This window comes from Bufo gargarizans, chromosome 5 (assembly GCF_014858855.1).
Source record: "Bufo gargarizans isolate SCDJY-AF-19 chromosome 5, ASM1485885v1, whole genome shotgun sequence".
In the NCBI taxonomy this organism is placed as follows: domain Eukaryota; kingdom Metazoa; phylum Chordata; class Amphibia; order Anura; family Bufonidae; genus Bufo; species Bufo gargarizans.
This window is the reverse complement of record NC_058084.1, coordinates 346,418,549-346,490,637: the sequence shown is the minus strand read 5'-3', so window position 1 is coordinate 346,490,637 and position 72,089 is coordinate 346,418,549.

The window sequence follows — 72,089 nt, the reverse complement described above, 5'->3', positions numbered from 1 at the left end:
TATGGTCTCTGATTCCCTGATAAATCTCTGAGAGTGATTTTTTTCCTAAGTCCATTGCCTATAATATGATCAAAGGCATGGGAGTTGAATTCCATATCTACATTTTGTACTCTATTTTTGAGAAAACCCATGAGCTGGAAGTAGGTCAATAAATGTTGGTCATTTAGTGCAGTGTTTCCCAACCAGTGTGCCTCCAGCTGTTGCAAAACTACAACTCCCAGCATGCCTGGACAGCCTTTGGCTGTACGGGCATGCTGGGAGTTGTAGTTTTGCAACAGCTGGAGGCACACTGGTTGGGAAACACTGATTTAGTGGACTCTAATGTTGGTAGGGATTCAGGGTATTTTTCATATAAGGAATACTCCAATTTGGATGTGGAGGCCCCCATTACACCTATTATCCATGCCTTACCAAAGATTCATAAAGGCATGAACCCAATTGTCTCAGGAATCGGCTCACTGACCGAAAGATTGGGTCAGTCGTTAAATTCTATCCTACAACCTCTAGCCAAATGCACTCCGGGGTACATTAAAGACACTAGTGATGTTTTAAGGAGTTTTTTTTTTTTACCAAAAATGGTGTTCTAACCATATTTGGCTCACTGCTGATGTAGTGAGCCTATATCCTTTAATTCCACATGACATTGCACTGTTGGCATTAGAATTCCATCTACACAAATATAGCCAGCATACTGATGAATACATTCAATACATACAAGAAGTAGCACAGTTTTTGTTGGTACATAACTATATTACTTACAAATACGAGGAGTTTCGATGGGGGCAAAATTTTCCCCCTCCCTGGCTAACATCACAATGTCATATTGGGATAAACGCTATATATTTGGTACAGATAACCCTTATCTAGAGGATATTCAGTGGTATGGCAGATACATCGATGACCTGCTCATCTGCCATATCTTCATTCGAAGTTTATCTCAACAGCAATCCCTATGGTCTTTGATTTGTGTGTTCACACAATGCGGTTTTGATCAATTTTCTAGATCTAACCCTGACAGGTATTAAAGGGGAAATGGTACAAACCAAAACTTATCGTAAACCCATAACAGATAATACCATTCTTAGGGCGGACAGCCACCACCCCATACATACAACCAAAATATTCCCGTTGGTGAATTTATTTGTGCAAGACGAAATTGTAGTGATGACATATTCTTTCACCATGAGAGTAAAATCATCACTGCACGTCTTACATCCAAAGGTTATCCTATGTGGATGATACAACGGGCGCAGGGAATAGCACGGAGAAAAAAATGTAGGGACTTGTTTGGAAATACCAAATCCAATAACAGCTTAAAAAATATCAAACAACTACCAACTCTAGTACTTACATATAGTAATCAGTTCCCTCAAATTCGAGAATCTATCTCAAAGTGCATTTCTTTGCTGTTCAAAGCCATTCAGCCACGTCTGGCTACTACGTTTTAATTATCTGATATAATACCTGATTTTTTCATTATCTGATTGTGCCAGATGAGACATAGACTCTGTACATTTACCCCCTGAGGAACCCATACTGTTGGGGGAAACGCGCTGGAGTCACTGGGGGGTATTTTTATTTTCTAGGGCTATCAAGGGCATAACAGTTGAGGCACGAGTACAGAGAGTCTCCACCATCAGGATTCGTCTCTGGGCTGAAGGGCACGATAGGGTGACATTTAGGGTCAATTTTTTCCCTCCCTGGTGACCCCGTACTCGTTCCTCACTACACCTCGTCATCTATTTTGTATCTGTTTGGATCTGTATATGATTGACTGGCATGGTATCCTAACCAGAGTTTGGGCATTAGGTTTTACTAATTACTAATAAATATTGTTATTTTAAGGGACTTTTTCTTTTGGCGAATTAATAGTTGATTTAGTAAGACTAATTTTTTTTTTTTAATACCTTACACATACGTAAATGTTTCTTAGTTGTATTTAGCCTAGAGCCAGATACGTCACCAAAATCCGACAGAAGTTGAAATAGGTTTTTCAGGTCTTTGCATGGGTACTCTAGGAAGACTAATAGATTGTCAGCAAAAAGTGCATGCTTAAGCTCTAATACGCCTATCCTAATGCCTTCTATGTTTTTTTCCAGACTTAGTTTGCGAGACATGGCTTCTAATAATAGGTTAAATATAAGAGGAGAGAGCGGGCAGCCTTGCCTGGTGCCTTTGCTCATGTTAAAGGATTTGGAGAGGATACCAGGAGTGTGTATTTTGGCTTTTAGGTTTGAATACAGTGCTACAAGATATTGCCTGAAAGGGCCTTCGAAGCCCATAGAGTCTAAAAAATTATCCATCCACCCCCAGTCCACATTATCAAAGGCTTTTTCAGCATCTATAGCAACTATGGCTGGGGATGGATGGTTCTTACGGCGTATTTTGATTACGTCCAGCACTGTCAGTACTCTACGGACATTTGTGATTGCTGCCCTCCCTTGTATGAAGCCCACTTGAGCGGGGGATATTAGTCTTGGCATTATATTCGCTAATCTGACAACGAGAATTTTAGAGATTATCTTCAAATCTACATTGATCAATGAGATCGAACGATATGAAGAAGCCAATGTTGGATCTTTTCCTGGTTTAGGAAGGACCTTGATATGTGCTGTGTTTATTTGGGTGGGTATAGTGTTACCTTGCATATAGCCCGTGTATATTTGGGATAATGTTGGAGCTATTTCTTGAGATAAGATGCGGAAAAATTCACCGGTGTAGCCATCCGGTCCAGGGGATTTACCTAGGGTTAGATTTTTTATGGCATTCGTTACATCTTCTGGTTTAATGGTGGCATTTAGTTCTTCTTTCTCCTCAACTGATAGTTGTGGTAAAGGGATGTCTTTCATCCATTCCCTTTCGTCTAATAATGGTGTCTGAGGGGGTTGGTACAGGTGTTCGTAGAAATCTTGTAGAATTTTGTTGATTTCCCTCGGGTGGGTTTTTGCCTTCCCCTGTTTATCCTTAAGGATTTATATATTTGTCAAAGGTCTTTGTCCCCTTGCAAGGCTTGCTAATAATCTGCCTGATTTGTTTCCATGTCTGTATAAATGGGCTTCCCATTTGGTTTGTATTATGATTTTCCATCTCTGAAGCCACCTTTCATATTCTTCTTTGCTTTGCTGCCATTGTGTAGGGTAATCTCAAATTATCACTCAGTTCGTTTATTTTAGTTTTAATTGATTTTTTCCTATTGTATACATATGCCATGGTTCTGCCTCTCAGTACAGCCTTCCCCGCATCCCATAATAACTGCAGATTTGTTGTGTCATCGTTGTCTTGTTTGTTTTCTAGCCGCCAACCCCCGCAAGACATCTCTGAAGTTTTTATCAGTGGTTACGTTGGAGGGGAATCTCCATATGAAATCCTCTCCTCTGGGGATTTTTTCCCGGAGTAAGATTGAAACTGGTTAGTGGTCATAAATAACTAGTTCTTCTATTCTTGGCTCTGAGAAATGTGTCATGTATCTTTTATTAATCAGAATGTAGTCCAAGCGTGATCATGTGCAGTGAGTGTGTGAGAAGTGAGTGCACTCTTCGCTCGAGGTTAGTAGCTCGCCATGGGTCTATAGATTATGTAGGTGTGACAGTCTTAAATCCTTGGCTCCCTGAATCTTTTTCCTCACCCCTGACTGGTTTACCACCGTGTTCATATCCCCTGTAAGATCCTCACCTGTCTCGGACTCCGGTGTGACCAAAAAGGGTCCTCGTGGAGCTGCGGGACAGGTTACGTGTGTCTCCATTGATGCACCAGCTCCGACCCCTTTGCAAACCGATGTGGGGATGCGTTCGCATGTGCGCTGGAGGGGAAGACCACATGACTTTTGGGGACAGCTTGGCCGGGCTAGTGGCAGTACGCTGCGGCCAAGCTTGCTTTCGGTGCCTGCTGTGGATTCCATTCTGGTGTCCATGTCAACGCTCTTGCGCACTCTCACAGAGCCTGTTGTGCATCCGCATTTACGTTTCAAAACGGGTTCGCAAGGGGATACGTGCTTCTTATGCGCCGACCAGCGAAGGGAATAGCACCTGGCCGCAAGTTTAAAGCAGATTAGGGGGCCGGCATTGGTCTAATTGACTAATGACTGACCAAAGCCTTGTACACAGGTGTAGGGCAGGATCATGACCTATGGGGAGTGGACACTTGGCGCCCTGGGATTTGTTAGCAGGCACATAAAAGGTGGCCTCCCAGGTCAGTCAGTGCCCACTATTATCCTTCCTTATCCAGGTGCAGGTCAGTACTGCTAGCTACTGACTGAAGTTTGCTGGGACTCCGTCCGTTCCAGTGGGACTCAGGAGCCGGGACTTTCCGTGACGCATCCGTTTACCTGGCAAGTTGCACAGAGACTTATGCACGGATCGGGACTACTCCTGGCTTTCCTTCGTTTTTTGTTTGCCTGATGTTTGCCCAGTGAAGCTTACCTGGACTGTGTTTATTTTGTTAATAAACCCCTTTTACGTCACCCTCACTGGTCTGTTTCGTTGGTGCCTTGCATTACATCCCCCCTATGATTTTTAAGTCAATAGGGCCTCTTGATAAACGAGACCCCAAAGAGGTAAAAAAAAACTACGCTAGGTTTGTTTCTCCCGTAAACATTATAAATACTGATGTCTGATGTGAGATGAAGGTGTGATAGTCTCCCCTTATCATCATGAGTGTGCTGTACCACGGTGTATGGGAGACCACATCTCAGTAGAGTAACGACTCCTGCTTTCTTCCCATTCGCCTCAGAGCCATAAACCTCCCCTACCCATAGGCGTCTCATTCTGGGAAAATCTTCATTTGTTAGTGCCCTCTTACAGGAGACCCACCTATCGGCCTTCAGGCGTTTTAGATGTTTTAGTATCATCATGCGTTTATTAGGCGATCTGAGGCCTTTCACATTCTAGGATATGATTTTTAAAGGGCTAGCCATTGAGATAATTACATTCCGTTTTGATTAAACCTCCTGACATGACAAAGAGAGCATTTCTTTCCCTCCCGAATTTTCTGTTTCCCCCCAAACAAATTTATCTCACCCCCCCCCACCCTCAATATAACTCCCAATAACAGGTGGTCTCTAAAGCAAGGAAATCTTCCTAAATCCCATATTAGGAGAGACCTGACTCTTAACATATTATATCGGACTTCACTTTTTCCAGCAAAAGGAACATAGTAGAATACAACGACATATGTGTCCCCTTTCAATAGCAACCACAAGATAGTATGATTGCATGCAGTACTTTTAGTGCGGCTGCCTCTCGCCGTGCGCTGCCGTGCCGCCGCCGGAACTACACCCCCGCCCCCATTATAGTCAATGTGGACAGAGCGGCAGTCCGGGGGCATCCGTGAACTTGCGGCAGGACTGATCCAACAGACTGTTCACCCACCGAAACAGCCTGCCTGAGTCCCCTGCCACTAATGTGAAAGTACCCTAAGTTATCAGAGATGGTCATAGCAGTCTTATATTCTAAATAGGCGGTTGAAGTACTGGTTTTCCCGGCAGTGGGCTGTGACATCGCCCAACCTCCACATGTCCGCCATCATGGTTTTGGACTAGATCGGTATTAAACATTAACGTGCAACTCTGTTCACACTAACATTTCTAATCCAGTGTAATACTGGATGGTGTAATACTTATATCCCTGTAAGAGACACTTTCAGGTAATCAGCCTGCATCTTGTAGGGTTGTGGGGGTATTCTTCCCTTCCTGGTGTCCTGAGGTCATGTTGCTACTGGTATCCGTCACAGCTTTTCTCTTGGGCAGTTTCATCTATGAAAGTGATCGCCGGCAATGATTTGCCTCCTCGGGTGGAACCTATCAGGATACGGTTTGCTTCTTATGGAGAATCGTAGGTCGCTGTTGTTCCATCAGGGAAGTAAACTTTTAGAATGGCAGGGAACAGCAGGGAGAAGCGCGTTTTTTTTTTATAGTGCAGAGCATATATGAGTAAAGGCTCGTCTGCATCTCGTTACTTCAGCAGAGAAGTCACCAAATATTAGGACACAGTGTCCCCTTAACATCACTCCACCACCCTGCTGTCACGGACGGTGTACAGGAAACAAGACAATGCAACATGCATATATGACTCACTGGATCCAAAGCTAAGGAAGCAAAAGGGAGACCCCTGCTCAAGACCTGGCACTTTCCCTGGCTGCTCAGCCTATGCAAAGATCCCAAAGGTGGATGGTTGCATATCCACGTACCTTGACTATATAACCCCTGAACACCCTACAATAGTGAGGGGACACGACCACCGGCTCCCTACACCAGACACGGAGGGAGTCAGGGTCACCTGGGATCCAGCAAACAGAAAATAACAAATAAATGTACAGCACTTAACTTTGTAGCAGACTAGGAAACAGGATCAGCATGCACACACACTCCAGGAAGTAGTATAAGCCGCCCAGTAATGCATTATGGGGAGGAATTTAAAGGGAAGCAATCAGTCCAACTACATGACAGCTGAGAGAGGCTAACGAGATGAGGAACCACAACAAAGAAAACTCAAGGAGGAGGTTCTGAAAGGCTTCTGTCAGAGCTTCTCAGCTGTCTGGTTGTGACAGTACCCCTCCCTCTACGAGTGGACTCCGGACACTCAGAGCCCACCTTCTCAGGATGGGACCTATGGAAAGCCCTGATGAGACGAGAGGCCTTAATGTCCGTCACTGGGACCCACATCCTCTCCTCAGGACCATAACCCTCCCAATAAACAAGGTACTGAAGAGAACCGCGGACAAGACGAGAATCCACAATCCTAGAGACCTGAAATTCAAGATTCCCATCAACCATAATCGGAGGAGGAGGCAAAGGCGAGGGTACAATGGGTTGAACATAAGGTTTCAATAAGGACTTATGAAAAACATTATGGATCTTCCAAGTCTGAGGAAGATCAAGACGGTAGGCAACAGGATTGATGACAGACAGGATTTTGTAAGGCCCAATAAACCTAGGACCCAACTTCCAGGAGGGAACCTTCAATTTGATATTCTTGGTAGACAACCACACCAGATCACGATCACCAACATTCAGGTCCGGACCAAGCACACGTCTCTTATCTGCCACACGCTTATATCTCTCACTCATGCTCTTTAGATTATCCTGAATCTTTTGCCAAATAGATGACAAAGACGAGGAGAATCTGTCCTCATCAGGTAAACCAGAAGACCCCTCTCCCGAGAAAGTCCCAAACTGCGGATGAAACCCATATGCACCAAAAAATGGTGACTTATCAGAGGACTCCTGACGACGGTTATTTAAAGCAAACTCAGCAAGGGACAAAAAAGAACACCAATCCTCTTGATTCTCCGCCACAAAACAGCGCAGATATGTCTCCAGATTCTGATTGACGCGCTCTGTCTGGCCATTCGACTGCGGGTGGAAAGCAGAAGAGAATGACAACCGAACCCCCAAGCGAGAACAGAAAGCCTTCCAGAATCTGGAAACAAACTGCGTGCCCCTATCAGAGACTATGTCTGAAGGAATACCGTGCAATTTGACAATGTGATCAATAAATGCCTGCGCCAGCGTCTTAGCATTGGGCAAACCAGGAAAAGGGATGTAATGCACCATTTTGCTAAAACAGTCCACCACCACCAGAATCACAGTCTTCCCCGAGGAACGAGGCAGGTCCGTTATGAAGTCCATGGACAGATGTGTCCAAGGACGGGAAGGAATGGGTAAGGGAAGGAGAGGACCTGATGGCCGTGAATGAGGGACTTTGGCACGAGCGCAAGTCTCGCAGGCTGCCACAAAACCCTCAACCGACTTACGAAGCGCAGGCCACCAGAATCTCTGAGCGATGAGATCCAGTGTGGCTCTTGCCCCCGGGTGCCCAGCAAGGACCGTATCGTGGTGTTCCTTAAAAATCTTGTGTCTTAAAGCGAAAGGCACAAACAACCTCCCAGGAGGACAAAGATCAGGAGCCTCTGACTGGGCTGCCTGCACCTCTGCCTCCAATTCAGAAAAAAGAGCAGAGACCACCACACCTTCAGCCAAAATGGGACCCGGGTCTTCAAAATTCCCGCCTCCCGGAAAACAACGTGACAGGGCATCTGCCTTCACATTCTTCACAACTCCAGGGCGGAACGTGACAACAAAATTAAACCTAGAAAAGAACAAAGACCATCTGGCCTGTCTCGGGTTCAGACGCTTGGCCGACTCCAAGTAGGCCAGATTTATATGGTCAGTAAATACGGTAATAGGGTGTCTGGCTCCCTCTAGCCAATGGCGCCATTCCTCAAAAGCCAACTTGATGGCCAACAATTCCCTATCTCCCACATCGTAATTTCTCTCTGCGGAGGAGAGTTTTTTCGAGAAAAAGGCACACGGTCGCCATTTGGCAGGAGAGGAACCCTGAGACAAGACCGCCCCCACACCCACCTCAGAAGCATCAACCTCAACTATGAAGGGTAAAGAAATATCAGGTTGCACCAAGATGGGAGCGGAAGCAAAACTCTCCTTGATATTAGAAAAAGCCTTACGCGCCTCTACTGACCAAGAAGAAAAATCTACCCCCTTTCTGGTCATATCAGTGAGTGGTTTAACAATAGAGGAATAATTCCAAATAAACTTCCTGTAATAATTGACAAAGCCCAAAAAACGCATCAGCGCCTTCTGATTCTCAGGAAGCTCCCACTCAAGCACAGCGCGGACCTTCTCGGGGTCCATGCGAAAACCAGAAGCGGAGAGAAGAAACCCCAGAAATTGAATTTCTGGAACCGCAAACACACATTTTTCCAGTTTCGCATATAATTTATTCTCCCGCAGGATGAGCAAGACCTGACGTAAATGTTCCTTATGAGTTTTCAAAGCACGAGAAAAAAATCTAAATGTCATCCAAATACACTAATACAAATTTTCCCATCAAATGATAAAAAATGCTGTTCATGAAATGCTGAAAAACGGCTGGGGCATTCATCAAACCAAAAGGCAGAACCAAATTCTCAAAATGGCCCTCAGGGGTATTGAAGGCCGTCTTCCATTCGACGCCTTCTCTGACCCTGACCAGGTTGTATGCCCCTCCTAGATCTAATTTGGAAAATACTTTAGCCCCAACAACCTGGTTAAACAGGTCCGGGATCAGAGGAAGCGGATAAGGGTCACGAATAGTGATACTGTTCAGCTCCCTGAAATCCAGACAAGGTCTTAAAGAACCATCTTTTTTCTTAACAAAGAAAAAAACAGCGGCAACAGGTGACTTTGAGGGTCGTATGTGTCCTTTTCTCAGACTCTCAGAGATATAAGCACGCATAGCGATTCTCTCAGGTTAGGAAAGATTGTATAAATGAGATTTAGGCAGCTTGACGCCTGGGATGAGATTAATAGGGCAATCGTACTCCCTGTGCGGGGGCAAATCCTGAACTCCACTCTCAGAGAAGACATCCGAAAATTCAGAGAGAAAAGATGGTACAGTCTTAGTAGCAACCTCAGAAACAGATGTCGTGAGTCAATTCTCTCTGAAAAAGTCACTCCAACCATTTATTTGCCTCGCTTGCCAATCAATGGTGGGGTTATGTTTAGTGAGCCAGGGTAGCCCCAACACTAGAGGAGTAGGCAAACCGCTAAGGACGAAACATGACACATCCTAAACATGAGCATCACTCACAATTAAACGGATATTGTGAACTATGCCCTTTAATGATTTCTGAGAAAGTGGAGCGGAATCAATAGCAAAAACAGGAATATCCTTTCCCAAAGTGCGCACTTGGAAACCATGAGTTATTGCAAATTGATTATCAATGAGATTGACAGCTGCTCCACTATCCACAAAAATCTCACAAAAAATGCTCTTGGGCTCTAGCGCCACCCTAGCAGGCAGGACAAAACGGGAACTACAAGCAAACGGAAAACCTTCAATTTCCGCCTCAACCCTGCCAATAGTAACAGACGGAACATTTTTAAAAGATTTTTTCCTGTTTGTTTCTTTATTACTCCCAGAAAACTGCCTGAATCTCCTAAAGGGACAAACATTTGCCAAATGATTTATACCTCCACAACAAAAACAAACCCTCCCATGCGAGCTGAATCTTCTACTGTCAGAAGCAATCAACCCCAGCTGCATGGGCTCCTGCTCAGAAGGGGCTGACAGCGACCGAGACCCCTGCGCACAGAATGAGACCGCTGCACTGTCCTGGGACTGAGTATGACAGGAAGGAGATATCTCTCCTCTCTCTGTAAGACGCCTGTCAATACGAATGGCCTGAGACATAGCAGAGTCCAAGGAAATAGGCCTCTCATGAAAGGCAAATGCATCTTTCAATCCCTCTGAAAGACCATGGCAAAATTGACTTCGGAGTGCAGCATCATTCCAACCAGTATCCGCTGCCCATCTCCGAAATTCTGAGCAGTATATCTCTGCGGATTGTTTACCCTGGCATAATAGACGTAGTCTAGACTCAGCCAGAGCAACACGATCCGGATCATCATATATCTGACCCAGGGCTAAAAAGAATTCATCCACTGAACGGAGAGGCCGTGCCCCCTCCGGCATCGAAAAGGCCCAAGACTGAGCATTACCCCTGAGCAGCGATATAATGATCCCCACCCTCCGTTCCTCATCACCAGAGGAATGGGGAAGAAGGCGAAAATGGAGTTTGCAAGCCTCTCTAAAACGCACAAAATTCTCACTACCCCCGGAGAACGTATCCGGGAGCGAGATCTTAGGCTCAGAACAAACTCCATGAACGCAAGCTGAACCGGTCACTTGAAACTGAGAAAAAGTCTTACGGAGATCAGCTACCTCCAATGAAAGACCCTGGAAGCGTATAGCCAAAAGTGAAACCGGATCCATGCTTGAGACGGTTTTGGCAGCTTATAATGTCACGGACGGTGTACAGGAAACAAGACAATGCAACATGCATATATGACTCACTGGATCCAAAGCTAAGGAAGCAAAAGGGAGACCCCTGCTCAAGACCTGGCACTTTCCCTGGCTGCTCAGCCTATGCAAAGATCCCAAAGGTGGGTGGTTGCATATCCACGTACCTCGACTATATAACCCCTGAACACCCTACAATAGTGAGGGGACACGACCACCGGCTCCCTACACCAGACACAGAGGGAGTTAGGGTCGCCTGGGATCCAGCAAACAGAAAATAACAGATAAATGTACAGCACTTACTTTGCAGCAGACTGGGAAACAGGATCAGCATGCACACATACTCCAGGAAGTAGTATAAGCCGCCCAGTAATGCATTATGGGGAGGAATTTAAAGGGAAGCAATCAGTCCAACTACATGACAGCTGAGAGAGGCTAACGAGATGAGGAACCACAACAAAGAAAACTCAAGGAGGAGGTTCTGAAAGGCTTCTGTCAGAGCTTCTCAGCTGTCTGGTTGTGACACCCGCTGCCTGTAAGCTCTTAAAATGGAGGCTTTGTCAGAGTAGTCCAAGTATTTTACAATCACTCGACAGGGTCTATTACCTGGTTCTAGGGTTGTCCGTGATCTGGGTTGCTTGTGTCTGGTGACACTCCTTGGCCCACTCTGTGTGCCCTTTCGACTTTGTAGCGAATTGCTAGGCCCAGTGCTTCTGGTAATTCAGCTCCACATATGGCTGTGAGATCTATTACTGGTGTCTGTTCTGGCAAGCCTACTATACGGAGGTTGCTCCTCCTGGAGCGGTTCTCGAGATCATCAATCTTATTCCATAGCTTTGCATTTTCAGCAACTGCCCGGGAAAGATGGTTGTGTATCGCCTCATTTTCGGCCTCTACCGCCGCCACTTTGGTTTCCAGCTCATCAAGGCGCATGGTGCGCTACTTCCGACTGAAGAACTGCAAAGGACTGCGAGACTGTTGAAGAGAGTGCCCCCTGAAGGTCGGGTAAGATGCATGCTGCGACTTCTATTGCTAGGTGCTTGTAGTCTATAGTTGATTTGCCTTCCTCTGCATCTGCGCTGATGGATCTCGTGTCCAGTATGAATGGAGGTTGCGGTTTTCTGTTTTCCTCCGGTTGTGCTGCCATCTTGGGTGCCGCTGGCGCCTTCTCTGATCTCGTTGTTTGTTTCTTTGTTTTGCTCCCCATAGATATCACAAATCGGTCCATAGACCGGAGGTCTTTTAAGTATCAATATTTTTTCGACTGCCCACTTTTCTGAGCAGTCCGTGTGGCGGGGAGCACTGGCTGTGTGGTGCTTCGGGATACGGAGCTACTAACGCATGCAGCCTTTCATGCTGGTGCCGAAACCGGAAGTCTCGGGGATCCTGTCTTATCTAAAAACAAAGGTGATATCATTACAGGCAGGATTACAAATAAGCAGGTAACTGCAGTAAAGTGATTTGTACAAACCACTGTACTTTGTGGGCAGTGGCATAGTGGCTTGTGCAAAAACTGTAGGCTTTTATGTCTTGTGTTTAAATATAGATATTGACGTGGAAAATTAAAAATAACATCATCAAAAATTCTTAAAAAATATGTTAAATAGAAAAATGATTTAAACGATAGGTCATTTTCTGATGACACATTCCCTTTAAGACATTGATTCATTTTTATTGATTTTGGAATGCAGGTCTTTATCCATGAAGCTGGCTGCATCCTCAAGCCTATACAAACATATGCAAATACTATTAGGTTTAATGGAATGCATAAAAATAATCAAAAACCGTATGTGCAAATATCATCTTAATTTTGTGCAATCATTTGTTTGTCCATATAACCCTGCACATGAATACTGCTGTAATTCATTAGCAATGCCACAGTTATCCCTTGTGGCTTCCATAAACACAGTTGAGATTGTTGGCATAGAGTTATGGAGAACGCATGGTTAATATCATGATTCAGTTGTGTTTAACTTTGTAGCATTGTTGTATTGTGCTTGAGATGCTAAATGAGCACAGTCCAAGTATGTGAGTGCTCTCCGGAGAGCCAAAAAAGCCAAAAACTCTTTAGCTGCAGCTCCACCTAGAGTCTTCTCTCATCACGTCTGGGATTTGGAAGATGTGTTACAGTCACTTATCCAGAGGTTTCAAGTATGTGTAAGGGGAAGGTCAGGCTCCCATTTAACCTTTTGATGTCCAGAGAGAACTTCATGATCTATGTAACCTCTGCAATTCGCAAAAATTTAATTGCTAAATTAATGCAAAGAAACAAGTGCAGGTGGAAATAGATAGCATTTTACTAATCCAATAAAGTGTCCGAAACAGCCTCATATTATAGGCCGTTCAGTTCATGTACTGGAAATTCCTAATGTTTCTAAGTAATTAGCATTGTAAATGCAATCTAATTTTATTTGCCGTCTAATTTTTTCTGCACAAAATATTTCTGGGTTTAGTGGACAAAATAGAACATAACAGTAATGTACAGTAGTAGTATTAAAATGTTGCTATAATTGCAGACATTTTGCTTTAAAGGGTTAGGAATAAAGTTAAGTTTTCTATTACTTGGGCTAAAATTTGACTTTGGTGCCCTTTCCCACAAGGTAACACATACAAATCCCTGTATGCTGATGTGTATACATAGATTTAGAATAAGCATCCTGAGTGACTAACCCGCTTTCCTCCATCATGTAAAGTGATACTGCTTTCAATTTTTATTTTTTTGTTATTATTACAAATGTACTTATCAATCGTTGCTGCCAGTGCCAGCTGCGCCCAGCCTTCCCCTCTCATCCAGCACCTGTCCCACATGCCCCACCAGCCCCCTCACTATGGACCTGTGATTAGCCAGAGCACAATTACAAAGAACAATTCTAGTTTGGGAGGACTGTATGAACCCTTACATTACATGGATGGTCCATAGCATATGAAAGTGGTACGGTTTTAGAATGCTCATCTATGTCTGCGTGGATTATGCCATACACGTGCATAATGTCTCTACTGTATATCCATATGTGACATACAGAGTGTTTTTTTTCCCCACCAGGTTTGTACATATAAAAAATTATTTCATCCTCCTTTGGACTCGATTTGTAAATAAGAATCGTAATTTCTTTAAGGGGAGAATGTCTCTGTAGATATCTATAGTGCTGGAACCTGTACGGAAGTACACACAGCTCCAGTGCTGATATTGTGTTCTTGATATTTTTAAGAGTATGTACTGATGACACTGACACTGTCAATGTGCTTGCACAATCGCAGCTACACAGCCTGGATCCTGCTGAAATGGCTAGGATAGGAGATAACTCTGATCCTGGCTGTTTACCACTGTAAGGCTACTTTCACACTTGCGGCAGTGTGATCCGGCGGGCAGTTCCGTCGTCGGAACTGGCCGCCGGATCCGCCGATCTGCTGCTGCCTGAAAGCATTTGTGAGACGGATCCGGATGCGGATCCGTCTCACAAATGCATTGCAAGGACGGATCCGTCTCTCCGCTTGTCATGCGGACCGACGGATCCGTCTTGTAAATTTTTCGCATTTTTACCGATTTGCGCATGCCGGAACGACGGATCCGGCATTCCGGTATTCTGAATGCCGGATCCGGCGCTAATACATTCCTATGGGAAAAAATGCCGGATCCGGCGTTCAGGCATGTCTTCAGTTTTTTTCGCCGGAGAAAAAACCGTAGCATGCTACGGTTTTCTCTTTTGCCTGATCAGTCAAAACGACTGAACTGAAGACATCCTGATGCAAACTGAACGGATTACTCTCCATTCAGAATGCATGGGGATATGCCTGATCAGTTCTTTTCCGGTATAGAGCCCCTGTGACGGAACTCTATGCCGGAAAAGAAAAACGCTAGTGTGAAAGTACCCTAAGAGGGTGAAGCAGCCACCATTGCTTAAATGCGGTTTCTAATTCTGTTGATGTTTGTTGTCATTGTGCAGTTTTAACCACTAGAGGCTGCTGTTCCACCACAAAGTTAAGTTTTGCTAAGTCATTGAATATGCATAAGAGGTGGAGCTGATGACTCATGCTGCTGCTGAGAAGAAGCAGGAAATGTGAGCTGAGCAGACATGTTTGGACAAAGACTGGGAGACAGCATCGAGTGCCATCCTCGCGTCAGTGGAACTTGGAGTGGCCAGGGTCACTGTTGGAAGTGGCTGATGACTGTCAGCGAACCAGATGTCGTCCAGGAGAGAGAGGATAGGTTCCCGGAAGGCTGGAAGAGCCTTGGAATGTGGCTACAGACTCTGCAGGGCCTCATGGTGGATGGAAGGACTTTTAATTTGGTTTAAGTCGCCATCGGATAAAGACCATACCCGGGTCGTCGGTAAGCCAGATCGTGCCCGCACCACAGTAAATTGTGGGAGCCTGGATATGCGAGAGACTGTGATACATGCCTGCATTTAGTCAGATAGATAGGGATTCTGAGTGCAGCAGGTTGCAAGGATCGTGTCACAAGGATTGTGCTACAAGGACTGTGTTACAAAGCTACTCCAGTGTCTAGGCTGGGAGTATTAAGGACAAGTGCAACGTTTGGGAACAAGGGAAGGGAAAATTATAGTATATACCTTTAAAATTGTGAGCTCTTGTGCTGCACCGCGGGTCGCCTGTATCTTGCATACCACACAATTATTTCCGTTCTCTAGGGTAATAGGTAAAGTGAGGCAGTGATAGTTGTGCTTGCAATAAGTAAAGCATTGCAAGTGGTGTCTGTTGGCCATCTTGGGGTGCCGTGCTGTGCAGCACAGGAGTCTCGGCTTCCAAGCCGAGCGTATGTAACTTCAGGACATTTTCACTACATTTGAGATTGTGTTTAATTCTACTGTTCAGTAAAGTTTCTGTTTTTTGCACAAATGTTGGTGTCAGTGTCGCTTTTCTCGTCTGTGACTTTGCTGTATCCCGGGGGTCTCTCCCTGGTTCACGGTCTTACACCACCATGGATGTTCTGATCAATAGCGACTGATGAATTTAAATGATTTGACAAAGGGAGGGAACTCCCTCTGTCACTAAACCGGTTATCTGATGATACGTACATGGAGTACTCATCATTGCATGGAAAACAAGGTTTTAACAATGGCCCCCAGTTCTGCCATCTACACAGAATTAGAACTTTAAGGATGTCTGTCAGTATAACACTGTCAGGCATAGCACACTGCAATACAGAAGTATTGAGCGATGGAGCTCAAGTCATCAAATGGGACTAATATAAGAAGTGGAAAAGAAAGGGAAAAAATAAGAAGCATACAGTTTTTCTATAAAATACTTTATTAAGTTAAATTATCGGGGAAATTATCACGTTGTATAAATTACTAGGCAAACACCATTAAACAATGCCCCTTGTTATATCTCCTGTTGAAACATAAAAAAAAGTTTTGTCCTAAAAGCCAAAACAAGCCTGGTTCCATCTAACTGACATGCCATTTATATAGTTTGTGCTCTTATTATTTTATTTGTAGTTATCATTAATTCACTTAATTACACCTTATTTATAAGATTTCCATTTTTATTTTGTAATGGTCTCTTTAATTTTACTTATTTGAAATCCTATTTTATGAAAATGCCCACCTCTTGAAATCTATGTGGTCTTCTTGTCTTCACATGTGGAAGCCACCTGCTATAGGAACCATTCAGCCCATGCCAATGATCGGCTAAAAGTATCTCAATGTATACATTCTCTTACTATGTTAGAAAATGAGCTTTGCTAAAATACAGCTGCTAATAGTTGCATAGCACTGAATAACCCAAGCATGGCTCCAGAGTGTTTATATAGCAAGTAATATAATGGGTAGATGTTCATTTAAACTTTTCACAATCTGCTTTACTGTTGTTCTTGTTGATTTTGTTTTTAAAATGATAAGGGTCCAGATTTATTTCACATGGGTTATACTTACCACAGATTGATCCATTTTAATCTTTTGCAGATTCTTTATTTCTTAAAAAAAAATTTAAACTGGGTAAGAGGGGATGGGGTAAGTAAGGAGCATAATGGAAAAAACTGGGGGTAAGAACAATACAATGCAGGTATTATACAGTGGCGTAGCTATAAGGGTCACAGGGGTCACAGTTGCAACCAGGCCACTAAGCCAGGAGGGCCCCACAGGGGCCCCTTGCCAGTGGCGCACTGCCAATTACCATATTTTTTACTTTATAAGATGCAGTGGTCTTATAAAACTAATACTAGTGAGTAGAGATGAGTGAATTTTCGAAATGTTCGATTAGGCTGATTTGCCAAATTTTACCCAAAAATTTGTTTCATGATGAATTACTTTGTCACGAAGTGCAATTTTTTGTAAGTAGCAGGTGCAATCACAGAGAGCTGCAATAGCGCCGTCCACCGTCATTGTACCCCTCAGATGCCGCGTTCATACATGATCGTGCCATGTGAGTGTAACAACAGTATAAAATTAAAATAAAATGAAAAAATATTGAATCAAACTAATCGCCTCCATTTGCTCGTGACAGGCCGGCTGCCGCCATCTTTCTTGAAGATCTGTCGTGAAATCTTGCGCGGCGCGAGCTTACATCATCACGCCGGCCGGTGTTGTGACATCATATGACACTGAGCATGGGATTTCGGCCGAGATCTTCAATCAAGATGGAGGCTGGCGGCCCGTCGCGAGCAAATGGAGGCGATTAGTTTGATTCAATTTTATTTTATTTTATTTTAATTTTATACTGTTTTTACACTGTTTTTACAATTTTACAAATCAGACCAGACTTTGCAGTTTTTCTCATGTTTAAGATCTAATGACCATCTGTTTATTTATAAGACTGAATTGTTCTGGTTCTCCAGAATTATAGGAGAGTCTGTATTTCTCCATTTTCTTGCTGTGGGAGATTTTGCTGAGTTCAACAGATGTGGGATGATAGACGAAAAATGTATGAGGTGGGGGGTTGACTCAGTGTAAGACTGAGACAAATAGACCAAGTAATTGCATGGGGATAGAAAAGCAAAATTCCTCAAGGAGTTGTCCAGCTTTTAAACCCTTTCAGCAGATACCTCCCATCCACGCTGGACCTGTGGAGGAAAGCATACTTACTTGCTTCCCAGTGCACAGTTTTTGATCCTTTGGTTCCCACACTCCAGTTCCACTGCAGCCAATGACCGGTCTCAGCTCTGATGTGTTCTCCAGGTGGCATGACACTGGTTCAAGTATTGCTTGGGGACATGTCATTGCTGTGGCCAGTCATTGGCTGCAGCAGCACATGTGACCCCTGTCCTCTCTGGAAGTTGACATGCAGAGAACCGAAGCGTGTGGAACTGAAGAAGCTGGAATCAGGGAGCAGGTAATTTTGCTTTCCTCAGGGAGCAGGTCATTTTAATAGTATGTTTTTTTTGGGAAGTGGTGATGCCTATGATGTTTATTTTTTTATTGCTTATATTTATTTTGGGGAAAGGGGAGTGCTTTGATTTTTTTAAATTATATTTTCTATAATTTTTTAATATTTTTAAAACTTTTTTTTTCTTAGGGCCCCAAGTGGACATCAACATTTAATCATTAGATTGCAATTTCTGTAAAGTAATGGAATTTTATCTATTACAATATACAAACATTGGTATATTCCAATACAGTGCTGCCACCTGCAGGCCTGAATTGGAATATACCAGTGATAAGCCTAGAGGCCTAGTAAAGGTTCTGGCTTATTATTGCAATGGAAAGCTTTTCCCATTCTCAGCCCAGGGGAAGCGTTCCTGCTTGGCAAGCATTAATGCCAATCGCAGACATGAGCCCTGGGTGTCTACTGTGTAAAACAGCAGGCACCGGATAACTATGGTGCTCGCTGCGCTTTAGAGCAGGTACCATCTTTTAAAGACCCAACATCCGCTGAACATGTACAGTGGATGTCGAGAAGGGGCTAAAGGGGTTGCTTTTTTTGGGCTATTGCTTTTTGATAATGACAAGCTAATCATCAAGTGTCCATCTTCTGGGGACACCAGTCATCAGCTGTAATCTTTTGGAAAACCAAATCAGAAGTTTTCAGTTTCCAGGCGGTGTCACCATAACGAAAAATATGCATTGCACAATATCCATTTATATCAATGTCCATGTACTGCTTGGATAGGCCTATTGTTTCAGAGCAAGAGATGCAAGGTTTCAAGGGCCAGACAAGATGACTATGCATGTCATAGCCCTGGAGGCATTGGCAGAGGAAGCAGGATGGACAAAGATGCACAGAGTGGCTTGGTCCTGCCCTCAGTGCACTTAACTGTTTTTTTGCATATGGCTAAAAAATACTTTTTCTCCAGAATGAATCAAAAGATTGCTAAATGAAAGGTATCATTACATTAAACTGAGCTAGCCCTACAAGGCATTGTGCCTGGTTTATCAGCGAGTTTCCTGGTGACGTTACCTTTAATCTACACTTATTCATGAATTGACCTTAAAGGGGTTGTGCAGGCAGTTTATATTGATGACCTATCCTCAGCATAGGTCATCAATATCTGATCGGTGGGGTCTGACACCTGGCACCTCTGTAGATCAGCTATTCTCAACAGGAGGCGGTGCTCCATGTGAGCTCTGCTTCCTCTCCATTACACTACACATCATCTCCCTTGCTGGGGCGGCATAGATTAATTACAAGTACTCGTTCCATTCAATTGAGTGGAGTGAGTACTTGTCATTACACTGCACTGCCGAGACGAGTGGCAGTGTAATGAAGAGGAAGCAGCGCTGACATGAAGCGCCGTCTCCTCTTCAAACAGCTGATCGGCATGGCTGCTGGGTGTCAGACCGATATCATCTTGTTGATCTATATTGAGGATACTGGGATTCCTGCCCGCAGAGACGTGCACCGCCAAACTACATAAGGAGCAGTGCCGACCTTTTTGAATATACGCTATCCTGAGGATAGGTCATCAATATAAACTGCCTGCACAACCCTTTTAAGAAATATACAACAGTAACATTTCATTTGAAGCTGTCTGCGTCGCTCTTGTCAAATACCATACATTTTGGATATACACTTAAGAAATGTCCAAGGAAATTTGAGGCCAATATTGTATCACAATAGGCTTATACTAAGGCTTATCACTCACCAGGCATGTTGCTAGGAGTAGATTGAAAGTGTAAACCACAGGGGGGAAATAATCTGAACAGGGCCTCTGTTTGCTGGAAAAAAAATACAAACATTTTTGGATTTCATTCAAACCTTAAGACATTTAAATAATACAGCTCCAGCGCCGTCTTTAATATTGATTGGACCCTGGGCAAGAATGTACTTGGGCCCCCTGGATCCCGCCTTCCCACACCCCAGCAGGCAATTACGCCCTCCACCACAACACACACACACCTCGTGGAGTAATAAACTTTAATAATGATGAGTGGCCACTAGAGGTGTTCCTGGGCAGTAATGTAAATACTGCCTTTTTTTTCTGAAAAGGCAGTGTTTACATTAAAAAGCTTGCAGAGACATGCTATAGCCACCAGAACTACTACATTTATCTGTTGTGGTTCTGGTAACTATAGTGTCCCTTAATATAAAGAAGGGAAAAAAAGAATCAGCACAAAAGTATCAAATAAAATGGCTGAATCATTATTCTAAAAATTAAAAAAAACACAACTTCTGACACAAAGATATAGTATTTTGCAGATTACTTTTTTTTTTTTTACAATGTGCAGATAGTACTGTACTACTAACTAGTGTTGATCGCGAATATTCTAATAGCAAATTTTTCTCGCAAATATTGGCACTTCGAGAATTCGCGAATATCTAGAATATAGTGCTATATCTTCGTAATCGCGAATATTGTAGATTTTTTTTTCATCAGTACCCATGATCCCTCACTGCTTCTTGCTTGTGGGACAATGAGAAGGCTGCAATATCTTTGACTTTAGGAGTAGTGTTCATCGCAAATTTTCGTATTTTTATCGCAAATTTTCCGATTGCTGATTTTCGCAATCAAGAAAATTATGATGAGATCACAAATTCTCCAATTCTCGAATATATGACGAATATTCGCCAAAATAATCACGAAATATCGCAAATTTGAATATTGCCCCTGCCGCTTATCACTGCTACTAACCCCTCCATCCACCACTACATACAGGGTAATACAGCGCCACATACCTCTTACATCCAGTGACGTCTCTTTGATGCAGATGTTCTCTTTCCTCATCTTCTCCTTTCAGACCTTCAGACCAGACCATCATTTTTCAGACATTTCTCGTCTCTGCAGTTTGACAAACAAAGTCTTAGTTTACTACTTTTCCATCATCCTCCCATCTTCTAGACAAAGCATCCTACCACCCCCAATACTGTGCCGCTGTGCTCCCCAATACTATACTGCAGAAACAGATAAACCCCCTGATAATAGTAGTTTCATGCAGATAGTTCCCTTCAATAATTATTGGCATACAGTGCTCTAAAATAACTGCGCCCAGCAAATTCTGCCCCTGACACTAATAGTGTAAACATAACGTCCCCCAAAAATAATTGTGGTAAGCTGATACTGTGCCAAGGTTCTCCCACAGTAATAGTGCTCCCAAAATTTCCACCAATAGGAATAATTCTCTGCTAGAGCACACATGGTAGTAATAGTGCTCCTATAATGCCCCCAACATGTCCCCACTGTGCCCCCAGAAGTAATAATGCTCCCATAGTGCCCATACTAGTAATCGTGTTCCCCATAGACGCCCAGTAGTAATAAAGCCCATCATAATGCCCCCCCAGGAGTAGTAATAATTCTCCTTATAATGCGCCAGTGTACAAAATACCCCCTTTTAATGCCCCCAATTGAGCTAATGTCCCCATAGTGCCCCCATAATGTGCCAGTATAAAATACAACTATATAGTGCCCCCAGTAAATGCCCCCATAGTGCTCCTCTCCCCCCTTCTTCCTAGTGCGCCCATAATGTACCAGTATAAAATACCCCTTCTTAGTGTCCCCCATAGATGAGCCCATAGTACTCCTCTCTCCCCTTCCCCATAGTACCCACCATAATGTTCCCCAGAATAAAATGCCCCTATACAGAGCCCCCCCTATAAAATACCCCTTCTTTGTGGCCTCAGTAGAAGCCCCCATAGTGTTACTCTCCCCCCTTCCCCCATATAAAATGCCCCTTCTTTGTGGCCTCAGTAGATAACCCCATAGTGCTCCCAATAATGTGCCAGCAAGAAGTTCCCCCATAGATGCCCCCAATATTGTGACAATAACAAGTGCCCCCATAGATGCCCCCCAATCATGTGCCAGTAACAAGCGCCCCCATAGATGCCCCCCAATAATGTGCCAGTAACAGGTGCCCCATAGATGCCCCCCATTCATGTGCCAGTAGTAGTACCATATAAAAAAATAAACATTTATACTTACCTCCATCATGCTGGCACCGATGCGATGCAGACCTCTTCCAGCCCGTGTTCCGCACTGGATGGCTCAGGCGGCGCAATGACTTCATCTAGTGCGTGCAGCCTATCAGCGGAACGGGGAAGAGATACACCTCTCCCCCCCGCCCCGCCGCAGCACATCTATCTGTATCGCTGTCCTGAGGACGGCGATACAGATAACTATGGAGATGAGCGCTTCCACAATGGAAGCGCTCATCTACCTGTGCCCTGCCGCCACCCCCCACTTCACCAATTAAAAATAGCAACCAGATAGAAATGTCAGATTGCTGCAAAACTCTGTATTTTTGTAAATGATTACAGGTGTGGTCTGATTAGACACTGGGTCTTGCCACAAGAGGGAGTAAAAATGCTTCCCCCTTTGCCCTATAAAAAGGGTCTCAGAGGCTACTTTTGGATAGTATACCTCTTGGTGTGAGATTCTTGACTGCTAGACATGTCTCTATGACGCAGTTGAAGACATTTTGCCCAGATGACAGACTTTGAGAGAGGGTGCATCATTGGACTATGGGAAGCAGGATGGTGATTTTGATGAATTGCCTGCCATCTAGACTGTTTGGACCTAGCTGTTAGGAGGTGTTGGGAGCAGTAGTTATGTGAGAGTAGTTATGTGAGGGCACACACACACACATGACAAACAGCCTTTGGATGGCCCAGACAGACTACTAGTTGAGAGGATCATTTGGTCCGACAACAAGCATGAGCAGCTCCCACAATTTTGTTGTCCACCATCCAGACACAGGTAGCACCTTCATTACACACTCCTGCAGGAATGTAACTACAACCATAGCAGCAAAAGCGGCTGTTATGGGGCTCGAGGGGTCATGGGGGCCCAAATGCAAAGCCTGGCCTAGTAGAGGAGGATGTGCAGCATCATCACTTACACTGTATGCAGTGCATCCTCCAGAGTCCTCTTCTACCTAGAACGTCAGCCTGTCAGGTCAGATAGAAAAGGGAGGGGGCAAGGGTGGGCTCACAGTATGGGCTTTAGGACAAGGAAATCACTAGTACAATCCTGTCTGTATTGTGTCCTCCTCCACAGACACCTGCCGCAGCTTCAAGCAGCGTCTGTCAGCACATGGAGCCAAGAAGGTCCCCTCTTCGCGTGGTCATAGCTTTAAATTGCTGGCCGAGCAAAGTGCTAGCGCTGCATCCAATTGAAAACAAAGTGAGGCAGACGACAGGTAGTTTTACAGGTGATTATTGTTTTATTTTATCATATTCCCTACTGTTATGCTCATGACACATATGCCTATAATATTCATACTCAAGATGGGTGTGGGCCTATTCACAAATTTGCACAGCTTTTCCTAGTTATGCCCCTGCACCCCTGTCTCTGCTCGGACCATTTCCAGGTGCTTAGCAAAAGGAAATTTTGTGTCATGGCACCCATGTCCTGTCATTGACAGCCACCTTCACCTTTGATTGCAGTGGTGTTATGAATGAGAAACCTGAACTGCAACAGACTGGTACTGTATTGCACTTAGTGATCAATCCAGGTTCTGTTTGGGATCAGATGATGGTCGGGTTGGAGTATGGAGGCATCGTGGTGAGCGCCTTAATCCCACCTTTACTGTGGTGTGACACACTGCCTCATGAACTGGTGTGAAGATCTTGGGAGCCACTCACCCCTAGTAGTGATATGAGGGACATTAACAGCTCAGTGATATGTGCAGGATATCCAGCAGCCGCATGTGTTGCTTCCAGGGGCGAGCTGGGCCAGGGGGCCAGAGGGGCCTATGCCCACCACGGCCAGTAGATGTTTAGGACCGCCGGTTTCTGAAGCCCCTGGAGGACTTTTCTCTCCGCTTCAAAAATCATTCTCCAAGCAGAAACCCAACGGACCCCATTAAAGTCTATGGGGTCTGTAGGCTCCGTTTGGCTCAGTTATGTGCCAAATCCGTCCTTTCCGTTCTCCTGCTCCTATAACGGAGCAGGAGAATAGAAGGGCTGAATGCTGATGTGAACTCAGCCTAACCTATACTGCCTTTATATGGTAGTCGGAGTTAAACAGGTTAAGGATGGGTCACTACACATGGGCCAGTGCTGTGTACTTGCCCCCCGGGCTAAAATTTGTTAGCCAGACCCTGGTTGCCGCTCATGGTAGGGCTTATAACTGGCATTTTTTTTAGCAGGATAATGCTCACCCACAGACAGCAAGGGTTTCCCAGGAATGTCTCCACCATATTGCAACACTTCCTTAGTCTGTTTGGTTACCAGATTTATTGCCAATCCAGCATTTATGGGACCAGTTGGGACACCAGCTTCGGCAAGCTACATGTGTGCAGTATCTGTAGGCCTATGTGTAACATCTTTGGGCAAATGTGCTGAAAGATACCACACAGAACCTATATGCCTCCATGCCCAACCATATCTCATGCTGTATCCAGGCTAGAGGTGGCCCAAAAGGGTACTAGAACCTCCTTTCAATTGTACAGCTTTCCCCAATAAACGTATACTTTTCCTCTAATATTCTAATAACTGACATATATCATCATTGAATTCACACATTGAAAGTTTCATCAACTAGCTGGTGTGTTATTATTTTTTTCTTAATGAGTGTTGTAGGCACCCACCATGTATGGAGCGAGCTTAGCATGTGCGTTCTCTCCATACATCCCTTTAACACTTATTATCATGTACATGTAGGTCATTATGCGTTAAGGCTTTAAAGTGGTTGGCTTCTTTCTTTCATATATTGCCCCATACCAGTGAAAAAGTTGTGTATGGTATTGCAGCTCATCCCTATTTACTAGAGCGGTTCTGAGCTGTAATCTAGTGTTGATCGCGAATATTCGAATCGTAAATATCGCCACTTCGAGAATTCGCGAAGATGTAGAATATAGTGCTATATATTCGTATTCGCGAATATTCTAGATTTTGTTTCATCTGAACCCATGATGCCTCCCTGCTTCTTGCTTGTGGGCCAATGAGAAGGCTGCAATGTCTTTGTCTGAGCTTAGCAACATCCCTAGCAACCAATAGGAAAGTTGCCTACCCCTTACTATATAAGAACCCCCCGAGCAGCCATTTTCTGCAGTTTTTTGCAGTTCTGAGAGAGACAGCAGTGTCATTGCTGTGCTCTGTTCTTTCCTGTGTCATTACATTAGATAGTTAGTTAGCTCATATATATAATACAGATAGTTAGTGGGAGATAGTCAGTGTAGGTTAGATCCTGATATAGTGTAAGGTGTTAGGTAGTGTGATAGGTTCTGCTGTCCATACATACATGCTACAGACATAGTGATGTCACAAGTTCACAACAATACTTAGTGCACCAATCAGTAATATGTAGTCAGACCTGCTAAAATGTGAAGTTGCACATATTGCGCAAAAATATGCGCATCATTAATTGCCAATTTGCGCAATCGCAAATATATATGAGCACTCTATCTGCATATAAAGCTATTGTAATGTTCTGCCGTGCCAACCATTTTCTCCAGTCTCAGGAAACTTCTATCAGCTTGAAAAATGTAGCAAAAGTGACCCACGCCAGTATTGCACGCGCAATACGCGCATATTACATTGCCGATTTTCGATAAATCAAGAAAATAATCGCAAATATTCGAGAATTCGCAAATTTATGACTAATATTCGCAAAATATCGCAAATTCGAATATTGCCCCTGCTGCTCATGACTACTGTAACCCCAGGCACAACCTGTGGGCAGGTTGGCTTCAGTGTTGCTGAGAAAAAAGTATTTTATTCTTTATCCAAGTGAGGGTTTCAGTGCACCAAGGGTTGTGGCCTAACACCTCTGTGCACCTCAGCTCCCCAGCTTTACAGAGCTGCCAACACCACACAGTGCACTGAAGCTATCACTTGCTTAAAGAATAATCGGATCATTTATCAAACTGGTGTAAAGTAGAACTGCCTTAGTTGCCCATAGCAACCAATCAGAATCCACCTTTCATTTTCCAAAGGAGCTGTGAAAAATGAATGGTGGAATCTGATTGGCTGCTATGGGCAACTAAGGCAGTTCTACTTTACACCAGTTTGATAAATGACCCCATAAAAGTCTTTTTTTTCTGGAACACCACAACCACTTTTCAAAGCAAGGTATCATTTCAATCAGCAAGAACAACTCTACCAGACAGAGTGCCTGGTTTATTAGAGTTCATCCTGCTAACAGTTGCTCTTCAAAATCTGTGTGTATGCAGAGGGTTTTGAACTCTGTATCAGAAAAGCAAAGCTCCAACCAGTGTAAAGGGAGATGACTCATGAAAGGTTTTGACTTATCTAGATGAATAAAAACAAGAGTGGACATTTGTAACATCCCAGAGTTATGTTACGAAAAACTTTTACCCCGCTATGACCTGTTAAGTGTATCTGTATTGTCATCTTGTGTAATTTAACATCACATTCTCTCAAATGTGCATTTTCTAAGCCTGTTACATATATAGTTGCTGTAATTTCCATGTACACCAGCAGGTGGCAGCAATAGGAATTCAGTTCAGTTTAGCATATCTAGACTGGAATAGTACATTACAGTTTAGCTCCCCCCTCTATTAGCAGAGGTGGGCTGGCCCACGGTACGGAAATACAGAAATACTGAAACGGAATGCACACGAGACACTTCAGTTTTTTTTGCTGAACCATTGAAATGAATAGTTCAGTATAGTTACCGCATACTGAACTAAAAAAATGGCCAGTATACTGAACGAAAAAATGGCCTCATGCACATGACTGTATGTATTTTGCGGTCTGCAAAAAAAAGGATCCGCAAAAAATACGGATGACGTTTGTGTGCGTTCCGTATTTTGTGGAACGGAACAGCTGGCCCCTAATAGAAGAGTACTATCCTTGTCCGTAAAGCGGACAATAATAGGACATGTTCTATTTTTTTGCGGAACGGAAATATGGACATACAGAAACGGAATGCACACGGAGTAACTTTTGTTTTTTTTGGACCCATTGAAAAAAAAGGTTCCATATACGGTGCGCAAAAAAAAAATGGAACAGACACGGAAAGAAAATACGTTAGTGTGCATGAGACACAGTGTGCTCTCCGCATCCGCATTTCCGGAGCCTGGCCCCGATCTTCCAGTCCGCAATAGAGCATGTCCTATTCTTGTCTGTAATTGACAAGAATAGGCATTTCTATGGGGGTGCCAGCCGGGTGTATTGTGGATCCACAATACACTACAGACGTGTAAATGGGACAGGGTTAATATCTGCCCTGTCCCACTGTGTACAGGATATGGTGGCTTTATCTGTGTACATTGTTTAAGGGTCCATTCAGACGTCCGCAATTATGTGGAACGGGTGCAGACCCATTCATTTTGAATGGGGCCAGAAAAGATGCGGACAGCACACAGTGCTGATTTTTGCTATGGGGCCCAATGATTTCTATGTACGCCCCTGCTCCAGCTGATCATCTGTTTGAAGAGAACACAGTGCTCATGTGAGCGCTTCACTGCCTTCTCTTCACTATTTACCTGGTCGCCATTGACATCACAGTGGTGAACAGGTGTAATTGCAACTCCTCCGTCCCCACTCACTTCAATAGGAAGGGCCATTTACACTCTGTCTGCTCCTTCATATTGAAGTGAATGGGACAGAGGCTGCAATTACACCTGTTCACTGCTGCGATGACGATGGCAAGCAGGTAAACAGTGAAGAAATACAGCGCTTCTATGAGTGCTGCCTTCTCTTCAAATAGCTGATTGCTGGGGTGCCGGGGGTCACCCCCCTACCGATCTGATATTCATGACCTATCTTGAGTATAGGGCAACCCCTTTAAACTGAGACACCTTCAGACTAAGTTCACACAGCAAAATCTGCTTCAGGAAATTCGGTAGCAGATCAGTAGCTGAAAACAGGTAGTTTTTGGTGGCAGATTTCTGATTTTTCTAAAGAGTTTTTGGTTGAGAATGTGGAAAGGTCTTTAGAACAAGTTTTAGAAACATCTTTGACAGCGTTTTTCTTATCCAGCCCTTAGTTAGGATAATTCCGAATTGTTAATGTCGGTGGAAACATGCCATTTCAGAATTAATTTAGGGGCAGAAAAAAAAGAAACGCTATTGGCGTTTTCATGGTGGATTTTGCAATGTATGTGAATTGTTTCATGTGAACATACCCTAAATTCTAATTAATATATATTCTCTTATAATATAAAAATGTTTCTGTCTGTCTGGACGTCTGTCTGTTCTTTATGCGCGACCAAACGACTAGACCTATCTTCACCAAATTTAGCACACAGGTACATTAGGTGTCTGGGAAGGTTTTAGCCTGGGTCTCAGCTCTCTAGGACGTACCATTCCTGAGATATTCACAAAAAATGACCTACATTAGCCAATACAAGTGGGAGCTGTAGAGTAGATGGAGTGGCACTGCAATGACAATGTAAATCTCTTTTCTTTTTTTTTTTTTATTACGTCAATTTACTGCTGACAGTGGTGCTCAGCTCAACATGTAACTAGATTGTTACTATTGCGATATACTTGTACAAAAAGAAGACAAGGGCGGCACTCACCGATACTTGCAGAAGTGGTTTCTTTATTCCATTTCGGTGTAAGGTAGGTAGCAGACTACATATAAAGCAGGATAAGGCGACGGCCGTTTCCCACCTCAGTGCTTCGTCTGGCCTATAGTCAAGTGATGAATTTCACCTGCTTTTAAAAAACCCTGCTGTGACGCGCTTCTCTCTGCGCCGCCCAGGTCCAGCGCTCACTTGGCGCTCACCTGTGCGTCACAGATAGAGGATCGCGTCACTATGTGAAAGATACATTACATTAAAAATAATACAGATCAATCATGCAAACAATATAGTGTGAGCAAAGGCACTTACAGAAAGATCCCCATATCGATCTTATCATTGAGACCTAACGGACCCATTGCGCCTGAGCGCAAAATCCACTTGCTCTCTCTCCTAAGTAGCTCCTTATGCCTATCTCCCCCTTGTGGCAGACTGCGTATGACCTCTATTCCTGCAAAGCTTAGTGTCTGGTAGCTTCCTTCGTGTTCCTGTCTCATGTGTTGATCAGGCGTGGGCAGCCCTTGCCAGTGGTAAGTGAATTGATGTGTTCCCTGATCCTTTCTTGGAGGCATCTAATTGTTTTCCCTATGTAGAACCCGCCACATTTACATTTCAGCAAGTACACAACATATTTGCTTTTGCAAGTTATGAGGGTGTTAACGCTATGCTGGACCCCTCCAAAAACCAGGGTGTCCCATTGCGGATTGAGTTTACAACATGAGCAATGGCCGCATCTGCGGTTGCCCTTGGGGCTCCAATTTTGGAGCCATGACCTACATTAGTCAAAACAAGCCTGCAAGTCTTTCACTCATATCCCAACTGCCATACACACAGTCACATGTCCCTTATCAGCCAATAGAAACTCGCAGGTCCTTTGTCTCCACATAGACACAGTTTTACACCAGGTTTCCATAACAACCCAGCCATTTTTTTTTCACTGCTGCAGGTCAGCTTTAAAGGGGCAGGGCGCTGTGGATGACATTGTTAAGGAAGCAGAGTGCTTTGGAGGTCACACACAGTTCAGGGGGCAGGTAGGGTGGCCATTCAGGCCACCCTCAAAAGACTAACTTAAGACCTGCCCCCAGGTTCACTAAGCTACCCCCTCTCCAACTCCTCAGCCAACAGGGATTGAAAAAATGAAGGTAAAAGTCAACTTCTGTCAGCTGCAGGGGTGGGAGGGACAGTGACTTTCTCCCTGCAGCTCACACTCAGACAGCACAGTGCTGCTGTCTTAGAGTGAACTGTTCAAAAGGACATGCCCCCAATCCGTTTAGGACATGCCCCCTCCCACTCCTCAGCCGTCGGGGATTGAAAAAATGATGTCAAAAATCAACTTCTAGGTCCCATTAATGCCTGCCCCAGACCTGGTTAGGCCACCTACCCTACCACTTTTCAGCCAACAGGGAGTGAGGTTGACTTTCTCCCTGCAGCTCACGCTCAGACAGCACAGTGCCAGACAGAGGACAGGGAGTCTAAAAAGCAAGACTGTCCGGACTAAAATTGGACCTCTGGCCACCCTAGGGGCAGGCTGCTGTGGACATCACAGTTAAGGGGATGGTCTGCTATGGAGGTCAGTGTTAAAGGGCAGATTGCTGTAAAGGCCACTGTTAAGGGGGTGGGCCCCTGTGGAGGTCACTGTCAAGAGGGTGGTGCGCTGTGAAACTCACTGTTAAAGGGGAAGGCTGCTGTGAAGGTCAAAGTTAAGGGGATGGGCTGATGTGGAGGTCCCATTTTAAGGAGGCGTGGCACTGTGGGGGGTCAGTGTTAAGGGCTGAGGGGCTGTGGAGTTCCTTAATAAAATGGGAATGGTTGGTGATATTAACTTCCTGTTTGTGGCACATTAGTATATGTGAGGGGGGAAACTTTTCAAGATGGGTGGTGACCATGGCGGCCATTTTGAAGTCGGCCATTTTGAATCCAACTTTCGTTTTTTCAATAGGAAGAGGGTCATGTGACACATCAAACTTATTGGGAATTTCACAAGAAAAACAATGGTGTACTTGTTTTTAACGTATTCATGAGTTATTTACAAGTTTCTGACCACTTATAAAATGTGTTCAATGTGCTGCCCATTGTGTTGGATTGTCAATGCAACCCTCTTCTCCCACTCTTCACACACTGATAGGAACACCGCAGGAGAAATGCAGCACAGGTGCTGCAGGTGCTCTGCATATGCTGTGAAGATACAAGATGTGCAGCACCTGAAACTACGGAAACTGAAATTTAAAACTACACTGAACAAACTTTTGTATTTTTGCATAGAAGAAAATACCTCCTAGATCATGGATGGCCAACCTGCAGCTCTCTAGCTGTTGAACTACAACCCCTACCATGACCTGCTGTAGGCTGATAGCTGTAGGCAGTCTGGGCATGCTGGGAGTTGTAGTTTTGCAACAGCTGGAGAGCCGCAGGTTGGCCATCCCTGTCCTAGACAATGCCTAGCCATAATCTTTTCTGCCTCCCTAAAAAGTAATGCAAAGGGTTTTAGGAGTTTAATAATTTTTATTGATTTTAAAGACATACATGATTATAAATAAGGCAAAGAAAAACGGATACACAATTAATGCTTTTCATAGCCACATTGGGAGCACCAACTTAGCCGAAGCCAATACAGCAATAGATGTACAACAAACAAAAAGGGTTTTAATGAAATCTAAAAAAATACAAATGGATAGCATGTACTGTTAGTACACTAGAGAAGAAGCAGCACAGCTGTAATTTCTACTGAATCGGCTAATTAGTGATGTATTTAAAGGGTTACCAAAATTTTTATCTGCCAGTTAAAACCAGATAGCGACACACATCCTTTTTTTCTAACCTGTTTTTATTTTCTGATTTTATTCTGTTTGCTGAACATGATTATGGGGGCAGCCATCTTGCCTGAGCTATTCTTAACAACATTTAGAGATATGCTTTACAGAAGCCACCATGGGCTATAGACACAATGGTCTGGAGCTGACTCATTGATTTCTAGGGGGATGTTTCTGGGCATGCTCTGTGCAGAGGTCAGGAGGGAGTAGTTAAGCTGTGATATCACCTATTGTGAATGGTGGATCCGGTGTTATCTTATATAGGTGATAGCCGTCATTCTAATCCGTACTATAATGATAAGCAGATAACTGCAGTAAAGTTATTTGTATAGAACAAGAAGTGGCGCCTATTATTAGGCTCTGTGGCCACTGTGAAAACTGCAGGAATTTTTTAAACATATCTATTAGCATGGGAAATTTAAAATATCATCACTAAAATTCTGCGAAATTATGTCTAACACAAAAACATGATTTAAGCAATGGATTATTTTCTGATGACACATTCCCTTTAAACCAGTAGCTACCATAAATATCCTAGTGGATTATTCTCAAAAAGAAAGTTTAAAATGAACATCAGACATCTGTAAGTAATAGATGAAAAATAAAAATGAGTAGCTGAAATACAGCTGACCTAGAGGTTTATGGGCATGATACATCTTACACATCTTATTTTTCATTTAGGAGATGTTCCAGGAAGGATGCAAGATCCACCATACATTGAACCAATTGAATCTTTCCACATAAAAAAGGAATTAATCACTTAAAGGGGTTAATACAAGGCTCTTACTAATACATTGTTATTGTCCATATTGCTTCCTTTGCTGGCTGGATTCATTTTTTCATCACATTATACACTGCTCGATTCCATGGTTATGACCACCCTGCAATCCAACAGTGGTGGTCGTGCTTGCACACTATAGGAAAAAGCATTAGCCTATATGCGTTCACACAGTCCCGGCCACCTGAAAGCCCGGTGCTTTTTCCTTTAGTGTGCAAGCATGACCACCACTGATGGATTGCAGGGTGGTCGTAACCATGGAAACGAGCAGTGTATAATGTGATGGAAAAACGAATATAGCCAGCAAAGGAAGCAATATGGGCAATCCTAATAAATTTGTAAGTGGCTTGCATTAACTTTATTTACATAATAAAAGCCACTTGCTAAAGTGAGACAAACCCTTTAAGCTTCAATCTCTATGAAGAACAATGTCCCTCAGTTGTCTTGTTGTCTTGTCTGCAGTCTCCATTTGAGGTGGTGTTCAGACAGATTGAAATTACAGGCGGATGAAGGTAGGCTGACATTGTATAACACTACAGCATGCTTAGGTGATAATCTGGAAGCTATCAATATGGAAAGAAAACACAGCTGGTGTTTTTTCTTTAGTGCATGTGTGAAAAATAGCTGACGTTTTTATGTTAGGTGACATGTGACATCCCAGTAATTGGTCTAAGAAATCATGAGACCATTTTTTGAGAACTGCTTCAAAACACAATGAACAGGACATGGCAGGTCCTCTTAGACACTTATACACTAACATACTTGCTTGATGTTCTTGACAAACTTATATAATTGATCCAGTGCAGCAGTGGTTAGACATTTCCAGACAGTAGACTATAAGGCTCAGTTCATATCTGTGTTGCTTCCTTCCTAAGAGCAGAAAACAGAATTCAAGATGTGATGGATTCATGACATGATGGACAATAACAGTGCCCAAACAGATCCCAGTAACTTATTAAGGGGGTGCATCAGGTTTTGCCATGCTGTCATTTTACATGGAGCCTTCAGCACAGATGTGCAAAGAGCCTTAGAAAATTGATTTCTAGAGCAATGATTTTTTAGAATTGCATAGGGAAAAAACAAACAAAAATCATGAAACTGGCTGACCTGTTGCATGTGCACTTGGCATCTGAAGGAATCTGTGTTGGTCCCATGTTAGTATGTGCCTGCATTGCTGAGAAAAATGAAGTTTTAAAATTCTAAAATTAATACAAATAAGTCACAGGGGCCTGATGGGATACACCCAAAGCTATTAAAAGAGCTTAGCCGTTAACAGATTTATTCAACCAATCACTGGTAACAGGAGTCGTGCCAGAAGATTGGAAATTAGCAAATGTTGTGCCCATTCACAAGAAAAGTAGTAGGGAGGAATCTGGTAACTATAGGCCAGTAAGCCTGACATCAATAGTGGGGAAATTAATGGAAACCATACTTAAAGGGGTTATCAGAGTTAATAAAAAATAAATAAAACCTCTTAAAACCCATCTGGATATACATATAATTTGGTTAAGCTAGATTTCATCAAGTTAAAACCCATACTTACACCTTTTCATGGTTCTGTTATTGCTGTGTTTACATGCTGAAGTACATGCTGAGGGGGCGTATAACAACAATGCCTGAGCTCTGCCTCATGAATATTTCTGGGCGTGAACAATCTGACCTTCCCCTCACCCTGCTCTGCACATCCTAACTTTGCATTAACCAGTCACATGATCATCTCCTAGCTCACACAGACAGATCATCCTGTCACATTGCAGAAACACAGGCTCTATGTATCTAAGCTCTATGGCAGCTCTGTGTATCTAAGCTCGATGTATCTAAGCTATATGGCAGCTCTATGTATCTAAGCTATATGGCAGCTCTGTGTATCTAAGCTATATGGCAGCTCTGTGTATCTAAGCTATATGGCAGCTCTGTGTATCTAAGCTCTATGGCAGCTGTGTGTATCTAAGCTCTATGGCAGCTGTGTGTATCTAAGCTCTGAGGCAGCTCTGTGTATCTAAGCTCTGAGGCAGCTCTGTGTATCTAAGCTGTATGTATCTAATATAGCTTAGATAGATATAGGTGTCATATATGACACCTATATCTATCTAAGCTATATTACAGCCATATCTATGTTGACTATATACTATGTAGAGAAAGAGAGGTTGCAGCCAGCTCATCTATAATATCCTATGTAGCGGTGCACGGGGCAGACCCAAGCCAGTCTTGATGTAGATCCACAAAAACAGAAAGAAGGCTCCAGCACCAAGCATAGATGTTTCAATAGTCCCTGTCTTTATTCGCCAATATTCCACATAAATACAGCATACAGTGGCACTGGTTCTCACTTAACTCCCGGTAGAGTTATGCGTTTCGAACAAACGTGTTCATCATAATTATGATTAAGAACACGTTTGTTCGAAACGCGTAAATCTACCAGGAGTTAAGTGGGAACCAGTGCCACTGTATGCTGTATTTATGTGGAATATTGGCGAATAAAGACCGGGACTATTGAAACGTCTATGCTTGGAGCTGGAGCCTTCTTTCTGTTTTTGTGTATATACTATGTAGTCACTGTCCCTCCTCCCCCCATAGACAATGCTGTGTCCCCCACCCCTCCATACACACAATATACACAATGCAGTGTCCCCCACCCCTCCATACACACAATATACACAATGCAGTGTCCCCCACCCCTCCATACACACAATACAGTGTCCCCCTCCCCCACCCCATACACACAATATACACAATGCAGTCACCCCCACCCCATACACCCACTGCAGTGTCCCCCACCCCTCCATACACACAATCTACACACAAGTCACCCCCACCTTCCTCTCCCCGGGAAACCTAAGAGCCCAGGCAGAAGCACATGTCTTTACTCTCCAGTGTAAACAGCAGGGAGGGCAGGTCTTTCATCTGATTGACTGTCCTGACTTGCCTTCTCCCTCTGACGTCATTGCGCCCCCTGCATCGGCCTCTGATAGGCTGCAGGCCTAGTGCCTGCAGCCTATCAGAGGAACGGGGAAGGGAGACGCCTCTCCCTCCCCTGCCCCGCCGCAGCACATCTACCTGTATCGCTGTCCTGAGGATGCCGATACAGATGACTATGGAGATGAGCGCTTCCACAATGGAAGTGCTCATCTCCCTGTGCCCTGCCGCCGCCCCCCAGTTGTCACCAGGGCCGCGCTGCCTGGGACCATCTCCTCACTTTGCCTAATTAGCGGTGCGGCCCTGCTAGCGCCCCCAGGGATTTTACGCCACTGGCCAGCGGGGCTCAAGAGGCAGCCTCCTTGGGCCCCACAGGAGCAACTGGGCCCGGGGCAGCTGCCCCTTTTGCCCTGCGTTAAAGACGACCCTGTGCGGGGTACTGGAGACCATTTCTCCAGAAGAATACTGATACTTTGGAGAGAGTTCAGAGAAGAGCTACTAAACTAGTACATGGATTGCAGGATAAAAGTTACCAGGAAAGATTAAAGGACCTTAACATGTATAGCGTGGAAGAAAGACTAGACAGAGGGGATATGATAGAAACTTTTAAATACATAAAAGGGAATCAACAAGGTAAAAGAGGAGAGAATATTTAAAAGTAGAAAAACTGCAACAAGAGGACATAGTTTTAAATTAGAGGGGCAAAGGTTTAAAAGTACTATCAGGAAGTATAACTTTACTGAGAGAGTAGTGGATGCATGGGATAGCCTTCCTGCAGAAGTGGTAGCTGCAAATACAGTGAAGGAGTTTAAGCATGCATGGGATAGGCATAAGGCCATCCTTCATATAAGATAGGGCCAGGGGCTATCCATAGTATTCAGTATATTGGGAGGACTAAATAGGCCAAATGGTTCTTATCTGCCGACACATTCTATGTTTCTAAGTTTTAATATATGCTAATGAGCCTATTGGAGCAACTGGGGTGTTGCCGCTACTCCTAGGGGCTCATTACACGTGATCTCACCTAGCCCTGACTTCTCCTAAAATCAAAGTACAGAGGTCAGAGGCAGTTGCAGAGAGACCTGAGACTCTAAGAATAACGGCAATGCCCGTTGCTCCTAGAAGCTTATTTGCATATGTTAAAACTTAATTTTTCCAAGCAATGTGTTCACATTTGAACAATGGACAAAGACAGATGCCTTCAGCTGCCAAGTGCACATACAGCAGGTCAGCCAGTGTCATAAGTACAAATCATCTAACAGATGACCTCACAAGCAGAAAGCATCTCCCCTACTGGAACCTGCCAGTACTGTATGCTGTGAACGCACTTCCCTTACTTCCCACTATGTTTGTTTTCTTCTATGGAGTTCAGAAAGGTGATAAGGAGGGTGAGATCAGACTTACAGATACACAGGAGCTTCTATACTGTTCAGAAGCCGTGCATAAGCAGTTCTATCAGGCTCAGGAGCTCAGCTAGCTCTGAGACACTCCCATTTCCTATGAACCCTCTTCTGTGTATCTGTTACTAGAGACAGATCTAACCTAATAATAGGCAGTGGACAACAGGTTAGGAGGAAGTAAGACAGCTACTGGCCATGACCATGATTACATCTTTTTTTTAATTAGTAACTACACCATTCCCTAATAAACTAAATTATGTGAAAGTACAGCGACTCTTCCAGTCAATTCAATGGGACTTCTGAAAATAGCCAAGTGCGTAGCTCGGCTATTTTCGGTGTTCCCTCAGGAATGAATGGAGGGCAGCTGCACATGTGCAGTATGCCCGCCGGCACTTTTGCATGCTCCTTTTTAAGTATAGGTAAGGACCCACACCTATCAGACACTTGGGCTCATATCTTAGTGATATGCCTTCAATGTCCAAGATAGGACACCCCCTTTAAGTGCTGGCATTAATGGAAAGCACTCTGCCCACTTTTTTAAACATTACACATTCCCTATTTGCTGCTGGTCAGCCATCACATCTTGTAAGAATACGACTTTTATTATTTTTTTAAACATAATATTTATTAATATACCAAGTTCAGATACAGAAAAGAAAGGCAATTGGTTAATAGCATTTACATGGTATTGTTTTCAGGTTTTAGACATTTTAAACATATAAACAGAAAGAAAACAAACAAAAAAAACAGGAAAAGGGAAATACCTGTCTAACAACAAGTAGGGTTGAGTGCGTCAGTCAGTTGCGAATTACATTCTGCAGTGCACCTTATACAATGTACCGGAACATTTAAGAGGCAATTGTGTCAATCTTATCCATCTATAGTTCTTTTCAAGAAAAGGAAAGAGAAAACCTGGGTGTATTGTGCAACACACCGGTCACAGGGGGATAACTTGTGAGATGACGGTGTACCGAGGAATAATAACAGTTAGTTCTTTACTCACAGTTTTGATGCTCCCCGGACCGGGCTGCAGTGAAGGGGAGAACAGCACCCAATTCTCCGGGGCATGCTCTATTACAGGGGACACCGGCCAGGTGGTGATTGAGGTGCCCTTGATGGTGATTGGATTTTCTGGGTGCTTGTGCGGCTGGGCCCCTGAATCAGGTAGTATCGTGACGCCAGCACCTTGGTGGTGCAAAATGATGAGAGAGGTTGTAGTATGGAGATGGAAGAATGAGGCAGGGTTTGACTCCAACTAAGAACTGTAAACAGAGTTTTGACAGCAATCTACATCCAGTTATAAACAGTCTCTTATGAATATGTAGGTTGGATGTAGCAAATTCCAGTAACAGGTTGTATATGTGGCTATGTCTCAGGCTATAGTAGGAGGTTGTGTACTCACTGGTATTTAGCTCTTTGCCTTGTTCTAATCTCAGAATTGTTGGAGAGAATCGTTGGTGACAGTTTCAGGGACCTTCCTGAGTCTGATGTTATTTCTCCAGGAACGATCTTCAAGATCTGCTAACTTTAGCTTTATGGCTGCTACATCATCCTGTGTTTCATTATATGAATCAACCATGAAGTTATGTGCTTCTTTAAACTCTTGCATTTTCTCCTCTAGATGAGCAGTTCGGTCCCCTATGGCTTTTATGTCAGCTCTAATGGTGTTTAATGCTGATTGTGTATGTCTGAATGGATAGAAATCTTTAAGTCAGCCATTAGGTTCTGCATGGCTGATAGTGTAAGGCCTCCTGCACACGACCATAGGTGTCCCGTTGCCCTATTGCGGACCGCATATGCGGATCTGCAATACTCGGGCACCTTTCATTCTGCACCACAGATGCGGACCCATTGACTTGAATGGGTCCACAAACCCGGATATGTGGAATGGTGCGGAACGGAAGCACGGAACGGAACCCTACTGAAGCACACGGAGTGCTTCCGTGGGTTTAGTTTCGTGTCTCCGCACTGCAAAAAGATAGAACTTGCTCTATCTTTTTGCAGAACGGAAGGATTGCCGACCCCATTCAAGTTAATGGGGTCACGATCCGCATGCGGCTGGCCCACGGTTGGTGCCCGTTCCTAGTTATGTCCTCCCTCTTAGACCTTGATACACTTCCAGAATTGCCTCCTATTGGGGAGCTTTGTCCTGAACCCCCACTAGAAAGAGAGAATTTACTTGCTGTTGGTGACTGTAGTCGTTTGGAACCTTGTAGAGCGCTTGGATATGGAGCCCAACACTTCTTGAGTTATCTCATGAGGGGAGCGGGCCCCATCTTGGATCGACGCAGGAAAGAAGAAAGAAGTTAACTTTGCTGGAGGACCCGGAGTCTTCTTTGTCCTCGTCATTCTCCCACTCTCCCTGTAGGCTGTAGGCGTTGTGGAGGCAGTTCAGGAGGTATGGTGGACCAGGGATCTGTCACAACCAGACAGCTGAGAAGCTCTGACAGAAGCCTTTCAGAACCTCCTCCTTGAGTTTTCTTTGTTGTGCTGTTCAGTTCCTCATCTCGTTAGCCTCTCTCAGCTGTCATGTAGTTGGACTGATTGCTTCCCTTTTAAATTCATCCCCATAATGCATTACTGGGCGGCTTATACTTCTTCCTGGAGTGTGTGTGCATGCTGATCCTGTTTCCCAGTCTGCTATAAAGTTAAGTGCTGTACATTTATCTGTTATTTTCTAATTGCTGGATCCCAGGTGACCCTGACTCCCTCCGTGTCTGGTGTAGGGAGCCGGTGGTCGTGTCCCCTCACTATTGTAGGGTGTTCAGGGGTTATATAGTCGAGGTACGTGGATATGCAACCACCCACCTTTGGGATCTTTGCATAGGCTGAGCAGCCAGGGAAAGTCTCAGGTCTTGTGCAGGGGTCTCCCTTTTGGTTCCTTAGCTTTGGATCCAGTGAGTCATATATGCATGTTGCTTTGTCTTGTTTCCTGTACACCGTCCGTGACATTATAAACCGCCAAAACCGTCTCAAGCATGGATCCGGTTTCACTTTTGGCTGAACGCTTCCAGGGTCTTTCATTGGAGGTAGCTGATCTCCGTAAGACTTTTTCTCAGCTTCAAGTGACCGGTTCAGCTTGCGTTCATGGAGTTTGTTCTGAGCCTAAGATCTCGCTCCCGGATACGTTCTCCGGGGGTAGTGAGAATTTTGTACGTTTTAGAGAGGCTTGCAAACTCCATTTTCGCCTTCTTCCCCATTCCTCTGGTGATGAGGAACGGAGGGTGGGGATCATTATATCGCTGCTCAGGGGTAATGCTCAGTCTTGGGCCTTTTTGCTGCCGGAGGGGGCACGGCCTCTCCGTTCAGTGGATGAATTCTTTTTAGCCCTGGGTCAGATATATGATGATCCGGATCGTATTGCTCTGGCTGAGTCTAGACTACGTCTATTATGCCAGGGTAAACAATCCGCAGAGATATACTGCTCAGAATTTCGGAGATAGGCAGCTGATACTGGTTGGAATGATGCTGCACTCCGAAGTCAATTTTGCCATGGTCTTTCAGAGGGATTGAAAGATGCATTTGCCTTTCATGAGAGGCCTATTTCTTTGGACTCTGCTATGTCTCAGGCTGTTCGTATTGACAGGCGTCTTAGAGAGAGAGGAGAGATGTCCCCTTCCTGTCATACTCAGTCCCAGGACAGTGCAGCAGTCTCATTCTGTGCGCAGGGGTCTCGGTCGCTGTCAGCCCCTTCTGAGCAGGAGCCCATGCAGCTGGGGTTGATTGCTTCTGACAATAGAAGATTCAGCTCGCATGGGAGGGTTTGTTTTTGTTGTGGAGGTATAAATCATTTGGCAAATGTTTGTCCCTCTAGGAGATTCAGGCAGTTTTCTGGGAGTAATAAAGAAACAAACAGGAAAAAATCTTTTAAAAATGTTCCGTCTGTTACTATTGGCAGGGTTGAGGTGGAAATTGAAGGTTTTCCGTTTGCTTGTAGTTCCCGTTTTGTCCTGCCTGCTAGGGTGGCGCTAGAGAGCAAGAGCATTTTTTGTGAGATTTTTGTGGATAGTGGAGCAGCTGTCAATCTCATTGATAATCAATTTGCAATAACTCATGGTTTCCAGGTGCGCACTTTGGGAAAGGATATTCCTGTTTTTGCTATTGATTCCGCTCCACTTTCTCAGAAATCATTAAAGGGCATAGTTCACAATATCCGTTTAATTGTGAGTGATGCTCATGTTGAGGATGTGTCATGTTTCGTCCTTAGCGGTTTGCCTACTCCTCTAGTGTTGGGGCTACCCTGGCTCACTAAACATAACCCCACCATTGATTGGCAAGCGAGGCAAATAAATGGTTGGAGTGACTTTTGCAGAGAGAATTGCCTCACGACATCTGTTTCTGAGGTTGCTACTAAGACTGTACCATCTTTTCTCTCTGAATTTTCGGATGTCTTCTCTGAGAGTGGAGTTCAGGATTTGCCCCCGCACAGGGAGTACGATTGCCCTATTAATCTCATCCCAGGCACCAAACTTCCTAAATCTCGTTTATACAATCTTTCCCAACCTGAGAGGATCGCTATGCGTGCTTATATCTCTGAGAGTCTGAGAAAAGGACACATACGACCCTCAAAGTCACCTGTTGCCGCTGGTTTTTTCTTTGTTAAGAAAAAAGATGGTTCTTTAAGACCTTGTCTGGATTTCAGGGAGCTGAACAGTATCACTATTCGTGACCCTTATCCGCTTCCTCTGATCCCGGACCTGTTTAACCAGGTTGTTGGGGCTAAAGTATTTTCCAAATTAGATCTAAGAGGGGCATACAACCTGGTCAGGGTCAGAGAAGGAGACGAATGGAAGACGGCCTTCAATACCCCTGAGGGCCATTTTGAGAATTTGGTTATGCCTTTTGGTTTGATGAATGCCCCAGCCGTTTTTCAGCATTTCGTGAACAGCATTTTTTATCATTTGATGGGAAAATTTGTATTAGTGTATTTGGATGACATTTTGATTTTTTCTCCTGATTTCAAAACTCATAAGGAACATTTACGTCAGGTCTTGCTCATCCTGCGGGAGAATAAATTATATGCGAAACTGGAAAAATGTGTGTTTGCGGTTCCAGAAATTCAATTTCTGGGGTTTCTTCTTTCCGCTTCTGGTTTTCGCATGGATCCCGAGAAGGTCCGCGCTGTGCTTGAGTGGGAGCTTCCTGAGAATCAGAAGGCGCTGATGCGTTTTTTGGGCTTTGCCAATTATTACAGGAAGTTTATTTGGAATTATTCCTCTATTGTTAAACCACTCACCGATATGACCAGAAAGGGGGTAGATTTTTCTTCTTGGTCAGTAGAGGCGCGTAAGGCTTTTTCTAATATCAAGGAGAGTTTTGCTTCCGCTCCCATCTTGGTGCAACCTGATATTTCTTTACCCTTCATAGTTGAGGTTGATGCTTCTGAGGTGGGTGTGGGGGCGGTCTTGTCTCAGGGTTCCTCTCCTGCCAAATGGCGACCGTGTGCCTTTTTCTCGAAAAAACTCTCCTCCGCAGAGAGAAATTACGATGTGGGAGATAGGGAATTGTTGGCCATCAAGTTGGCTTTTGAGGAATGGCGCCATTGGCTAGAGGGAGCCAAACACCCTATTACCGTTTTTACTGACCATAAAAATCTGGCCTACTTGGAGTCAGCCAAGCGTCTGAACCCGAGACAGGCCAGACGGTCTTTGTTCTTTTCTAGGTTTAATTTTGTTGTCACGTTCCGCCCTGGAGTTAAGAATGTGAAGGCAGATGCCCTGTCACGTTGTTTTCCGGGAGGCGGGAATTTTGAAGACCCGGGTCCCATTTTGGCTGAAGGTGTGGTGGTCTCTGCTCTTTTTCCTGAATTGGAGGCAGAGGTGCAGGCAGCCCAGTCAGAGGCTCCTGATCTTTGTCCTCCTGGGAGGTTGTTTGTGCCTCTCGCTTTAAGACACAAGATTTTTAAGGAACACCACGATACGGTCCTTGCTGGGCACCCGGGGGCAAGAGCCACACTGGATCTCATTGCTCTGAGATTCTGGTGGCCTGCGCTTCGTAAGTCGGTTGAGGGTTTTGTGGCAGCCTGCGAGACTTGCGCTCGTGCCAAAGTCCCTCATTTACGGCCATCAGGTCCTCTCCTTCCCTTAACCATTCCTTCCCGTCCTTGGACACATCTGTCCATGGACTTTATAACGGACCTGCCTCGTTCCTCGGGGAAGACTGTGATTCTGGTGGTGGTGAACCGTTTTAGCAAAATGGTGCATTTCATCCCTTTTCCTGGTTTGCCCAATGCTAAGACGCTGGCACAGGCATCTATTGATCACATTGTCAAATTGCACGGTATTCCTTCAGACATAGTCTCTGATAGGGGCACGCAGTTTGTTTCCAGATTCTGGAAGGCTTTCTGTTCTCGCTTGGGGGTTCGGTTGTCATTCTCTTCTGCTTTCCACCCGCAGTCGAATGGCCAGACAGAGCGCGTCAATCAGAATCTGGAGACATATCTGCGCTGTTTTGTGGCGGAGAATCAAGAGGATTGGTGTTCTTTTTTGTCCTTTGCTGAGTTTGCTCTAAATAACCGTCGTCAGGAGTCCTCTGATAAGTCACCATTTTTGGTGCATATGGGTTTCATCAGCAGTTTGGGACTTTATCGGGAGAGGGGTCTTCTGGTTTACCTGATGAGGACAGATTCTCCTCGTCTTTGTCATCTATTTGGCAAAAGATTCAGGATAATCTAAAGAGCATGAGTGAGAGATATAAGCGTGTGGCAGATAAGAGACGTGTGCTTGGTCCGGACCTGAATGTTGGTGATCTGGTGTGGTTGTCTACCAAGAATATCAAATTGAAGGTTCCCTCCTGGAAGTTGGGTCCTAGGTTTATTGGGCCTTACAAAATCCTGTCTGTCATCAATCCTGTTGCCTACCGTCTTGATCTTCCTCAGACTTGGAAAATCCATAATGTTTTTCATGTTTAAGTCCTTATTGAAACCTTATGTTCAACCCATTGTACCCTCGCCTTTGCCTCCTCCTCCGATTATGGTTGATGGGAATCTTGAATTTCAGGTCTCTAGGATTGTGGATTCTCGTCTTGTCCGCGGTTCTCTTCAGTACCTTGTTCATTGGGAGGGTTATGGTCCTGAGGAGAGGATGTGGGTCCCAGTGACGGACATTAAGGCCTCTCGTCTCATCAGGGCTTTCCATAGGTCCCATCCTGAGAAGGTGGGCTCTGAGTGTCCGGAGTCCACTCGTAGAGGGAGGGGTACTGGCACAACCAGACAGCTGAGAAGCTCTGACAGAAGCCTTTCAGAACCTCCTCCTTGAGTTTTCTTTGTTGTGCTGTTCAATTCCTCATCTCGTTAGCCTCTCTCAGCTGTCATGTAGTTGGACTGATTGCTTCCCTTTAAATTCCTCCCCATAATGCATTACTGGGCGGCTTATACTTCTTCCTGGAGTGTGTGTGCATGCTGATCCTGTTTCCCAGTCTGCTACAAAGTTAAGTGCTGTACATTTATCTGTTATTTTCTGTTTGCTGGATCCCAGGTGACCCTGACTCCCTCCGTGTCTGGTGTAGGGAGCCAGTGGTCGTGTCCCCTCACTATTGTAGGGTGTTCAGGGGTTATATAGTCGAGGTACGTGAATATGCAACCATCCACCTTTGGGATCTTTGCATAGGCTGAGCAGCCAGGGAAAGTCTCAGGTCTTGTGCAGGGGTCTCCCTTTTGGTTCCTTAGCTTTGGATCCAGTGAGTCATATATGAATGTTGCTTTGTCTTGTTTCCTGTACACCGTCCGTGACAGGATCACTCTCACCAGCGCTGTTTGAAGTTGAAGGCAGCCGGAGCTCACGCGCACATGTCTTCTCAACTCGGCATCAGGCCACGCCACCCACGACTTAAGCTGCTGGTATATGACAAGCTCCAGGGAGTAAACAATAAGTGGATAAAAAGTAGATAAAAACAAATAGATTTTTACCCATTCATTGTTCTGATGCCTAAATGGGAAAATAGGTAATTGGAGAACTCCCTACAAACACAGTTTTTTTGTTTTGTTTTATTTGTAGTGGCATTCTAAGACAGTTTACTGCTATTTATTGCCCCCTCCGTATGTACGGAGTGCTGTCCGCATCTTTTGCGGCCTCATTGAAGTGAATGGGTCCGCACCCGATGCCACAAAAAATGCAGCTCGGATGCGGACTCGTGTGAATGAGCCCTAAAAGCAACAAAAAGTGTTAGTGCTCAGTTCCTTTCTGACAAGTTTTGGAATCCAGCTGAGAAAACAATGAGCTTTTTGCTGTACTACAAAGGAAAGCGCTCATTATTAACTGCAGGTGCCTGTCACATTGGCATAGCATTTAGCTACTGTATGTGACGCACTTGTATTACCCAGTGAGTGCTTTATCTTGGACTAATACAAAGTGTTCATTGGCCCAGATTTTTGTCTGTACTTGCACCACAGTCCTGGGTACTTGCAAAATTGTTTTGTTCTCTAATGTTTTTCATGTTATTTAATACCATTTATTGTGTTTAAAGTGGTTGTCTCACTTCAGCAAGTGGCATTTATCATGCAGAGAAAGTAAATAAAAGGCACTTACTAATATATTGTGATTGTCCTTCCTTTGCTGGCTTGATTCATTTTTCCATCACACTATACACTGCTTGTTTCCATGGTTACAGCCACCATGCAATCCATCAGTGGTGGGCATGCTGTCACGGTGGGGAGTGGGGAAAACCCCCCACCGTACAATGTCAAGTATAATGGGGAAGGAGCTAGGCCAGGACGCCGGAATCAGGGAGCAGGTCACCTCCTAAAGTGTCCCTAATCCTCACCGTATGAGTGGACCTAGATGGTAGGACGGCTCATTCCAGGATACCTATGGCCCTGAGTTGCCTCGATAATCCCTCACATACGAGCAGGGGAGAGACGACCTGTTCTTCCCAGACACGGATGAACAGGAGTCTCAAAGGGCCTAGCTGCAGGCAAAAGAGGGAGACTGTATACAGGAACTAGAACGACAGGTAAGCACACAGAAACACGCTTACCCGCCGCTGCCTCCATGACAGGAACCCGTGCATCAGTACAGGAGCCCGAACACACAGCAGGTCAAAGTACAAACAACCCACACAGGAATCCAGCATACCAACTCTGCCAGAGCCCCCCCTGCTCACACAGTGCATGGCAGCCCCAAGCAGCACTGCATACAGGCTTCAACATACAGGGCAAACGTCAAACATACATGTGGGGACCAACAACAGCCCAGACATGTAACAACCATGAAGACGTACAACACACCCTGAACAGAAACCCACAAATAACAAATAACAAGTGAGGTAGGGAACCGGGAGCAAACATAAGGAAAGACAATTTATGTCCAATAAGGTGGCCCTCAAGGACTGGGCAGCATCACCCAGGCAAGGAGCAGAGCTCCATCACCAGACAAGGCTGTAGAACAACTGCACCCAGCCAGCAAGCCACAGGTTTATATCAAGCTTGCGGCCACACCCAGGAAACACCTTCATCCCCACTAGCCAGAAGATTAACCCCTTGCTCACCTACCAGCAGGGAGGCACACCTTAAAGGGGAAGTGCACGTGCAAACCACAAACTACACATTGCCCCTGGCAACCAGTCTGCACGGCAACCGCGTCACAGTCAAACACCAATATGACCGCGTAACGGATCGCCTGGCACCCCGACCGGGTACCTCCGTCGATAGATGCTCCTAGTGCTTTCCGAGGACTCCAAGCACTCCACTTGACACCGTACGCACTGCAGACCCCACGAACCGCTGAAGCTTGGTTGAGGTGTCACCTTCTCCTACCCACCCTGGACCTACGACAAGGCTCCAGGCTCCAGTGGGTGAACCTCTCCTAAATCCCTAGAGCAGGGACAGCTCTTACAAGAGCTAGTAGTTATGCCAGGGGAGTATAGCAAATCTTCAGCGTATAGCAATCCCCCAGTTTTGATCAGTTATCAAAACACCAGTCTCAACATGATGAAGGATAAAACAGGAACACTTTATTGAGGGCTACTCGCCCATATTTATGCAGGTCCCCATCTGGTGGACATGCCCCTAGGGGACCAGAAGGGAGACTGTGACACAGGACAGATATGCAGCAATTCAGGATACACAGACAAAACACATCCCCACAATGCATCAAGGTTTCCTCCTCTCTGCCCTGGAGACACCCGAGGAGCAATTCAATTATCTCTCAGGACAAAGGGAAATCGCCAATACACATGTGGAGACAACAGGACAGAAATCACCATTTAAACACACAATGGGACAATGGCGCAATGGGACAATAGAAACACACCCAGCATATTCCTCCCCTCTGTCTAGGAGATAATTGAGTCAATTTCTGCTCAGCTATCTCCTACGCTGAAAAGTTACACTTCTTATAAATTGTTACAACTTTGTGAGTTTACATTGTACATACATATAACTTATATCAATTTAACCAGTATAACTTGGGGACAAACCTATCCAAAATTCACTTGAATAGGTTAAGGGGTTTAAAAGTTAGTAAAAGTATCTTAAAGGGCCGTGATCCTGAGGCAAGAGGCTGGTAAACAGGCCTCTCCAAAACCCAGTGGCGAGGTTGGTTTCGCTACAGACCGTGACACATGCTTGCACACTATAGGAAAAAGAGTCAGCCTCTCTGGTGGTCAGGACAGTGGGAGTGTACATAGGCTAGTGCTTTTTCCTACAGTGTTCGAGCACGGCCACTGCTGCTGGATTGCAGGTTGGTTGTAGCCATGGAAATGAGCATTCTATAGTGTGATGGAAAAATAAATCCAGCCAGCAAAATGAGGCAATATGAACAATCACAATACATTAGTAAGTGCCTGGTATTATCTACATAATAAATGCTATTTGCTAAAGTGAGACAACCCTTTTAATTCTGTGTATACCTGATATGGTTCTTATATGGGTCCTACAGGGTTAACCAACCAAAAGGAAGCTGAGGTGTGGACCATTTAGCTATTTTCTGTTTGCAGAGGAAGTGAGAGGTTGCCCGTGTGCTCTCAGGGCCTCAAGTTTCAAAATCTAACCATCTCTGAATGGTCTACCAAGAGAGAACCATCTATACATTCCAGAGAGAGAGAGATAGGAAGTTCCAGGATCTGTAGGATACATTGCTGCCTAAAATGTATAGAATTTTCTGCTCTGAGTGGAAAAATGCTGCATCTGGCCTGGTTACTGTCTCCAACACCATCCTCCATCCACTGCACATCTGGCTCCTAGCACCCACACCAAAAATACTATCCTGCAGGAGCCCCAACATCAGGGTGTTCCCTGGTATGTGCACCGTTTTTTTTTTTCAGGCCGAAATCCGGCGCTCATGCCAGAAACCGGCCAGATCCCTGCCAACTCTCATTATAGTCAATGGAGTCTGGCGGTGCACAGAGTGCACAGGTGAACTCCACCAGGCTGTTCCTCTTCCAAAACAGCCTGCTGGATAGCTTTAGTGCAGGTGTGGAACTAGCCTAAGTTTACACCAAATATAGGATTAGTAAATGTGGGTCATTGTTTTCTAAGGGCCCATGTGCACGTCCGTGTTTTTGTTCTGCATTTTATGCAGGTCAGATGCACACCCAATCACGTCAATGGGGCCGCAAAAGATGCAGACAGCAAACCGTGTGCTGTTCACATTCATATTTCGGTTCCATGACAAAAAATAGAATATGTCCTAGTCTTATTTGTTTTACCGACAAGGATAGGACTGTTCTATAGAGAGCAGGACGGTCTGTTCCACAAAATGTGGAATGCACACGCCCAGTATCTGTGTTTTTTGCGGGTCCGCAATTTTCGGATTGCAAAACAGGCTACAGCCGTGTGCATAAGCCCTAAGGCCTCTTCATTGGGGAGCGCAATTTTCGGTCCCCAATGCACGGGCAACGTATGTGCGGCGGCCGGGACGGATCGAGACCCATTCAACTTGAATAGGTCCATGATCCGTCCTCACCACAAAAAAATGGAGCAAGTTCTATTTTTTTGCAGTGCGGAGGCACAAACAGAAGCAACACGGAAGCACTGTATTTCATATTTGTCATAGCATTTTCAGCTAACGTCTGGAGAAATGGATGCACCAAAAAACTGATGATGTGCAAACAAACACCATTAAAACTGCAAAAGTGCAAAAAAACACCACAAAACCTAAGGCCTCTTTAACACGGGCGTCATGGATTTGGGCCAGATAGGATGCGCGTGTGCCGCAGGAAAATGCGCGATTTTTCCACACGAGTGCAAAACATTTTAATGCGTTTTGCACGCGAGTGCGAAAGATCGGCATGTTTGGTACCCAAACCCGAACTTCTTCACAGAAGTTCGGGTTTGGGTTAAGGTGTTGTGTAGATTTTATTATTTTTCCTTATAACATGGTTATAAGGGAAAATAATAGCATTCTTAATACAGAATGCATAGTACAATAGGGCTGGAGGGGTTAAAAAATAAATAAAAAAAATTTAACTCACCTTAAGCCACTTGTTCACGCAGCCCGGCTTCTCTTCTTTCTTCTTCTTTGCTGTTCAGGAAGAAAAGGACCTGTGGTGACATCACTGCGCTAATCACATGGTTCATCACATGACTGCCCTTTAACCCCTTCAGGACACAGCCAATTTTCACCTTCAGGACCCAGGCTAATTTTGCAAATCTGATGTGTCACTTTATGTGGTGATAACTTTAAAAAGTTTTTACTTATCCAGGCCATTCTGAGATTGTTTTCTCGTCACATATTGTACTTCATGACAGTGTTAAAATTGAGTCAAAATATTTCATTTTTATTGATAAAAAAAAATACCAAATTTACCAAAAATTTGCAATTTTCCAAATTTCTCCGATTTTAAAACAGATAGTGATACCTCCTAAAATAGTTATTATTTTACATTTCCCATATGTCTACTTCTTGTTTGGATAATTTTTCTTTTTTTGTGACGTTAGAAGGCTTAGAAGTTTAGAAGCAAATCTTGAAATTTTTTCAGAAAATTTCCCAAACCCACTTTTTAAGGACCAGTTCAGGTCTGAAGTCACTTTGTGAGGCTTACATAATACAAAACAACCCATAAATGGCCCCATTTTAGAAACTACACCCCTCAAGGTATTCAAAACTGATTTTACAAACTTTCTTAACCCTTTAGGTGTTCCACAAGAATTAAAGGAAAATGTAGATGACATTTCAGAATTTCACTTTTTGGCAGATTTTCCATTTTAATCCATTTTTTCCAATAACAAAACAAGGGTTAACAGCCAAACAAAACTAAATATTTATTACCCAGATTCTGTAGTTTACAAACACCCCATATGTGGTCAAAAACTGCTGAACAGGCACACGGCAGGGCGCAGAAGGAAAGGAACGCCATATGTTTTTTGGAAGGCAGATTTCACTGGGATAATTTTAAGTTGCCATGTCACATTTGAAGTCCCCCTGATGCACCCCTAGAGTAGAAACTCCCCCAAAAATGACCCCATTTTGGAAACTACAGGATAAGGTGGCAGTTTTGTTGGCACTATTTTAGGGTACATACGATTTTTGGTTGCTCTATATTACACTTTTTGTGAGGCAAGGTAACAAAAAATAGCTGTTTTGGCACCGTTTTTATTTTTTGTTTTTTACAATGTTCTACTGACAGGTTAGATCATGTGGTATTTTTATAGAGCAGGTTGTTATGGATGCGACAATACCAATTTTTTTGTTGTTTGTTTAAGTTTTACATAATAAAGCATTTTTGTTAAAAAAAAATGCTTTATTAGTGTCCTCCTATTTTTTTCGGTATGAGATGATGGTTTGATTGGTATGATTTTGGGGTGCGTATGATTTATTGATCACTTGGTATTACACTTTTTGTGATGTAAGGTGACATATTTTCTTTCTTTTTACAGTGTTCACCTGAAGGGTTAGTTCATGTGATATTTTTATACAGCAGGTTCTTACAGACGTTGCGATACCCATTATGTATGCTTTTTTTATTTATTTAAGTTTAACACAATAACATCATTTTTGAAACAAAAAAAAATCATGTTTTAGTGTCTCCATATTCTGAGAGCCATATTATTTTTTGGGTGATTGTCTTGGGTAGGGTCGAATTTTTTGCAGGATGAGATGACGGTTTGGTTGGTAGAATTTTGGGATGCGTATGACTTTTTGATCGCTTGCTATTACACTTTTTGTGATGTAAGGGACAAAAGATGGCTTTTAGGGAGCGCCTAAAACTGTGGATATTGCAAATTAACCTAATTGCTTGGGGTAGGGCTTCCCAGAGAACAGGTGTAGCTCGGGAGAAGTCTTGGAGACAGGAATGAGAGGTTCAGATTATGGTTGATGTTAGGGTACTTTCACACTAGCGTTATTCTTTTCCGGTATTGAGTTCCGTCCTAGGGGCTCAATACCGGAAAATAACTGACCAGTTTTATCCTAATGCATTCTGAATGGAGAGCAATCCGTTCAGGATGCATCAGGATGTCTTCAGTCTTTTTGCCTTTTCAGGACAGAGATAATACCGCAGCATGCTGCGGTTTTATCTCCGTCCAAAATTCCGGAACACTTGCCGGAATGCCGGATCTGGCATTTTTTCCTATTGAAATGCATTAATGCCGGATCCGGCCCCAAGTTTTCCGGCAAAATGGATCCGGCATTGCTGTCCGCGCATGCTCAGACCGCAAAAAATTTTTAAAAAAATGTATGCCGGATTCGTTTTTCCGGATGACACCAGAGAGACGGATCCGGCATTTCAATGCATTTGTCAGGCGGATCAGGATCCTGATCCGTCTGACAAATGCCATCAGTTGGTGTAAGTTTGACGGATCCGGCAGGCAGTTCCGGTGATGGAACTGCCTGCCGGATTCCCTTGCGCAAGTGTGAAAATACCCTTAGTTGTGAGTCATTGGCTGAACAGAGAGCACGAGTAGGATGGTAGACAGAGATAAGGGAGGAGATGTAGGGGATGTAGCACTGTGGAGGGCTTTGTGGGTGAAAATGAGCAGCTTAAGGGCAACCAGTGCAATTACTGGCACAGGGTGGAGGCATCAGAGAGAAGAAAGTCTGGTGAAGGGGAGACCAATTAGTAATGAGTTACAGTAATCGAGATGGGAATGGATCAAGGCAACAATAGGTGTTTTTGTTGTTTCAATAGTAAGAAATGGATTATAGAGATGTTTTTGTGATGCAGGTGTAGCAAAAAAATCCCAGCAGACGCTCTTTGTCTTCAAAACATCTCTTTCTTTATTTCATCAATGCAGATTTATATTGAGGACGCATATCGGCCTGTCCAGCCTTCATCAGCAGCTGATGAGCTGTTGAAGGCTGGACGGGCCAATATGCGTCAATATGTATCTGCATTGATGTAATAAAGGAAGAGATGTTTTGAAGACAAAGAGCGTCCGCTGGGATTTTCTTGCTACATTTTCATTGGAGTGATTCCTGTCCCGTGCCAACGGACTGGAGGTCAGGTGCTGACCATTTTTGCAAGTTTGTGTTGCAGGTGGCATGAGCTGGCAAGCAATTGAAAATAGGGGGTGAAAGAAAGATCACAAACATACCATTGAGACAGCGGGTGTGCTGCCTAGGCATAATGGTAGTGCCACATACTGAAATGGAAAAAACACAAGTAGTTCTGTTTTTTTTAAAGATTCCGTTTCAGATAGAGATAGAACATGATGTTAGAGAGAGAGGGCAGACAGTCACTGGTGTTCTGTAGTGCAGCAGGGGTGATGTCACGGGTGTATAGTTGAGTGTCATCGGCATAGAGATGGTATTGAAAACTAAATCTGTTTATAGTCTGTCCAATAGGGGCTGTTTATAGAGAAAAGAGATGAACACCTAGGACTGAACCCTGAGGAACTCCAACAGAAAGAGGGAGAGGAGGGGAAGTAGAGAGCGGTTAGAGAAATACAAAGAAAACCAAGAGATAACTTTGCGCTTAAGGCCAATGGACTGGAGCATGGTGAGGAAGAGATTGTGGTCTACAGTATGTAGGGATTTGCTCTGGTAGGCAGGGTAAGCGGACGCAATACAGTGGCAAGACCATGGTTGAAAAAACAAAAGTCCAGTGTTTATTCACACAGAAAAGGCAGAAAAGAAAAAACAATGCTTTACAGAGTCCTGGTGTTAGTTCACACAGCAAGAGCTCCCAAAAATAGCATAAATCACCTGGCAGGCTTTAGGGCACCTGACTCCTAGCAGGCGGCTCTCATGCAGCTCCCAAAAACACAAAGCTTACCCAGCTCCACTCTCACTTGGAGGAACATACCACACCCAGCTGAGTTACTGGCTGGGTTTTTAAAACCCAGCTCAAAACCTGGCCTGGACGTGGGGAACAGCCACCCACCCTGCTCTTTGGCTGCCCCCAATAAGAAGCAGCCCGGATTGGCTTTAAGGCCACACTAAGTAAAAGTGTCAGCGAGCACTAGCTGCTGCTGACACACAAAATTACCAGTTTTTATCTAACCGAGGCCAGGAACCTCGGTGACACGTACCTTCCGTCAATGACGGACCCTTGCACCCTTCTACATACCTGCCCCTACAGTGTACCCGGGACAGGGCATCTGCATTTCCCTATAACCTGCCTGCCCTATGTTCCACAGAGAATTTAAAGTTCTGTAGAGACAAGAACCACCTGGTGACCCGAGCATTCCTCTCTTTGGCCTGGTTCATCCACTTGAGAAGGGAGTGATCGTCACCAGACGGAACTTCCTCCCCAACAGATAATAGCAGAGAGACTCAAGTGCCCACTTGATGGCCAGGCACTCTCTCTCCACTATACCGTACCGGGTCTCCGCTGGAGTGAGCTTACGGCTGAGGAAGACAACGGGATGCTCCTCCCTGTTGACTTCCTGAGACTGTACCGCACCGAGACCTATTTCTGAGGTCGGGCGTCACCAAAACCGGGGACCCACACAGGGCCGACTTCAAAGCGGAGAAAGCCTCTTTCGCCTGGTCATTCCTGCGGACTATAACGGACTTCCGTCCCTTTAAGAGCCCTGTCAACAGAGCCGCTAAAGTGGCAAAATGGGGGACAAACCTCATATAATAGCCCACCATTCCCAGGAACGACTTTACTTGTCTAGAGGTGGCAGGTCGGGGCCAATTCAGTTTTGCCTCTTTATTGTTTACTTGGGGATTGATGGCTCCGCACCCAATGACATACCCAAGGTATTTAGTCTCCTCTAACCCTATCACACATTTCTTTGGGTTAGCTGTTAGTCCCGCCTTTCGAAGGGCGTCCACTACGGCCTGTACTTTGGACAGGTGACTTTCCCACTCGGTACTGTGAATGATAATATCGTCTAGGTAAGCCGAGGCGTACCGCCGATGTGGACAAAGTACAATATCCATTAGCCACTGAAAAGTGGCGGGAGCGCCATGCAGGCCAAAGGGTAATACCTTATATTGGTACAGCCCCCCTGGTGTGATGAAGGCAGTTTTCTCTTTGTCAGCCTCCATCAAGGGTACCTGCCACTACCCTTTGGTGAGGTCCAAAACAGAAAAATACCTGGCTTGGCCTAGCTTCTCAATTAGTTAATCTACCCGAGGCATGGGAACTGCATTGAATTTAGATATTTTGTTTAACTTTCTAAAATCGTTACCAAATCGTAACGTCCCATCTGGCTTAGGAATCAAGACTATAGGACTGGCCCACTCACTTTTAAATTCCTCAATGACGTCTAGCCGCAGCATGAGCTGCACTTCCTCCGAGATGGCTTTTTGTCATGCCTGAGGCTCAGTGACAATGTCATGTTGGATTACGGAAGTGCGTCCAGGGAGGTCTGAGAACACATCCGTGTTCCGACTAATGAACTCCCTAGTCTCCTGAGCCTGTTTAGAGGAGAGGCTGTCAGCAATTTTTATTGTGGCAACCTGTCACGGCCTATGGTGTACGCCGTGACACTGTTGCCAGTGGCAATGTGTTGCTGTTTTGGCATGTTGCGGCAGTGTCACAGGTTTTGCTTTGTGCGCCGTGACTTGCTGGCCATTCATGCTGTTGTCTGCAGCAACCTGTTGCCTTTTGCCTGTGTATGCAATTCCCCTTTAAGTTGCTGTGTGGTGTGTGTGGGGGGTTAATACACTGGCTGGAGATAATTGGCGAGTTGGGTGTGGTCTCAGGTCTTCTTATATACTCTGGCTTGGAGACTGAGATCCGTTTGGTTTGTCAGCCTTGCATGTGAGATGCTTGCTCTGTGCATGGATGAGATCTGAGTGCCATCCAAGTTTGACATCATTGTTCTTAGCAATGTCATCTGCGATGTCATACTGTGTGTTTCCTCCTTGTCTTCCTTCCCCTCCTGGTGTGTTGTTTATGGTGTGGGTTTGAGTTGGAGGTTGGTTGTACGTCTTGTTTGTGGTTGCATGTCTGGGATGTTGTTGGTGTTTGTCCCTGCATGTGTGCAAGACGTTTCCCTTTGTGTGTGTTACCTCCGAAAGGGGGTCCCATTGGTTTCCTGGAGGGTGAACCTAAAGATATTAGTAGCCTTGCCTGGAGCCACCTTGCATCGGTGTCCGCATGGGGGTCCAGGTTGTTTTGATGTTGTTTTTCCATCTTTGCTGCGGCAGGTAAGTGTTTGATGTTCTGTTGTTACACTGTGTTCTTTCCTGCCGTGCAGTTGCTGCATTGTCTTTCTCCCTGTCCGCTACTGGGCCGCTGGAGATGCCTTTCATCCGTGTTGATGGATGAACAAGAGCTCTTTGCCATGTCACGATGTTGAGGGCGATGCAGGGATTCCTAGACTTCTAGGTTCAGGGGTATGAGCCCCTTTACCATTGAAGGCGTCTCATACAGCCAGGAGACTAGAGCTATTTTAGGGAAGCTTTAAGAGGTGACCAGCTCCCTTTTCCCTGCCTATGGCCTAGTATTTGGTGACATTGTACGGTGAGGGGTTTTTCCCAATCCCCACCGTGACACAAACGCTGCCTTTGCATCAGACAGAGGAGCCGGAGCCTCTTCTCCTAGAAAACCCGGTCGTGAGCTGTCTTCCATACAGGTTTCCCTATCCTTCCAAGGTTTTAGTAAATTAACATGGTAATCCTGCTCCGGTAATCCTGTACCTTGTAATTTACGTCTCCAATTTTTTCACGTACCTCGTAGGCCCCTTCCACCTGGCTAGGAACTTACTGTCCACGGTCGGCACCAGAACCAAAACCCGATCACAGGGTTAAAGATTCGGACCCGGGCCTGCTGATTATAGATCCGACTCTGGGCTTGCTGAGTGGCCTCCATATGCTCCCTGACAAGAGGCAAAACGGTATCTATCCGCTGTTGCATCTTGGTAACATACTCAAGGACGCTTTTATGGGGAGTGGGTTGTTGTTCCCACGCCTCTTTGGCTACGTCCAACAAACCATGAGGATGTCTGCCATATAGCAATTCGAAGGGCGAGAACCCAGTAGAGGCCTGGGGCACCTCTCGCACTGCGAACATGAGATAGGGCAGAAGAAGGTCCCAATCCTTTCCATCTTTGGACACCATGGTTTTTAGAGTTTCAGTCCGTCCATTTGTGGATGGTACACGGATGTCCGTAACTGTTTAATATGCAGTAACTTACAGAGTTCCCTCATGACCTTGGACATAAAAGGGGTCCCCTGGTCAGTCAGGACCTCTTTAGGTAACCGCACTCAGGAGAACATTTCCATTAGCTCTTTAGCTGTAAGTCTCGCCGATGTATGTCGCAGTAATCAAGGACAACCAAGATGTGTTGATGTCCCCTAGCGGACTTCGGTACTGGGCCTACTAGGTCCATAGAGATTCACTCAAACGGCACCTCGATGATCGGGAGAGGCACCAAGGGACTGCGAAAAAGGTGCTGGGGGCTACTTGCCTGGCAGGTCGGGAAAGACTTACAGAACTCGTCTACCTCTTTAAACACACTGGGCCATTAAAACCGTTGCAATATCCGGTCCTGTGTTTTCTGCATTCCCAGATGACCACCGAGAACATGCTGGTGGGCTAACTCTAACACGAGTTTGCGATAAGCTTGGGGCACCACCAACTGTTTAATGGATTCACCTCGCAGCTGATTTACCCGATACAACATATCCTGATGAACCAGAAAACGGGGGAACACCGACTTTACCCGCATCCTCCACCAATTGTAGGGATTTGCTGTGGTCGGCAGGGTAAGCGGACGCAATACAGAGGCAAGACCATGGTTGAAAAAACAAAAGTCCAGTGTTTATTCACACAGAAAAGGCAGAAAAGAAAAAAAACAATGCTTTACAGAGTCCTGGTGTTAGTTCACACAGCAAGAGCTCCCAAAAATAACATAAATCACCTGGCAGGCTTTAGGGCACCTGACTCCCAGCAGGCGGCTCTCATGCAGCTCCCAAAAACACAGAGCTTTCCCAGCTGCACTCTCACTTGGAGGAACATGCCACACCCAGCTGAGCTGCTGGCTGGGTTTTTAAACCCCAGCCCAAAACCTGTGCCTGGACATGGGGAACAGCCACCCTCCCTGCTCTTTGGCTGCTCCCAATAAGAACCAGCCCGGATTGGCTTTACAGCCACACTAAGTAAAACAGTGTCAGCAAGCACTAGCTGCCGCTGACACACAAAATTACCGGTTCTTATCTCACCGAGGCCAGGAACCTCGGTGACACGTACTTTCCATCGATGACAGACCCTTACGCCCTCCTAGAAGTGTCAAATGCTACAGAAAGATTGAGGAGCCTTAGTAGTCACCATTGCACTTAGCTTTCAGGAGGTAATTTTTACTTTGGTAAGGGCAATTTCTGTAGAATGTAGGGTGTGAAAACCAGATTGGTTCAAGGAGAAAGTTAGCAGAGAAATAGCGGATGAGGCAAGAGTAGACCAGAAGATCCAGGAGTTTAGAGATGAAGGGGAGAGACATGTCTGTAGATAGTTACCAGGAAAGGTCAAGAGAATTATTTTTTTAATAGGGTTATGACAGTCACAGAATGTTTAACCCCTTAGGGACGCATGTCGTACCGGTACGGCATGTTTCCCGAGTCCTTAAGGACCCATGACGTACCGATACGTCATGAGTTTAAAACGGGATTGCGGCAATGCGGGGGTTAATCGGAACAGGATGCCCGCTGAAATCATTCAGCCTCCTCTTGAATATTCATTGGTGTTCAGTGGTTATACCAGAGTGTCAGCACATTGCAGACACTCTGGTATAAACGGCTGACATCTGTAAAAAAAAAGCATAGATCTGTTCAGACAAAGTGTAAGTAAAATACAGACATCAGACCCACTGGATCTTCAAGAACCAAGTGGGTCTGGGTCCCAAAAATTTTAAAAAAGGTGAAAAAAGTAAAGATTAAAAAAAAACATTTATCACTGAATTAAAATTAAAATTAAAATACACTACACATATTATGTATCGCCGCGTCCGTAACGACCTGATCTATAAAACGGTCATGTTACTTATAAAAATAAAAAAATAAAAACTATGAGAAAATTGAAATTTTGCCCACCTTACTTCCCAAAAAAGGTAATAAAAGTGATCTAAAAAGTTGCATGTATGCCAAAATAGTACCAATCAAACCGTCATCTCATCCCGCAAAAATAATACCCTACCCAAGATAATTGCCCAAAAACTGAAAAAACTATGGCTCTTAGACTATGGAAACACTAAAACATGATTTTTTTTGCTTCAAAAATGAAATCATTATGTAAAACTTACATAAATAAAAAAAGGTATACATATTAGGTATCGCCGCGTCTGTATCGACCGGCTCTATAAAAATATCACATAACCTAACCCCTCAGGTAAACACCGTAATTTTTTTTAAATAAAAACAGTGTAAAAAAAGCTATTTTGTCATCTTACGTCACAAAAAGTGTAATAGCAAGCGATCAAAAAGCCATATACACCCCAAAATAGTGCCAATCAAACCGTCATCTCATCCCACAAAAAATTAGTTCCTACCTAAGATAATCGCCCAAAAACTGAAAAAACTATGGCTCTCAGACTATGGAGACACTAAAACATGATTTTTTTTGCTTCAAAAATGAAATCATTGTGTAAAACTTACATAAATAAAAAAATTGTATACATATTAGGTATCGCCGCGTCCGTGACAACCTGCTCTATAAAAATACCACATGATCTAACCTCTTAGAGGAATGTTGTAAATAACAAAAAAAAAAAAAAGCGGTGCCAAAACAGCTATTTCTTGTTACCTTGCCTCACAAAAAGTGTAATATAGAGCAACCAAAAATCATATGTACCCTAAACTAGTACCAACAAAACTTCCACCCTATCCCGTAGTTTCTAAAATGGGGTCACTTTTTTGGAGTTTCTACTCTAGGGGTGCATCAGGGGGGCTTCAAATGTGACATGGTGTCCAAAAAAGACAGTCTAGCAAAATCTGCCTTCCAAAAACCGTATGGCATTCCTTTCCTTCTGCGCCCTGCCGTGTGCCCATACAGCAGTTTACAACCACATATGGGGTGTTTCTGTAAACTACAGAATCGGGGCCATAAATAATGAGTTTTTTTTTGGCTGTTATCCCTTGCTTTGTAACTGGAAAAAATTAAAAATATTAAAATGGAAAATCTGCCAAAAAAGTTAAATTTTGAAATTATATTTCTATTTTCCATTAAATCTTGTGCAACACCTAAAGGGTTAACAAAGTTTGTAAAATCAGTTTTGAAAACCTTGAGGGGTGTAGTTTCTTAGATGGGGTCACTTTTATGGAGTTTCTACTCTAGGGGTGCATCAGGGGGGCTTCAAATGGGACATGGTGTAAAAGAAAACAGTCCAGCAAAATCTGCCTTCCAAAAACCATACGGCGCACCTTTCCCTCTACGCCCTACTGTGTGCCTTTACAGTATTTTACGACCACATATGGGGTGTTTCTGCAAACTACATAATCAGGGCAATAAATATAGCATTTTGTTTGGCTGTTAACCCTTGCTTTGTTACTGGAAAAAATGGATTAAAATGGAAAATTTGCCCAAAAATTGAAATTCTCAAATTTCATCTCCATTTGCCAATAACTCTTGTGCAACACCTAAAGGGTAAACAAAGTTTGCAAAATCTGTTTTGAATACCTTGAGGGGTGTAGTTTCTTAGATGGGGTCACTTTTATGGAGTTTCTACTCTAGGGGTGCATCAGGGGGGCTTCAAATGGGACATGGTGTAAATAAACCAGTGCAGCAAAATCTGCCTTCCAAAAACCATACGGCGCACCTTTCCCTCTATGCCCTACTGTGTGCCCGTACAGTAGTTTACGGCAAACTACAGAATCGAGGCAATAAATATAGCATTTTATTTGGCTGTTAACCCTTGCTTTGTTACTGGAAAAAATTTATTAAAATGGAAAATTTGCCAGAAATGTTATCACTATTTGCCATTAACTCTTGTGGAACACCTAAAGAGTTAACGACGTTTGTAAAATCAGTTTTGAATACCTTGAGGGGTGTAGGTTCTAGAATGGGGTCATTTTTGGGTGGTTTCTATTATGTTAGCCTCACAAAGTGACTTCAGACCTGAACTAGTCCCTAAAAAGTGGGTTTTTGAAAATTTCTGAAAAATTTCAAGATTCTCTTCTAAACTTCAAAGCTTTGCAACATCCCCCAAAAATAAAATATCATTCCCAAATTAATCCAAACATGAAGTAGACATATGGTTAATGTAAAGTAATAACTATTTTTGTAGGTATTACTATGTATTATAGAAGTAGAGAAATTGAAACTTGGAAATTTGCAATTTTTTTACAAATGTTTGGTAAATTTGGTATTTTTTTTTATAAATAAAAATGAATTTTTTTTACTTCATTTTACCAGTGTCATGAAGTACAATATGTGACGAAAAAACAATCTCAGAATGTCCTGGATAAGTCAAAGCGTTTTAAAGTTATCAGCACTTAAAGTGACATTGTTTAGATTTGCAAAAAATGGCCAAGTCCTTAAGGTGAAATAGGGCTGAGTCCTTAAGGGGTTAAAAGAAGAGGGGAAGATACCAGAAGAGAGAGAGGTTGAAGATTTTAGTTACGTGAGTAGAGGAGGGGAGAGAGACTGGAGGTATGAGGGAATAGGTTCAGTAGTGCATGTGGTAGGGCGAGAAGAAGAGAGCAGCCTGGAGACTTCTTCTTCTGTGACTGGGTCAAATGTGGAGAATGAGCAAGAGGAGATGGGTGGGGGCAAGGGGATCAATGACACTTAGAGGCTGGGAGCAAATTTCCTGTCGGACATTTTCAATTTTGTCTTTGAAATAGATGTATAGTTCTTCAGCACAGAGATCTGTAAAAGGGCCTGTACTTTTGGACTGAGGAGGGAGGGAAAAGTGGCAAAGAGTTTTTTTTCAGATTATTGGATAGATCCAAGGCTCCATTTCCGTGTTATGATCCTTTTCTCTAATATGCAAATAAGGAATTTAGTGCTTTGATTGACAGGGCCAGGCATTGGCAAAGCAGTGAGGGAGGGGCTGGCCACAGTAATTAATGGAGCTTGGGTGCAACAAGAGCAATGATGATGCCCTTATTGCACCAAAGGCCTAATTTGCATATTAAGTGAAAAATATCATAACTTGAGAATAGACCATCGGATCAACAAAAGAAAAATAGCATTTTAATCAAGTGAACCACAGCTATGTGCCTATGCAAACCATTTGATGTACTCCCCTTAATATACTGTATATTCTGGGAAGTACCAGTATAGTTGGTTCTACCATAACTTTCCTCTTCAAAATACATCTAAAAAATTCTGAAATCTAACTACCCAAAAGTTTCATGGTTCTCATAAATCTATCACATACATATAAAGTGATGAAGGCAAATCCTTCAGGAGCAATGTATTAAGATTGGTGTTTTGTCCACCAGTCTTAATTCGAGTTATGCAGGAATCAGATGCATCACAATTTTTAAGAGGTGCACTGGACACATCTCAGGCAGTTCACGTTCCAGAACTGAAATCTATGCTATCTAGAAGCTGGCATAGATTTCAGGTATACTTAATATAGTGCCCTGGAGCAAGGGTTCTTTGGACTATGGACATTTGTTGACATTTTTCCCTGTTGCTACTATGCAAAGCTATCAGCTCCCTACTTCATTGCACTATGAAGGGTTAACTTGCACTGTGATTTTATGCTTTTGTGTGAACTTATACAGTTTTTTTTATATTGGTAAACTTCATTTATATGTTTATTGTAATATATCCAGTCCATTTGCACTGCTATTACACTATAGCTGCCTATGTGACTTTCTGCCTATGCAAAGTTTTGAAGAGAAAAACTGACCTCCTGACTGATTTAACTCTGTTTATGAAGACTTGTTTATGTCTGGAGAAACTGCTTAGCCATTCCCATAGACTTGCACTGAAACTCTGTACAAGTCTATGACAGACTAAAATTGTAACATTGTTTCTGTTTAGGCTGTGCGTCTCCATTTCACCTCTCCCACTAGAAGATTCTAGTTCAGCTAGAAACTGTGTATAAGGAGAGCAGTCAGAGCTCTTAGTTATTTGCAGATAAGGATCAGTATTTAGCAGGAGAGGCTCTACCAGTCTGCAGATAAGGACCAGTGCTTAAAAGAAGTGACTCTGCCAGACTGCATGAGTGACAAGAAGAAGATGCTGAGATGGGGATACTGACCCAGGGAGCCAGCCGGAAGACTTAGCCACAGACCCTGGGCCAAAATATCAGGTTTCTGAGAGAGAGAGGAACAGCTAGCTGAAGCCTTTCCTCAGCATAAACCTTTCTTCTTCCCGGGAAGAGACTGGAGAAGCCAGCTCAGTACCTTTACTGTTTGCACTTGAGTTCCTCCAGTAAAGAAGCAATTTTTTTTTTACTACAGACCTGGACTCCCTGGACTTATTTCCCATTAGGGTGCCCAATGCCATACCACCATAGCTTCCGGAGAGCAGCAACACGTGGTGATACCTCGACAGTGTCTGGTTGGGGGGGGGGGCAACGTAGTGTTGATACCACCCCAAACTTGAGCTCTGCATTTACTCCAAATATGATAAATGTTCAGGGCTCACTTGGAATTTTTTAAAAAGTGGCAAGCATGGTGCTAAGCCCCCAACAAGTCATAAATTTTTCACACAAGTAGGACTTTAGGACTTTTTGACACCAGAAATCTGTCATGCACAGTTTGATAAATTTTCTTTCATCTTTTAGGCTGTAATCCAGAGTCCATATTCCGGATGTGGGTCCTGGCCCGACTGCGAGTTTAGTGATGGGGCTGGGACACACATGTGGAATATAGACTCTGGAAAAAGAGGTGAATCTGGCCTGAAACATATTCTCTGCTTTTATTGACCATCACGTTATAGATATAAATCATATACCCTTTAATAACTCTTGGGCATAAAAATGCAAACAAAAGAACCTATAATAAATAGCCATCTACATTATATGATAAAGCAAATAATCCCACAAATAATTTCTCCAACAGCGGCACATGACTTGATAGAAGCAGAGAGGACTATAGCACTGATCGATCCTCACTTAATCACTCTATCAGGTCAGCTTTACATCAAAGTCTGGATGGCTGAAGCCAGTGCTAGTTTGGCTACACTCTGCAGAGGACATCTGCAAATCATTGTGAGAATCAGTGGAGTACAAATTCATCGCAGTAATGCTCTCTCGAGTTGTGGTTGATATTTCCTGTTTTTTTTTTGGTTTCCTTGGTATCTGACACATTGGACTGCTAAACGCCAGCTGCTCCAACTGAGTCACATTTACAAGGCCTTTGATCAGTTATCTTGTCGTGATTAACCAATTTTTAGATAATTGTTGGAAAAATATTTTTTTTTGTAAACATAAAGCTGAATAAACATTTGTATGGAGTTTTAATTTAATTCATAAAAGTGAGCTACAGGCTATCAACTATAAAGGATAATTCATTTTCATCCGATCTATTCCTCAATGATATAGGGGAAAATATAACTAATTGCACACGCATGTGAAAACCAGCACTTTACAAGTGAAGTTTAACCCATTAATATATAGTTATAAGACCTCAATTACAGCATTTTCGCAAGACTATCAAACAAATCCCCAAAACTTTGGTAGCGAACTTCAGTGGGGCCATGTATAGAGTACATCTGTATGAAAAAAAATACGCAGCAGGCTTCATCACATGCCACATATCAAACCTAGTTTTTCCCTAGAAGAAGTATTTCTAGGTCTACAATTACAAAACTTGGTCCATTAGATGGCTTCCCTCGCAAATCAATATGGCTAATCTTCAAACAACAAGCGGAGTGTCAGCATAAAATACAATGGGGGGAATTTATCACAAGGGGAATATTTGAAGTCAGTTTTCATGAGTCTGCATTGGCATATTTTATCAAATGTTGCATGTTGTTTGATAACTTTGTCTTATCCTTAAACCAAGCGCTTTTGTCTGGTTTAAGCACTTCAGTTTTTCTATTCAAGCCTTCTACTGGAGTGAGATTGTGACTTATTTTGTGACTTAAAAAAAAAAAAAAAAGTCTCAGTGATAGATCTGAAGTGAAACTTATTAGTATAACTAAACATTACCTTTTTCCCCATATTTCAAATCTGGAATGAGTGGTAAAAATGCAAAAAGTCGCAAAAGTCACACAAAGTTTTGCACAAGTGAGGCCCAAAACCCATTTTGCAACTTTTTTAATCCAGAATTCTAGAGTAAAGGTATGTTAAATCAAGGCAAATTACTTTTTGGGCTGTGGACGTCTCTAAAAGGCGTGTTTTTTCTACTCTCCTTCTCCTTCAATCACATAGTCTGTAGGATGCTGTAAGATAAAAGATCCTATTCTGCAAATCAATCCTCTACCCACTTTTCCCAGCTTTTTCCCTTATATGTTTTTTCTCTTTGAGGTCATACCTGGTACACTAAAACCATCCGATCTCGGTAAACTGCGAGCCTTGTCGTAGTTGACAGATTTTATTAGGCTTGTCCTGTAACTTGGCAATATGACCTACAAGTTTCTGTTATAATTTTTTTAACAATTGCATTCAGTTTTATTATCCTCTGTACGTCATCCCAATATGGTGCTTTTTCCATACCAAAACAGCTCACCTTGAACAAAAACAAACATGTAAAAAATTCAAACATGAGAAAAAAGAAATGTCCTCATCTAAAACTCATTTTTGTAGTGACACCCTTTGGAGGTAACATCAAGAATTTTGTAAAAATAATTCATTGAATTTAGAATGATAAAAAGCAAGTGATTTGGCCCTGTGCAAAAAGTCCATCCTGAGGAGATATACAGTTCTTATAAAGTAGCAGCAAAAACTCTGTAGGAGACCAGTGCGGCTAGCCTTTTTTACAACAACCTCTAAAGATTTTATAGGTGTCCCTTATTTGAGTTGCTATTTCCGTGGCTGCTTTCTGATATCACCTAGATTTATTTTGCGGTGTGTTTTTCCAAATACGGTTATTGAGCTGCTTTCTTAGTCTGGTTTTGAAGATGCTTAGAACTTCAGTTATCTTTATGTGCTACATAAATTAACGGGCTAATGGCATGGTTCCTATGCTAGAAATGCTTTGTGTAATGCCATTGCATGGTTCTGCAGGATTGTGACTGGCATACTGATCCTGCACCATGACAAGGAACTGAAGTTACCTGTCACAAAAAAACCCTAAAAACAACACTCACCTTAAGGGCTTATTCACACGACCGTGGTTTGGTTCCGCATCCTAGCTGCATTTTTTTGCAGGTTGGGTGCGGACCCATTCACTTCAATGTGGCCGCAAAAGATGCGGAACAGCACTCCGTGTGCTGTCCGCATCCGTTCCTCAGTTCTGTGGCCCCTCAAAAATTATGAGTCTGGTCCTATTTTTGTCCATGTTGTGGGCAGGAATAGGCATTTCTATAAAGGGCCGTCCATTCTGCAAATTGCGGAAGGCACGCGGGCGGCACCCGTGTTTTGCGGAACAATTTGCGGACCGCAAAATACGGCACGTTCGTGTGAACAAGCCCTAAAGAGCATCTGTCAGCAGAATTGTTCCTATGACACTGCCTGTCCTGCTGCATGTGCACTTTGCAGCTGAAGACATCTGTGTTGGTCAGTGGAGTAAGGTCATATGCCATGTAACTCCTCACAGTTTGATTATTTCAACGGTTGGCCCTCAATAGTAGTCACTGACATTGGCGATAAACTTTATCCTCCTAGAATCCAGTTGTTTTCTGAGCATCACTGGTTTTCCTCAGTAGATGTCTGGCTCACACATTTACTATCCTGTTTGCTCCTTCTAGTTACCATTCCTGGCTTTACATGATTTTAGATTTACATCTAATTCCTTTGGCATGTTGTTCTAGTTTGATTACATCTTGATTAGGCAATTCTTTGCTTCATTTAACTCTGATACCAGGGATCCCTAGTAATGAATGCTCCAGTACTTACATCTCATTATATGCTTGACTATGCTCCTGTTTTAGTACTGCACCTAGTCATCATGTCTAGTCACTTTATATTGGCTTATTTATAGTCTATTGATGGTCTATTCTTGTAGTCCCAGTTAATAATGGACCAAACTTGGAGGCCAAGACCGGCTGGGTACTCAACCAAGTACATTCCTCTTGCTTGTCGCCATTTGTTTTAATCTTAGAGGAGCTATGTCTATTTCAGGAGTGCAAAGCATCAGTAGTACAACCTGCTCTTTAGGAGCAGCTACCTTTTTGATTAAAAGCTCATAAAATAACATTAAAGTGATTTTCCAGGTTCTACATATGGATGCCCTATTCTCACGATAGGTCATCAATATCAGATCAGTGGGAGCCCGACATCTAGCACCCCCACTTATCAGCTGTTTGAAGAGGAGTCGGTGCTCATACAAGCAAGTCTTCCTCTTCAAGATTATCTGTGCTTTGTCTCACTTGCAACATCTGCTCAGTGTCATTACAAATGCCCATCTCATTCAAGTGAATGGAACGAGCAGGTGTAATTACTCTGCGCTGTTTCTACAATTGAAATAACGCACAGGTAATCTTGAAGAAGACGCAGCGCTTGCATGAGCACCGAGTCCTCTTTAAGCAGCTGATCGGCACGGGTGTTGGGAGCCAGAACCCCACCCATCTAATATAGATGATCTATCCTGGGGATAGGTCATCAACATAAACACACTGCACACCCCTTTAGGGCCCCTTTCACATATGCGGTACAGCCTTCCAGCAGGTTGTTCCGACGTAGAATCCCAGGAATCGGACAGACAAAAAACACTGTACATATCAGTTTCTGTCAGGCGAACTATCTGTTGGACCCCATTAACTAATGGGATCCATTAATGGGACCGGCGAGCATTACTGTAGCATCCAGCAATGCCGAATCTGGAGAACTTCGGCAGGCTGTTCTCTGCTGGAACAGCCTGCCAGAATGCTGTGCTACGAACTAGCTTAACTAATTAGATGTTAGTATGTAGAAATGAAATAAGAGGGCCAATTCACTAAGACTGGCATTTCACATGCAGCAAATTTAAGAGGCCCAGGCAATACAATAAAGCCACCTCCCTTAACAGGTCCACTTTAGTAAATACCTAATCTCTCCATGTACTAACAAGCCAGGGGTATCTTTTCTTATGGCTCTGCGTTGTGCTGTTCCTCTATTATCCATTCTAGAAATGTATGGCAACTTGGTGTTACCATTCTCAAAGAGGTGTGTTACTACATAGTCCAGTACTGTCACCTCTGATTAGACAGTATCAGACGTGCACTCCCAACTGGTAACATCAAGTCATTTAATTTGGCAATACATTTCTAGTTGGAAGGGCAGAGGAACAGTACAATGCAGCATTATGAGAAACAATGCGCCAGAATTGTTATATTATAGGGAAATTAGGGAAATACAATTATTTAGATGACAAGTTTCAGCCTTTCTATATACACTCACCTAAAGAATTATTAGGAGCACCTGTTCTATTTCTTTATTAATGTGATTATCTAGTCAACCAATCACATAGCAGTTGCTTCAATGCATGTAGGGTTGTGGTCCTGGTTAAGACAATCTCCTGAACTCCAAACTGAATGTCAGAATGGGAAAGAAAGGTGGGCTACAACAGCAGAAGACCCCACCGGGTACCACTCATTTCCACTACAAATAGGAAAAAGAGGCTACAATTTGCACGAGCTCACCAAAATTGGACTGTTGAAGACTGGAAAAATGTTGCCTGGTCTGATGAGTCTCGATTTCTGTTGAGACATTCAAATGGTAGAGTCCGAATTTGGCGTAAACAGAATGAGAACATGTATCCATCATGCCTTGTTACCACTGTGCAGGCTGGTGGTGGTGGTGTAATGGTGTGGGGGATGTTTTCTGGGCACACTTTAGGCCCCTTAGTGCCAATTGGCCATCGTTTAAATGCCACAGGCTACCTGAGCATTGTTTCTGACCATGTCCATCCCTTCATGACCACCATGTACCCATCCTCTGATGGCTACTTCTAGCAGGATAATGTACCATGTCACAAAGCTCGAATCATTTCAAATTGGTTTCTTGAACATGACAATGAGTTCACTGTACTAAAATGGCTCCCACAGTCACCAGATCTCAACCCAATAGAGCATCTTTGGGATGTGGTGGAACGGGAGCTTCGTGCCCTGGATGTGCATCCCTCAAATCTCCATCAACTGCAAGATGCTATCCTATCAATATGGGTCAACATTTCTAAAGAATGCTATCAGCACCTTGTTGAATCAATGCCACAGTAGAATTAAGGCAGTTCTGAAGGCAAAAGGGGGTCCAACACCATATTAGTATGGTGTTCCTAATAATTCTTTAGGTGAGTGTATAGTTACAAAATGTAATTTAAAAGGAGTCTGTCACCACAATTTGACATTATAGACCGCTTAAATAGCGCTGTAGTATAACTATACATGAGCCAAATGGTACCTTTGTTGTTTTGTTCTGAAGTTCACCAGAAGCAAAAACGCTGTTTTATTCATATGCAAATGAGGGCTCACAAGTGCCCAGGGGCGGCGTTCGGGTGTAAGTGCCCAGGCCACTCTGCCGTCTTCTCACATATCCCCTCCCTGTCATTTGCTGATGATTCATTCCCTTTAGGCCTCATGCACACGGCCGTTGTTTTGGTCCGCATCCGAGCCTCAGTTTTGGCGGCTCGGATGCAGACCCATTCACTTCAATGGGGCCGCAAAAGATGCGGACAGCACTCCTTGTGCTGTCCGCATCCGTTGCTCCGTTCCGTGGTCCGCAAAAAAAATATAACCTGTCCTATTGTCCGCGTTTTGCGGACAAGAATAGGCAGTTATACTAATGGCTGTCCGTGGTGTTCAGCTAATTACGGAACGCATACGGACACCATCCGTGTTTTGCGGATCCACAATTTGCGGACCACAAAACACACAACGGTCATGTGGATGAGGCCTTACTCTGAAGGTTTAGTGTATTGTTTTGTCAAAAGCATGGCTATAGTATAAAGTAACTTATGTACAACAAAAATCATTATACTCCAGGGCATTCAGAGAACAAACCATAGAAGCCTGTAGGGTGCCTTCACACATTTTCAATTGGGAGAAGTCTTTATGCTGAGCATGTTCTGCCGTATTTTTCCACCACATGTGAATGCTCTCTAAACTGAAAGAATCGAAGCCACATATATCAAATCTTTTAATAAAATTCCTCATGATCACAGACACATCCCATCAAAGGTTAAAAAATAACTCACATCAAACATGTAAAGAATGAGACAAATGTAATTTCCAATAAGAGAAAATAATATTGCAAAGACTAGTCAACATTTAAAGGGAATGTGTCATCAGAAAATTAACTATTGTTTAAATAAAGTTTTTATGGTAAACATATTTTTTTACTTTTTTTAATTATCAAGTTTCTATCAATATTACAATATAACAAAATAATAGCAAAGACAGGTGCACTCTGCGGTCTTACTAAACCCTACGGTGTAGGACATGTCTGAGCCCGAGCACCGCGCCAAGGTTTCTCAAGTAGCTCGGGACCTAACACTCACCTACCTGAGCTATATGGGCAATACCAGGAGCCAGTGGGCAAATTACAGGAGCATGAGGCCGACTCACAGACAACTCACCAGTTACCTCCAGCATGTAACCATGCTAGTATCGGGCCTGGGCCTTATCAGCCAGTCTTGAGTGGGACTCGCAGACTCCTCCCTCCTCCCATTGCAAGCATGGTTACATGCTGTAGGTAACTGGCGAGTTGTCTGTGAGTCGGCCTCATGCTCCTGTAATTTGCCCACTGGCTCCTGGTATCGCCCATACGGCTCAGGTAGGTTTAGCGTTAGGTCCCGAGCTACTTGAGAAACCTTGGCGCGGTGCTCGGACTCAGACATGTCCTACACCGTAGGACATGTTGGCTAATCTCTCAATTTTAAAATCAGTTTGAGGGTTTAGTAAGACCGCAGAGTGCACCTGTCTTTGCTATTATTTTGTTACATTGTTATATTGATTATCACATCCACACAATTGCTATCTTGTGTAGGATGTCTATTGTGGTACTTTTGGTTCACTGCGGTCATCCTCCACTGTATGCATTTTTGCTGGGGATCGTCATTAGCAACGGGCCACAAGTGCATGATTTGCTCCCCTATATATATGCATAACTGCATGTGGGTTTGAGCACTTCCTGCTTGTTTAATACCACGCCATTCTTTTCACTCTATCAATATTTAAAAAATCCTAAAACCGTGCAGTTTCCACACTGGCCACTAGGACTAAAATATGTTCCTTGAGAGCAGCCACATGGGCCACAGACACAATAGACAAGAACTCACATCACTGACTTCTATGGAAGAGTTTCCTAGGCATGCTCTGTGACCTGTGCACAGGGAGTAGATAAGCTGTCATATAACGTATTGCGAATGGTGGATTCTCTGTTATCTATATATAGAGGTGTTATCTGTCATTGTAATTCTGATCGTGATGATAATGAGATGACTACCTGAAATTTACCTGAATAGAATAGTAATCCTCAACCTATTATTAGTCCTAGTTGCCACAGCAAAAACTACACTTAAAAAAAAAGAAAACATAGATAGTTACATGGCAAAATAAAACAAAAATCTACCAAATCACAAACTCTAATAGATATGTTTAACATAAAAACGTGAGATAAACAAAAGGTCATTTTCTGATGACACTTTCTCTTTAAAGTGCACGACCATAGCATTCAAAATATATGACTAGCTAGCGTAACAAAAAAGCTATTACCATTACCAGCCATTGATAGCAGGCAGTTATATTTTATGGTACTGATGATGTGGTAAGTTCATAGCAACATACATTAAAAATACTAATTCATTTCCTTTGTTTCATTTGTGTTATTCTTTAGTGAAACATACAAGTAAATTATTGGGACCCAACATTCCCTGGAACATTCATTGGAAGAAGGGGTTGGAAAACAGTTAATTTTTTACTTTATTCTTTGAGAACATTCTTTTCTGCTCCATAATTAACTGGTTCAGCTGTAATTGCAGGGGGACATATGGAAAACATACTATAACTGGAAGGAACAAAATGTTTATGAATTATAGTCCTTTTAATACCCCATTAATTTCATTCAGATTGGCCGTGATGAAAACCAGCTTTACAGAAGTTATCATAAAGTTACTTGAGGTTAGTCTGTGCATGTTTACCTTAATGTTATAAGGTGTGAGGGTTTAGGGTCAGTTTCTTATACAGTATATGGCTGCAAAGGCCAAATGTACAACAAATAGGCATGTTAATAAAATACAAGGGGTTTACCTGTTTTTCTTACAGTTCCCCACGTATAAGAAAAAAAGTACAATAAAAATTCCGAGTACTTTTGTGAGGTTGTGTGAGAATTTACATGTGTTGGATTTTTTTTCCTTGGTGCAGCTATACCGGCAGACTCTCATCAAATTTACTCTATGGCCCCTTTCACATGGGCAAGATTTCCGCGCGGGTGCAATGCATGGGTTGAACGCATTGCACCCGCACTGAATCCGGACCTATTCATTTCTATGGGGCTGTGCACATGAGCGGTGATTTTCACACATCACTTGTGCGTCGCGTGAAAATCGCAGCATGCTCAATTTTGTGCGTTTTTCACGCAACGCAGGCCCCATAGAAGTGAATAGGTTAACAGCGTTAACCAAGCAAGTGTGGATGCGGTGCGATTTTCATGCACGGTTGCTAGGAGACGATCGGGATGGGGACCCGATCTTTATTATTTTCCCTTATAACATGAGGAATAGGACCTTTGATGACGTCACATGGTGATGGATCATGTGACGGACCATGTGATGAGCGTAGTGACGTCATCAAAGGTCCTATTCCTCACAGAAGAAGACAGAAGAGATGCCGACTGCGCGAACAAGTGGATTAAGGTGAGTTAAATTATTATTTCTTTTTAACCCCTCCAACCCCATTGTACTATGCATTCTGTTCTCAGAATGCTATTATTTTCCCTTATAACCATGTTATAAGGGAAATTAATACAATCTACACAACCTTGAACCCAAACCTGAACTTCTGTGAAGAAGTTCGGGTCTGGGTACCACATTCAGTTTTTTATCACGCCCGTGCAAAACGCATTGCACCCGCGCGATAAAAACTGAACAACGGAACTCAATCGCAGTCAAAACTGACTGCAATTGCGTACCTACTCGCGCGTGTTTGCTGCAACGCATCTGGACCTTATCCGGACATGCTCGTGTGAAAGAGGCCTATGGATGCAGGTATGCCGATGGGTTGCTAGTACGGTAGACTTGCAGTTTTTTCATTTAATTGCATTAATGG